This window comes from Juglans regia, chromosome 10 (assembly GCF_001411555.2).
Source record: "Juglans regia cultivar Chandler chromosome 10, Walnut 2.0, whole genome shotgun sequence".
In the NCBI taxonomy this organism is placed as follows: Eukaryota; Viridiplantae; Streptophyta; class Magnoliopsida; order Fagales; family Juglandaceae; genus Juglans; species Juglans regia.
The window spans coordinates 16,173,462-16,245,550 of NC_049910.1; the positions used below are offsets into that span (position 1 = coordinate 16,173,462).

The 72,089-nt window shown below is 36.7% G+C and overlaps 2 protein-coding genes, 1 non-coding gene and 1 pseudogene across 3 annotated transcripts; 1 reads left to right on the forward strand and 3 right to left on the reverse strand.

Annotated features, from left to right (window-relative positions):
* Nucleotides 1-6,453: 6,453 nt before the first annotated feature.
* LOC109008002 lies at nt 6,454-9,037 on the reverse strand (annotated as a pseudogene).
* A 24,037-nt stretch (nt 9,038-33,074) lies between these two features.
* LOC118349811 lies at nt 33,075-33,182 on the reverse strand. The gene has a single exon (XR_004802724.1). It is a non-coding gene; the product is annotated as a small nucleolar RNA R71 (small nucleolar RNA).
* Nucleotides 33,183-45,454: 12,272 nt separating this feature from the next.
* On the reverse strand, nt 45,455-48,596 carry LOC109008003 (zinc finger protein MAGPIE-like). The gene is made up of 3 exons (XM_018987928.2): nt 48,193-48,596; nt 47,664-48,060; nt 45,455-46,921 (listed from the first exon to the last, which is right to left on the reverse strand). Exons 1-3 carry the CDS (start codon nt 48,305-48,307, stop codon nt 46,057-46,059), a joined length of 1,377 nt encoding a protein of 458 aa, XP_018843473.1. The 5' UTR covers nt 48,308-48,596; the 3' UTR covers nt 45,455-46,056.
* A 4,605-nt stretch (nt 48,597-53,201) lies between these two features.
* On the forward strand, nt 53,202-54,032 carry LOC109007965. The gene has a single exon (XM_018987884.1). It carries the CDS (start codon nt 53,202-53,204, stop codon nt 54,030-54,032), a length of 831 nt encoding a protein of 276 aa, XP_018843429.1.
* Nucleotides 54,033-72,089: the final 18,057 nt, after the last annotated feature.

Consider the following 72,089-nt stretch of genomic DNA (forward strand, 5'->3'; position numbering starts at 1 on the left):
ACACTAATTACAACTACCAAAAACAACTTGCAGGGCTCAAGCGGAAGTTGCGACTAAACTCACCCACGGCCAACCGAGGCAGTGGCACCATGGGAGTGCGACGAAGACTGGGCTGAGTTGGTGGTGATGTCCTCGACAGCATCGCACGGGGAGAGAGAGAGAGATAGAGCTGAAACCGAGAGAGATGGTAAAAGTGAGAGAAAAGGCGGAGGGGGAGATATGGTGAGGGAGTTTCTGTGGCTTACCAAGGGGCAGAGGTGGCACGCGGTGAACTGATGGTGGAGCGACAATGGCTGGCGGTGAGGATTGCCAAGTTGGCAGGAGACAGATGGAGGGAGAACTCCTCTGTTTCTAGGTGTGAAAACAGGGGAGAGGAAAACTAAACTAGCGGCTGAGAAACGGGACGTGGAACTTGGAGGGACGGTGGCGTACGGCTGGGGGAAAGACTCCGAGTGATTGAGGTACCGGCGACACTGTGTGTGGTGGAGTTGCTGCACGAAAATGGCTTTGCGGGTGGCGGTTGATTGTTCCAGACCGAGGCTTCAGTTCGGTGTTTTTGCAGAGAACTATGGTCTGCTGTGAAGAGGGAACCGAGCGGCACTTAGTCTAGGGTTGAAGATGTTCCACACAAATAATTATATATATATAAGATATAAATGGTAAAGAGATAAAACCTAGAGGGAAAAATGATGAACGAACCTGCATCAAAATGGAAATAAGAACGTGAACATAAACGACGTAAGGCGTGAACCCGTGCGACAGTTTATGGAACCGTGAACCACGTGCATGGATGTTAGTGGCTGGGTTTTACACCTATGCTAGGTTTTATACGAGTTAATAAGACTGAGGTTTACCTTATGAAAACTTGCATATTTTGTGATGTGATGGGAACTTGTGAAAACAAAGATCAACCTCGGTCGCTTATCTGCATTATTCATGAAATCTGTGTGTAAAATGAGAAATATGTTCTGACATGCATTGTGTAGACATGAGGTAAATTCTATCATCTGTTTTTCTGAAATTTGAAAAAGGGAGCGATATTGAGAATATGGAAAATTGTCCATTTATTTAGAAAGATGTTCTGACTTTTGTTCTCAGTGTGTGTAAACTGTCTGATTCTGTTTTGGTACTCTGTATTATTTTGATATAACATATGAAAACCTTTGGCATGGTGTACTGGTATTTGTATCTGACTCTGTCTCTGCTCTGCTCTGCTCTGTTTGGGTTGGTACCAACTTCTCTGTCTCTGAGTGCACCCACTTTGGAAACAAAGTGGTTTTATTGTGGTCTTTCCTGTGTGCACACTCAGGGCTCCGAGAAGAATAACGGAAAGATTTCACCTCTGTCTCTTCCTGGTTTGGCCACCGGGGTTAGCACAACCGTACCACGGGTGTGAAACATGGTCTCTGCTCTATTTGATGCTCTGTTTTGATCTGATGATGATACTCAGTTTATGTTATGCCAAAGTATTATGGGTTTTACGTGTCTTAAAACCATCGCTCTGTTACTTTTGAAAATATGTTCTGCTCTACATGATAACTCTGGAAAATGTTTTGTTCTGCATGCTCTACTTTGTAAATGCTCATGTTTGCAAGCTAGCATATGTCCTCTGCTTCTTGAGTTGTTGATAACTCACCCATATTTCCGAAGCAGATGACATATGCTAGCGTGCAAACATGAGCATTTACAAAGTATAGCATGCAGAACAAAATATTTTCCAGAGTTATCATGCAGAGCATAACATATTTTCAAAAGTAACAGAGCGATGATTTTAAGACACGTAAAACCCATAATACTTTGGCATAACATAAATTGAGTATCATCATCAGATCAAAACAGAGCATCACACAGAGCAGAGACCATGTTTCACCCCTGTGGTAGGGTTGTGCTAACCCCGGTGGCCAAACCAGGCAGAGACAGAGGTGAAATCTTTTCTTTATTCTTCTCGGAGCCCTGAGTATGCACACAAGAAAGACCACAATAAAATCACTTTGTTTCCAAAGTGGGTGCACTCAGAAACAAAGAAGTTGGTACCAACCCAAACAGAGCAGAGCAGAGCAGAGATAGAGTCAGATACAAATACCAGTACACCATGCCAAAGGTTTTCAGATGTTATATCAAAATAATACAGAGTAACAAAACAGAATCAGACAATTTACACACACTGAGAACAAAAGTCAGAACATCTTTCTAAATAAATGCACAATTTTTCATATTCTCAATATCGCTCCCTTTTTCAGATTTCAGAAAAAACACATCATAGAATTTAGCTCATGTCTACATAATGCATGTCAGGACATGTTTTCCTTTTTCACACAAATTTGATGAATAATGCAGATAAACGACCGAGGTTGATCTTTGTTTTCACAAGTTCCCATCATATCACAAAAATATGCACGTTTTCATAAGGTCAACCTCAGTCTTATTAACTTGTATAAAACCTAGCATAGGAACCCCGCTTACTGGACAACTTAGCTTTTCAGAATTTTCCTAAAAAATGTCGACTCGAATATAAATCGTCACCTATAAAAATAATCACATAATTTCCGTAAGTTTTCAATCAATAACGGATTTCGATATTTAAGCCTAAACTTCTAAAATAACCTATTTTAATATCTCAAAACTTAAAACCCTCATAATCCCAAAATATACCATCACTTCCTAAAAATCTCCAATATTCACCATGACCAACGTCAAACTCAAAACACCAATATTTAAACCCAAAACAGCCAACAAATTTTATAGCATAAACCAATCTCACACAAACAACTCCATCATCCAATCCAACCGACCTCCTTACTCCTCAGACTCAGTCCGGCAAAACCAACCAATTCACAGTAAATATGACTTAGTGCAAAAATACATTTAAATCTCAAAAGTTTTTTGGGAAAAATACTTACAATGCTATAATATAATTTTTGAAATATCACGGAGGTGCTAGAAGCGGCAACGCAGCAACAAAACAGTGCCAAATGCACTGTGGCCGGGGGTCTCAAAAATCTACTTTTGAACGGGTGTAAACGAAGACTTGAAATTGATAGGGTAGGGCTTAGGGATGTCGATGAGGCTAGTGGTGGGGTGGTTGGCCGTGGGTGGCGGCGTAGAGGGCGGTTGATGTGCAAAAACACCCAAAACGAAAATAGAGTTGGAAGTGCTTCACCGGTGACAGATCGGAGGTGGGGTTGGGTCCAATGGGTTGCTAGGAGGTCGAGGATGATGTGGTGAGAAGATGGTGGCCGGAGGTGGCGCGACGGCGGCGCAGCGGCGCAAGGAGTGTCGCGGCTTAGTGTGGTGCGTGGGGGCTAATGGCGGCGTGAGGAGGGCTGAAATTACAAGGAAGTGGAGGTGAGAAGGAGGGGCGGTGTCGGTCACCGCCGGCGCACGGTGGCGGGCTAGGGGAGAAGAGAAACAGATGGAGAGAGGGAGGGGGGTTTGCGGCGCACGGGAAGCAGGGGAAGAAAAAGAAAAAGAAAGAAAGGAAAAGAAGAAAAGAAGAAAAAGAAAAGAGGAAAGAGAAAATGTAGGGAAAGAAATGAGGTACAATCCTCATATCTTGGGTCACAAAAATGATCCAATGGAAACGATTTTAAAACAGCAAGTAAAATAAAATAATTCAAACGTAGTAATTAAAATGAAAATAAATAATTAAACTCAACAATAAATTAATTTAATATGAAAAAAAATTTAAATGTATTACAATAATCAATTATAAGAAAGCACTTCAGAATAATTTTCACAAAATTAAAATCATAAAAATAAATCCACTAAAAATCCAACCAATTTTAAAACAAGAGAATAAATTTTTAAATTAATAACAAATAATCTTTCAATTAAAAAATACACTAAAATACGGGGTGTTACAATTGAGGTTTCTATTTTAGACTTGAAATGGCAGTGTGCGCGAACGTGTATAGCTAGGGAAAATATGGGAGAATACGATCGACAATATTGGAGGGTTAGAATTTGGAATATTAGGTTCAACAATTTTGGAATATTAATTAGGTCCGACAATATGATTGACGTTTGGTATAGGCATGGAATGATTGTAGTGGATAAATGTTTAGGCTTTGCTTGTGGTACTAACAAATTTTGAGTACGAAAGTTTTTTAAGGGGGGAGGATGTAACCACCGTACCCAGAAGTTGTATGGTTGGACTATGGATATATATATATTTTTTTTTTTTTGTTGAGCTTGATATTTAGGTTTTTTTATTTTTTATTTTTTTATTCTCACACGTTAACTTCTCCGCACGAGTCTTTTCCTATATGCATGCACGTCTACCTCTTTTTTATTCTCTATGGTTTTCGTATCACCCATATAAATTTACACTTTTTATCTCATACCTTTGGAAAACCAGCTACAAGAATCACTCAGCCTCTCCTAGTTCGATGCCCATCCCTCCACAGTCAATAACCATCACCTAGGGCCCAAAGCCTCACCGTGCGCCCCCACCTTTTTCACAGTCTTAGCCACAGCAACAAGCCATTACCATGAGAACGTCCCGCTCTTACGTGAAGTTCAGCAACCGCGGCAACCATTGCACCACGTCTGGCCACCATCGCCTGCTCACTGCCCAACCTCTTCCCCTCCGTAGCCACTTCTTTTCCTCACTGTGAGACCGTCCCCTCAACGCAGCCATGCAACACCCCTAACCACTGGCCAAGCCCGTAACGCAACACTGTTTTTTTTTTCATGACACCGTTGCCCTACCACACGAAGTCGAGACAGCAACTCCTCCGTGCAAACAGCGCACCACCCTCTAGCCCGTCCTCACCACCATGGAAAGACAACCACCGTCACCCAGCCGTTGAAGGAAGAACACCCACGGTATACTCTATTTTTAACCTTCGAAACAAAGGAAGCCACTTTCCCCATCGTGTGCAACCAACCTGCCACACTACGCCGCCAACCTCCTCCTCGACATCGCCGCCGCATAGGGAGCTTCGCCGGGTGCTGCACTCCATCATGGTAAGCGGGGTTCCTATGCTAGACTTTGCATTAAAATAAAATGAGCTGAGGTTGATTTTGGAAAATATACATATTTGGTTATGAAAAGAAATTTGAACTACTTCAGTTATTTGTTCTGCATTACTCATGAGATTCTGTTTAAGAAGAAAGCATTTTCTGTCATGACTGGTATAGACATGAGCATATTTTTGACATTTTATTTCTGAACTGTGCAAAAGAGAGCGAATATGAAATTTTGTGCATAAATTTTATTTTTGTGATCTGATTATATTTTGTTCTAATTCTGTTCAGTACTCTGTTTTGATAAGATATGACATTTGAAAAACCTTTGGCATGACTATCTGGTTCTGCATCTGATTCTATTTCTGCTCTGTTTAGTTAGAGACCCTACCACAGGGGTTTTACATGGCTTTTGTTCCGATATGATATGGCCCTGCCATGGGAAAGAATAGCGGTATTCTGTTTCGGTTCTGATATGCATTTGCTTGGTTATCCGCAAATGCACAACCCAACCACGGGTGTTAAACATGACCTATGTTCTAATATGATGCTCTGATATGATGATGATGAAGAATCAGATATGTTATGCCAAAGTACTTTGGAAGATTCACATTCTGTTTCTGCTCGGTTAGCTACCGGGGTTTGCACAACCCTACCACGGGGGTTAAACATGGTATTTGTTCTGATATGATAAGATAAGATATGATGTGATGTTTATGCTATGCAAAGGGACTTTAATTATGAATATTTTCGAAGTTTCGCTCTGATATTTTTGATAACATGCCTTGACGTTGCATTTTGAAAACATTATTCTGATTCTACGTTCTGAAAGAAAATATTTTGTTCTGCATTTTGAACTTTGTAAATTCTTATGTTTACACACTAGTATATGTCCTCTACTTACTGAGTTGTTGATAACTCATCCCTTATCTCCAAATATTTTTTTCAGATGATTTTGAATAGTCCAGCTATGGATCAGGATTATGAAGCATCGGTAAGATGATTATTTAAGCATAGTGGATTACTCATAGAAGATTTCTGAGAATTGGCAGATTTTATTAAGAGATTTTGTATTATTATGATGACTTTATATTTTGGAGTCTGTAAATATATTGATGAATTGTGAGTTTTAAGTTCTAGGGAGTAACTCTTCGATCCCTATGGGAACAGGGCATTACAACAATTATTTTAAATTCCTACCTAAAATATAATAAACAATTCAAATTTTTCAAATTTTAAAATAATAATAATATTAAAAATAATATTTTAATAATATTTTATTCAACTTTTAACTCTCATCTCATTTCAACTATCTATCCAAATCTCACCTAAGACTCTAATTAACCTAATCATGAGTTTGGAACTGAGTGTTACATCAGAACCAACCAGACTCTTTTGTATAGGCACATAAAACATTCATATTACATTATTATATAATCATTAGAGAGTTTCGTATGACATGCAAGGTGCACATCTACTCGGGGTATGAATTATCTTTGTACAATACATCTACAGCAAACTCTCACCTTTAGATGAGAGAGAGAGGTGGCCATTATCTTTGGCCACCTACCTAAGGCATGCACAAGCTTTAATGAGAGAGAAAGAGAGAGAGAGAGAGGTGGCCAAATCTTCAATGATATCCTAGAATAATTAGTCTGTTTTTGTCTCCGCTAGAAGATCTGGTCTTCATTAAAATAAACACTGTCCTTATTCCTCCCACGGCCTTTATGTTTCTCCTAAAAATATCAATACATTAATTTGGCTATGCATCCATGCATGCATACCAAGGAATGCTATTCTTCATCCCACCATCCAGTCTTTTTTCCATCCTTTCTATCAAGAAATAAAAGAAGACACATCATGGACTGCAAAATGAGGAAGTAGATCACGAGGAGTGCTTGACCCATTTTGGCTGCCCTGCTCAAAGCATATCAAGGAAGAATTATAGTACTCAAAGAGGCCATTTTTCCTAAGACCAGTACTCCCATGTCCGTTTTGTCCCTTCAATTTTGAGGAAAGCGACTCCTTAATGAAAGAACCGCACTGTCTCGGCTGGGTTTGATAGAAAATTTTTGACACCACCAACTCTCCATCTGTCTCTTCTTCATTATTTCCAAGGTGGTATTGGTGCATTACCCAGTTGGTTTTCTCAGGCTTTCTTTGCTTTCCATAGTTGGTGTAAAGCACGAGTATCTTTTTGAAACCTTTGACCTTGCCAATGACGAAAATTGGCCTAGTCTTGCCTGTTTTGTGCCACCTCGTCTCGCTACCTTCCATGTCTGTGTGCACCTTTCTCCTTTTCCGAGTTCCCGTCGTGTATGCTTTCGACGGTCGGTGAAAGTAGTGCCGGACTTGGCCATCTTTGCTTACTCCTGCATCATGACGATGGAGCACCTAATTAAAGAAATTATAGTACACATTGTTTTTCTGTTTTAGTTGGCAGCTGTAACTGCTAGTTATTTTTTGTTCTTTTCCATAAATATCTAGTTGAAGCCATGCATGCAGAATCATAAACAGAACGGCAAAGGGGAAAGGAAAAGAGTAAAGAACAATTAGGAGAAGGAAGAAGAAAAATAAGAAATCAAAAAAATAATTAATTAAAATTCCAACGATATATAGCGACGTCCAATTAATATTATTGTTATGTAAAAAGTGCTCCGTATTTTCTTCAGTGACCAAAAATCTGTAAGGTGCGGTTCGGATAGTGAGACACTACAAGAAAACTGTTTATTGGTGGCCAGTTATTTTATACGAAAATGAATATTTTCTGTTAAAATGAGTTTGTTTTCATCACAAATAGTCATTCTCGTCGTAAATAATCTATCATAAATACTCGTTTTTCTTGTAATGAGATGAAATGAGATAATTTTATATGAAAATTGAAATTTTAATAAAATATTGTTAAAATATTATTTTTTAATATTATTATTGTTTTAAGATTTGAAAAAGTTTAATTGTCTATTATATTTTTGTGAGAATTTGAGATAATAATAATGATGAGATGAGATAAAACACTTTCACCATCTAAACGGGCTAAACCTTCCAACATTTTGTCCTTCAATTAATTTATATTGTACTAGCATGCAATCTCTAACAATAAACTGTTGTAGGAAAAGTCGTTTGTTGCAATTCAGAAAAAAGGAAAATGAGCCACATATATAGTCATTTTTGTTTGTTTCATTCGTTATGTTTTTTCTATTTGGGAAGAGTCGCAACAACATGCATATTGTTAGAATTTTAGATTGGAATTATTGGAAAATATGTGTATGTGCTTATATATATATGTGTGTGTGTGTGTGAGGCGAGAGAGAGAGAGAGAGATGAAATCTGGGTGCCTGTAATTCACCTGGCAACCTTTCAGGGTGGGTGTAGCAAATTCCATTCTCTCCATCAATAGTAGGGATGAACTCATCGAGAAGAGGGTGAAGCTTACGAGCATCGGACAGCACCTTGCCCTCCAGGTGTTCGAGAATTTCTTGATCAGATGGATCAAACTTAACACCCGCAGGTAAGCCCCGGCAAATCGTGAAGTCTAGCCTATTATAAATTGTTATACTTGCATCACTATTTATTACAGCAAGGCCAGAGAAGTTTGATCCCATAAAAAAAAAAAAAAAAATCGAAATCACCTGTAATTTATCTTGGCATTTAATCTGATAACCACATGTAGCACAAGTTCTAATCGGATAGTCTCTGCCATTTGCAGAAACGATTATGTTGTTGTCGCCACCCTCGTTGCATTGAGTCATTTCCTTGTTTTCTCCCTTGTGCGGGTGCCACAGTGGAATTCCTTTATTGGTTCCTCGATCCAGTACCACTCACTGCTGCTCCAAAATAAACAAAATCCAAAGCAGGGAGAGATCAAGGAATAATAATTAAATGGAAAGCATGCAACTTGTCTCTTCTAAAGCTGGTTCCCCTCATGCATGTACGTTCTTGTTAAGGGCTGGAAAGGAATTAGATTTTTCCTCGCTTCATTTACTCTGAATCACTACAAGGAATGAGACCATTAATGAATGTCCTGGCTCCCTCCTTGCTCTTAGCTACTGGAAAGAGAGAGAGAGAGAGAGAGAGAGGATTGAAATCTAACAAAATGTAGCAAGTTGAAAACAAAATAAAGTTGTAAAAATATATATATCAACGGTGCCTTGGATCTCAAGTTTAGATTTGCTTTCATATATTATAAATATTCAAAAGCTTGTAGAACAATAAAAGTAGTTTTGGGTCCATTTTACTCTGACTAATGGGAAATTTATATCGATAAAACGGATTTCAATTTTGAGCAGGAGACTAAAAGTTGGGGAGATGTTTGAGTGGCGATTGGGCAACCGAATATGAGAGAGAGAGAGAGAGAGAGAGATTAGGTCCAATGTCGTCCTAGAGTGTGCACAAAGTTAAAGTATAAATTCCATGCAAAGGAAAAAAACCTAAAAAAGAAAAAGGAAAAAAAGGCCATACGCTAGAAGCCAACCACAATCCTATTCCTTCACGTACACTTCTCATGCAAAGCAAAATTTAACCTGATCTCTCTCTTGCATGCTGATCTCTTGTCTCACTCGAGAGTACAAAAAATTTCACAATTTTAATCATGTGGGTGTAGAAACAATTTATGCTACATATATATATGGCTAAGTTATAAATTTGGTGTCATGCATTAATTAAGAAGATGGTAGAAAATAGATCACAATAACCTCCTACGTACGTACTTATTCTGCCTTCAATCATACACATGACCTTTCATCTCATTCATTAGCATTCTAATTAAAATGATTCACACGGAGAAAAAACTTATGTACTTTTTAATTAAAATGCACCTAAAACAGAACCATTACTAATTTGTAACGTGCTTAATTAATTTCCAACCAAAAATTATGTTTACATCGATAGCCATGATCGATCAGTAGTACTAGTCTTGATAATGGTTGTATTCATATATATAGAAGACTTTCATATCAACTCGAGATTTAGAATCAGTTGGTGTTATTGAAGTACACTACTACAAATTTTAAAATATTGTTTGGGAAATTCTCAAATTCTACAGCTGAATATTTTTCTAAGTTGCTTATCCATGTTGATATAATTGCTCAAGATGAATATCAAGTGCTCAATAAAATGCTCAAGTGAGAAAGTTTTTATTGAATCATTTGTTCATCTTATCTTCTGTCGTGCCTTTACAATGCTTCTATAGAAAAATACATATGTAAACAGTTTTCCAGGAAATCAATATTAATGGATGTCTGTCCTACCAGAAATGATCTCTTGTTTCTAGAAGATTCTTTGTTGATCTTCTGCAGTGCCTTGTTGTCCTCTGCTGTGAATGATTTGTTGCTTGTTGTGGTGCTAGTGAAAATTCTTCTGACATTGCAGAGTCGTGACCTGCCTTGATATTATCCTTAACAACCCCCCTCGATTCAAGCGGCACTTGTGAAACAATGACGCATGATTGAAGAAGTAGAAACTGTGCTGCTGACAATGGTTTAGTGAGTATATCCGCTACTTGATCTTTGCTCGACACAAAGGAAACATTAAGCCCCCAAATTGTTACAGCACAAAGTTGGTGGATCTTTAAAAAAAAATTCCAAATTTCATTAGAAGAGATTGAAGCCATAATATTTCACAAGTTGTACTAGCAACAACCATATACTCAGCTTCAATAAATGATCTAGCAGTGGTGGGTTACTTTTTGGAACCCCAAGTGATAAGATGTGAGCCAAAAAATATATAAAACCTACCAATGGATTTTCTATCGTCAGGGCAACTAGCCCAATCAACATCAAAGAATGTAGAAAGAGTGGGTTTTGAAGTTTGGGAATAGAAAAGACCAAAATGAGGAGTTAATCTAAGATACCGAAGGATACGTTTGACAACTTGCCAAAGTGAAACTCGTAGGTTATACATTTATTGACACACTTTATTTACAGCAAATGATATGTCTAGACGAGTAAACGATAAGTATTGCAAGCTACCAACAACACTACAATATAAAGGTGGATTCTCAAAAGAATTACCCCATAGTGCTGAGAGTTTTAAGGAGGATGACATGGGAGTAGAAACGGGTTTTGCATTATGCATATTAGTACGATGAAGAAGATCTAAAATGTATTTAGATTGACTTAAGTACAATCCTTTATCATTTCGACAGATTTCAATGCCTAGAAAGAAAATGCAATGGACCTAAGTCTTCGACAGGAAAAGACATTCCTAAGGCAGCAATGAAATCAATATTAATTTAGAATCAGACCCAGTGACTATAATGTCATCTACATATATAAGAACAAACATAATATGAGATAAGCTTGGTACTGAGCTTTGAATACTAGGCCTGAGGGGCCTGTTTTAGGCCAGCCTTTTTCAGCTTACACAGATGATTAGGAAATTCTAGATGCCCAAAACCATGGGGTTGCCGCATGTATACTGCCTCTTCCAGATCACCATGCAAAAAGGCATTTTGTATGTCTAACTGTTAGAGAGGCCAGTTAAAGGTTTGCAAGGGAAAGTATAATGCCAATGGTGGTGTGTTTAATAACTGGAGAAAAAGTTTATGTGTAGTCAATGTTGGCTTGTTGATGAAAGCCTTTGGCAACAAGACGTGCTTTACGTCTTTCTAAAGTTCCATTAGTTTTCCTCTTCGTTTTAAGTATCCATTTATGACCTAAAACAATGAGAGAAGCTGATGGAGGAACCAAGTCCCATGTGTGATTGTGTAACAGTGCGTGGGATTCCAATTTCATGGCCTCACGCCTTTCAGGGAATTTAGAAGCCTTAGTGTATGAAGTGGGCTTTTCTGAAGAAAAATGCTAGGGAGCCCGATTTGGGCTCCCCTTTTTTTTGCCCGATTGGGCATTTTATTTATTTTTTACTTAGTGATTAAGAAAATATTTTTTAATAATATTGTGAATATTTTTTATTATTTTAAAAATATTTAAAAGTGTTAAAAAAATTTTGTGAAAAAAAAAAATAAAAAATTCTTTAAAGTTTTTTTTTCACGTCATTTTTTAACACCTTTAAAAATTTTAAAAAAATAAAAAAATTCACAATAATATTAAAAAATATTTTCTTAATCACTAAGTAAAAAAAAAACTAAAAATAAAATGAAATGCCCAATCGGGTAAAACAAACGGGAGCCCAAATCGGGCTCCCTAACATTCGCCTCTTCTGAAATAGTGTGTGTAGTGACTATGAGTGAAAGTGAGGGTTTTCGAATAGGCCGAGGAATAGTACCATCAGTGCATGTGAGAGGGCATTTAATGTTTACCTTAGCATGGATTATCATTGGATGAGTATTTGAAGATGGCGCTGGAGTAGATGATGCTGGAAGAATGAGAGGTGCAGGTGCAGGTGCAGGTGAGTTTGTGTTTTGGGAAATTAGGGATTGCAAGGAACACAATGATGAAGAGGGGTGTTTTTGTGAATTCAGTGTGAGGGTCGAAAGTGTTGTTGGATTAAGAGGTGAATGGGGTGGGTTAGAGTGGGTAGAGGGTGATGGAGGCCTAGTGGTGAAGAACATGTGGAAACCGAAAGTGTGGGAGCGGAAGCATTAGATGGTGATGTGTGTGTAGGCAAATGTGGGCCTAACAAATGTGAAATAGGTGGGGCCTGTGAGTGCAGTGCCTGAACAGATTGAGAAATAAAATCAAAGTCAGTGATGGGCCATGATGCAATGGACTCGGACTGAATGGGAGAAGCAGTATGAGAATTAAAAGGAAAGTGATCTTCATTGAAAATTACATCCCTAGAGATGTAGATCCAGCTCGATAGAAGATGAAGACATCAATATCCTTTATGATCTAGGTTGTAGCCCATAAACACACAAAGTGTTGATCAAAAGTCCATTTTATGATGATTGTATGGACGCAAATTTGGCCAACATGCTACGCCAATTGTTCAAAGAAAATTATAGTTAGGGGTTTTTTTTGAAAATGGGACTTGTTTTTTAAAATCAGTGTAGGCATTCTATTTATAAGAAAACAAAAGTTTGAAATGCCTAGTCCTGTTTCAGCAATATGACGGTGACGATGCTCGACCATTCCATTCTGAGCATGAGAATATGAACATGTGAGGTGATGACTAATACCAAATGATTGAAGCATTTTTGTAAATGGTCTAAATTCACCACCTCCGTCCTATTGCACGTTTTTAATTTTTGAGGAAAAATAGTTATGGACATAATTTAAAAAAGCAATAAAGATTGAGGAAACATCAGATTTGGATTGGATTGAAAAACACCAAATATATTTAGAGTAATCGTCAATAATAGAAAAGTAAAACCTACAACCATTTGAGGATAAAACTGGGATTGGACCCCAAACATCTAGGAAAAGTAACTCAAAAGATTGTGTGGACATAGAGGGTGATGGATAGTGAAGAAGTGCATGTGCTTTGCTTTGATAACAAGCTGAGCAATGTGAAATATTTGTGTGAGAATTTGTTGGAAGCTTAAACTGACTAATTACAAAAGCAGTAGTTTTAAGGGATAGATGTCCAAGTCTGAGGTGCCATTGAAATGAAGAAGTGCGTTCATCCATGTGTGCTTGAGGGGAGGCCGAAATTGATTCAAGGGTGGTGGCATCCACAGGTAAGACATACAAGCCATTTTAAACAATTCCCTAAAGGAGAACCCCATGAGTTTGCAAATCCTTCACAAGAAAATAATTGGAATGAAACTCAAAATAATCAGAATTATCATGACAAAATTGACGAACAGATAACAATTTTTTTGTAATTGAAGGAACATGAATGAGTTGAGAAAGAAGAAGTTTGCCAGAGGGGGTGTGCATTTGAGTGGAACCCGTGTGAAGAATAGGTATTGTAGAACTATCTTCGATGATAAATTGATCTGAACCCTGATATCAAGAAGAATCCAAATTAAGGTTGCTAAACTCATAGGTGAAATGATTTGTTGCTGCAGTGTCGGGAAACCTGGAATTAATATGTTGTGGGGTGGGTAGAAGGGTGGTAATATTGGCTGATAATGAAGGAGGTGGGGCAGTTTGGTAGCTCTGATCAAACCTGTGGTAACAAGTTAAGGCAATGTGGCCAAGCTTCTTACACAAGCTTCTTACACACTTGACAATGGGGCCTATTATCAGGTCGAGTGGAGGAGGAAATATTTTGCCTACCTCCCCCATGTTGCCCATGATAAGGCTGAGAGCCTCTGCCCTGAGATGATGGACTAAAGGAAGTGGGGTCCTTCACCGAGGTATTGTGAATAGCAAAGGAGTGAGTAGCTAGCATGGTTAGAGCTTGATGAGCTAAACGAGATTCATGGGCTAGGAGAAAGTTGTATATTTGTTGAGGAGAAAGGGGATCTGCCTGAGTTGTGAGAGATATGACTAAGGGATCATAATCTGTCCCAAGCCCAGCCAGTAAATAAACAAAGAACTCTGAAGAGGAGAGGGGCTGCCCAGCTATGCCTAAGGAGGCAACCAAGGTTTTGGCTATATGAAAATAATTAGTAATGGACTCAGTGCCCTTTTGAGAGTGGCTAGTTGATACTGAGTCTGCATTACAATGGCAGAGGATTAAGAGGCAAAGAGGGTTTACTACGTAGTCCAAGCATCGTGTGCAGTGTTGCAATCAAGAACTTGGGCTAGCACTTGAGCCGAAAGAGATGAGGTAATGGCAGAGAGTATAAGCTGGTCACATAAGACCCAATGAGTATAGGTAGGGTTAGGGCATCGTCGACCATGGGGGGAGGCATTGGAGAGGTGCCATCCACATGATCAAAGAGTTGGTGGCCCTTAAGAAAGGGTACCATCTACATCTTCCAGAGAAGAAAGTTGCCATTTATGATTTATAGTAATGAAATGGTTGGCTGAATGAAGAGTGGGAGGAGGGGCCATGGAAGGAGGATTTTGTGTTGTGGAGTTCAGTGAGGAATCATTGGAAGCCACTCAGCCCTTTGTAGGAACAAAAAAAAAATTAAATGTTGCAAGCAGAGGACGTGAGTCTGATATGGCTCTGTGATACCATGTTGAGATAATTGCTCAAGATGAATATCAAGTACTCGATAAAATGCTCAAGTGAGAAATTTTCTATTGAATCATTTGCTCATCATATCTTCTACTGTGCCTTTACAATGCTTTTATAGACAAATACATATGCCAACAGTTTTCCAGAAAATCAATATTAATGGGCACCTATCCTACCAGAAATGATCTCTTGTTTCTAGAAGATTATTTGTTGATCCTCTGCAATGCCTTGTTGTCCTTTGCTGTGAATTATTTATTACTTGCCGTGGTGCTAGTGGAAATTTCTTCTAATATTGCAGAGTCATGACCTGCCTTGGTATTATCCTTAACAATCCAGTAGTTTGGTTGCAATGCTTTATAAATTAATGCTTCAAATCCTCAGCTTAAAAACTATATTCAATTATATAATTAGTTATAGTTAAAATAAATATTTTCAGTGATAAAGTCACAAAATAAATTAAACCTTTCTAATTATAACTTTACCCAACAACATGATATTGCTTGCTAGAATTTCATGGTACAATACTACTCAACATGCAAGTAGTATTAGCGCACTAATTGTATATGTAATTATAGTTGCTAAATAACATAGATCAATCACTACAACAAAAAATAACAGTTTTGCCCCAAGATTTTCTTTTGTATTAAAAAACAATTGTCCCAAGGTCATACAATCCGAATACATTCGAACATATTGTTATGGACAAATTATGTTCGACCATAAAATTTAGTGTTCGACCATACAACATATTTGAACACATTGCGTTGAGTGGTCGATGGAATTCTAAAATTTTGGAGTGTATTTTTAGGAAAAAACTTAGAACATTCAATATAGTTTTCGAACATAGATGTAATGTTTAGTGTCATATGAAATCATTCAGATGCTTATTATGTTCGAATGCAGAGTTCATTAGGTTCAATTGTTGTATCTATGTTTGAACACCAATTACAGTTTGTGACAACCAAGACTTTCTAGGCTTTTGTGTAATTTTTTTTATTATTATTTATATATATATTATATATATATATATATATATATATATATATATATATAAGCCCATGAGAGTTTTGGCTTTGTAGGAAATTAGGGTTTTTGAAGCCCAATGGAGTTAGGGCTCAAGCCCAACTCAAGATTTTGTATACCACCTATCATCCAATGGAGCTATGTATAGGACTTGATGAATTTAGATGGGAATAAGGAAATAGAGGTAAGAAGGAACTAGGGTTTGGCTTACAGGCCTACCATAGGGGATCAATTATTTTCTTACCATGTGTCATGCATGCATGAAGATTTGTACTTGTAAGAAGAAGCTATTTGACACATGTCACTGTGGGAAAGAAATTCTAGAAGGAAATTATTAGGTTATGGAAAAGTGGAACATAGGAAAGGCCAAGAGGTCATGGACAACAACCTTGGAGAAAGGATGTTTGCTTTTTGCCATGTGTCATACATGCATAAAGGTAGGTAAAATGTTATCTTGGGAAAGGGCAAGATCAAGGTTGGAAGAAAGGCTTACAAGCCTAGGGCTTCTAGAAGAAAAAGCTTGTGTAAGAACACCTTAAAGTGGACGGCTAAGGCAAGGTTCTTTGTGCAAAAAGAAACCAATCACATGTTTGTCCAAAAGTTTGGTGAAAGAAGATCTCCTAGCGAAGAGAGGGATCGGTAGCCCATGCACACGCAGACACTCCTCACATGCCACTTGGCACTCATGCACACATGTAAAAGATTGAGGAAGATTTGAGTTTGATAAAAGACTTTATAGCCACTAGATACATTGAACCAAGACATGAAAGGTGCTTTGGTTTTGGAGGAAGAAGGTGCCACATGCACAAAAGGGGCTTTTGGTTTCCAATACAATCAAATGATAAGCTATAGGAAGAGGTCATAGGGTTACAGGTCACTTGGCATCCATGCATGAGCTTGGTTTATGCAAGAAGCTTTTGTGTGTCTATAAAAGGGAAGGAGCCGAAAACCCTAGGACCATTGGTCATTTTGTGCATTGCTCTTGAGAAGTTTCGGTCATCACCATTTCCTCCAAGTTTCTATCATTTTCTTACCATCCAAACACTCTGCACCATACCTTCTTCTCACTCAAACGTCATTTTGAGAATAAGCAAAGTGAGGAGATACTTTCAAGAGGAGAATCTAGAATGTATGAAGCCAACTTTTCTTTTGTTATACACACACACACACTACTTCAAGGGAGTGAAGTTTCGGTTTAAGCAAAGTTCATCTAAAACTCATGCTCACATGTACACACTCGGGCTAGAGGAGATAGCCCATATCATTGGAATATTTTCACATGAATCTACATTGTCACACACACAGCTAGGGGGTTTTCTTCAAGGAATGTGGATCAAACCCTACTTGTCTCAAAGTTTAAGATAAGAAGCCATGACACTAGTGTTTCTATGAGCTAGGGTTCATGTTGAAGTTAAGTTCAGATTCAAGGAAGAAGGGTCCGAAAGTTTGAAGTCTTTTCTTGGAAAAAGATGTAATGAGCACCTAGGTTAGGGTTTTTCTTGAATAATGATCCTAACTAGTATTACATGTGATTTTTCAGCTTACTTGCTATATATATATATATTTCGGATTTTTGTAAGTACACCTCTAACTTGTACTTGGATATTTTATGTATATGTCATGTGAACTTGTTAGTTGATTTGGTTTTATGTGGTTGTTCGTGACTTTGATGTTCTTCCATGTGCTACGAACTTCTCTTGATATGATTATTTTAAAGCATGATTAAAATGGATTATGGAAGGTGTGTATGTTATGAAAAAAGAAGGAAGAAGCCAAGCTAGGATTTCGGTTTGTACTATATTTGTTCTGTACATGAATGCTTGGCCCTTAACCGTTTTCAGTATGGAATTAAGTTCATGAAAATGTTGTCCATGACCACTCAAATTTTTCGGTCACCCATGAGTATTCAATATTTAAGGTTTTTCTCAATACATTAGAAGATTCTAAGTTCATAAAAATTGATTGGAATGCATGTTCCCAAAAATAAGAGGTTTTCGGCCAACACTATGGATAAAACATGATCATTGGTGTTTTAAGTTTAATGAGTTAAGAAGGATTCATGGTTATGCTATGGTTTGTATGTTTCGGCCCTTACATGAAAATTATTGGAATGTATGCTTCTTGATTGAAGTGAATGCCTTCACATTTTTATAGAGGAAAATGTTTGCATGTTCTAATATTTACAAGTCGTAATGCAAAATGTATTGCATACATGAATGTCATATAGTTATGAAGAGGCATTTCGGCATTTCATGTGTCTCATGAAAGTTCTGAGTTTCATTGTCATGTCACATGTATTGGGATTGTGAAATCCTTTTGAAAAGAAAATACTCCTTTTAAAAAAAAATGGATGGATACCCTTGGGCTGGCAAAATTGGCGAATCTTGAATGGTTCCTAAAAGAAAAGGATACCAGAGTGGGATTGCACCTATAGCTAGTGGGTGCACCTACGGTGAAGGCGAAAAGTGAATTGTCGTAATATGAAAGATAAGATGTTGTCACCTTTGTCAAAGTGGCCAATGGTTGATGCGGTAACTAGTAGGGAACACACGGTGCATAAGGGAGCTGTGAGGTATCCAATTATATGTTATAAGTCAAGAAAGGCCATGTACCCACAAGTGGAGGTAGTCCTAGGTACTTATCATATTGCTAGAAGTGTTGTACCCCCATGAATCCATCAAGTATTTCTGCTAGGCAGAGTCTCCATTCTTGCTGAATATCATTGATGTTTTGTCCTTGTTAATTTTTTTCCAGGAAGCCTCTTCATATTGTCCAAGTAGTTGCTGAATATGACTGTTTACTGCCCTATTAGCTTTATAGAGCAGGATGTTTTCATCTGCAAACAATAGGTGTGAAATCCTTGGTGCCCTGCAACAGATTATGATGCCTGCTAACTTTCTTGACTCTTATGCTTGTTTCAGTAAACTAATTAGGCCTTTAGTACCTAGGAGGAATAGGTAAGGAGACAAGGGGTCTCATTGCCTTATACCTCAAAAGGGATGGATAGGGCCCTTTGGTTCACCATTGATGAGAACTGAGAATGAGACAGTCTTTACACACATCATAATTAGCTGATTCCATCGAGGGTGGAACCCCATTCTGGTCATCACAGCCTCTATGTAGTCCCATTCAAGCCTATCATAGGCCTTGTTAATGTCTAATTTAATAGACATTTATCCTTCCTTACCTTACCTTCTATTTCTCAGGAAATGAATCATCTCATATGCCACCATTACCTTATCACTAATTAATCTTCCTAGGACAAAGGCACTCTGGGGGTTTGATATGACTTCATAAAGAATTAGTTTGAGCCTATTAGCCAAGACCTTCGAGATTAATTTGTAGACCACATTACAAAGGCTGATTGGCCTAAATTCAGTAATCTTTTCAAACTTTTTTTTCTTCGGGATCAAAGTGATAAAGGTATGACTGATGGTTGGTGGGAGGGTGCCACTTTGTAGAGCCTGCATCACATCATCAGTTGTAGCAGTCCCAACTATATGACAATATTTTTGGTAAAACATTGGGGAAAGGCCATCAAGCCCAGTGCTTTGGTTGGGTGCATCTGGTCTAAAGCAGCCTTTACTCCTTTACTTCTTCTCTCTTGAATTCTCGCAATAAGTCCTGGTTCATGTCCTCAATTATTCTACCTTCCATATCATTTAGGAAGTCCAGATTAGCATTATGATTGATGGCTTTAAACATGTTCTGAAAGTAATCCATGATCACCTTATCTCGCCCTTCATCAACTTGCCATTCACCTGCCTCATCCTTCAGTCCTTTAATCCACTTTTTTTACCTTCTCTGAGATGCCTTCTAGTGGAAATACTTGGTGTTCTAGTCTCCCCCTTGTAGCCATAGTGATTTAGCTCTCTGGTGCCACAAAATCTCTTCCCTTTCCAGCTAGACTTGTAACTGGTTTCGTGCCTCTTGGTGGAGTTCCATCTAAGTATGATAGGGGCCCCATTCCTATACCTGCTGCAGATGGTCTCTAGCCTGTTGAATTTGCTTCTGCACATTGCCAAACTTGGCCTTGTTCCATTGTGCTAATCTCTAGGAGCATGCCCCAATCCTTGTCTTGATGTTGTTTATAGGGATGTCATCTATCCTCCCATTCCATGAGTCTTCCACAATTCATTCACAATCCTCTTCCTCAACCCACATAGCTTCAAACCGAAATAGCTTGCTCCTTGTGGGTCTCTTTTCTTTCCTTGAATACAGAAGAATTGGGAGGTGTTCAGAGGAGGCTACCATGCCATGCACCACTCGAAAATCTAAGAACCAGTCAAGCCATCTCTGATTAGCCAAGTATCTATCAATTCTTTCACTGACGTATGTTAGGCATCCCTTCCATTGCACCAAGTGAATTGGGGTCCCTCAACGCCCAAATCAACTAAGAAACAATCATCTAAAAGTTGTCTGAAGGCTTTCATTTGTCTTTCAGGTCTGTCCTTGCCACCTCTCTTTTCCTGCCAACATAACACCTTATTAAAATCACCACCTACTAACCATGGAACAGATTCTGCACCCCTCAAGGATTTAATTGTATTCCAAGTCTCCTGTCTTATTTCTGTTTCAGGGTGACCATATACACTAGTAAATTGCCACTACCTGTTATTTTCTTCATTATAAATCATAGCATCGATATGGTTCTTAGAATAACTTTGTAAGCTTAAATTTGTCTCCTTTTGCCATATTTGTGCTAATCCCCCACTTCTCCGTTCACTACTCACAGCAAAGCAGCATTCATTGCCCAAATTTCTTTTCACATACTCCATTTTAGTCACGTGTAACTTAGTTTCCTGTAATAACAGGATCATGGGAACTTCTTTCTTGACCAGGTCACAAAGTGCTCAAACTGCCCGTGGGTTCCCAAGCCCACGGCAATTCCAACTAATGCAAATCATTTTGTTGGGCAGGGCTGGTCACCAGCCACTGCCCCTTCAGTCATATTCTCATCAACCAGCATCAAACTAGTTTTCATCTTCTTTCTTGTCAGCATGTTATGCACTCCCTTCCTCTTCATGTTATTAGCAGCTAGTTTATCAAGGTCATCTGGAGCCTGCCTTTCCTCGTGCTGGTTAGCAGGTTTATCATGTTCTATACATGCCCTTCTCTTCCATGTTCTCCCCCAGCTTGGCGTATTGCCCTTCATTTTGACATTCATTTCTATCTCATTTAGGACACTTAAGGCTCTGTTGGGCATGTCTCGAGGCCTACAACTTTGGGTTGGGATCCTGGGCACTGTTTTAGGCACATGATTTTATTTTTGCCTCGTATTGGTGCTTTGCTTTCTACCGCCATTTTTTCCCTCCCCCTGAGTGTCAGTACCCCTCAACGTATGGCCTCCTACTATATTCACATGCTTCATATTAGCTATCCCCCCTTTCTTGGAAAAGGCCTCAGAGCAAGGTATGGAGAGCTTACCTGGTGGTTGACTTGGAGAGCCTAGTCTTGTCAAAGGTGGCAGACCCCCATGTGGGCAATCTTGACTTTTGGAAGAGTCCTAAGTGTCCCCGACCATGTCAGGGCTAGATGACATTTTCTCTTGTGGTAGGTGGGCTTGATCCACATCATCATCTCCTTCTCTGTGCTCAAAACCGTGGCTTAGTACAGCTCCATTCCCACCTTGACTTCCCTGCATCTCTTTGACATAGTTCTTCTGATATGAAGCACGTAGCCATGCTCCATATTGAGGCTCCTCCTTACCATGCACGAAACTTGGTTGCATGGGCATCTTACACCCTATTGGTCCGTGTTTGATAATGCCACATCTAAAGCAGAACGATGGTAGTTGTTCATAACGAAATGGTATCCATACTCAATTACCATTAAAAGAACTCATAGCTCCTCTCATTAGAGGCTTTGTAATGTTTATGGAGATTTTACTAGTAAATAAGGCCCCCATCTGATTCCTTAATTATCAACATCAATCTCCTGGTCATGCCCCCAAGGGGTATGTTATGGAGTTGAGCCCAGATTGGTTCCTTGTCAAACCCCATTTCTGTGGGAGCAACCAATCCATTATAGTCCTCTAAACAAATCAGGTTGTGGTCGAACATCCAGGGTCTACCTTGCTTGACCTTTGCCATATCACTTGCTTTTTGAAACTCTATCAAAAAGAGATTGGTACCTATTTTCCTGAACTGGATCCCTCCTCGCAATTTCCATATCTTGGCCATGGTGGCTTTGAAGGCTTCACTGTTGACTACTGTGTCTGCCACAATGAGTCCCAACAGACAAAGGTTGCCTCATTGAAATGCTATCTCCTCTGTGGATAGATCAAACTAAACCTCCGCTTGTTCAGCCTCAGTCAGTTTGAGTTTCTCCCATTTCTCTAAGATAGTATCAGCAATCTCCTCTGTCTTCTCCGTGTAACTAAGTTATGGCTTGGATGACCACCTGATCTTTCCACTTTAGCTCGCTTTTTGGGCCACACTGACAGTATATGTAACAGCCCGCTAGAAATTCATTGGTGAAATTTATATTGACTTTAGAAATCTCGTGAAAAATCTATAAGTTTTTTACAAATTGACCAATCGCTTAGGTTTTAGTCTGTCATCATAATCAGTGTTATCACTCACTATGGTGCTAGATTTATGAGTTTAATTATTTGAGATAGTTAGAAGTGTCAGAATGCGTTATGGTCTGCGCCATTAGACTCTGTGTATTATTTAAGATTTTATGGCGCAATAGCCTATTTTCATAATTTCGGACGAAACGTCTGTTGAAAATTGTGAAATTTATTTTTAGGGGCACTTCGGGGTTAAATTTCGGTAAACAATTTTCACTATAGGTTAATATGAATATTTAGAATTTTTCAGTACTAAGTTTATTATGTATTTTTTTGGAGTAAATAGTAACCTCGATAAGTACACCCAGTGAAGTGTTTTCAAAATCACAGTGTGAAATGTCCAAATTAGGTTGGAGGAGTTTTATTTGGACACTTGGCAAGATCTTAGCCACACATAGAGAATAGTATTAGACAGTTGGCACCATGAGGAACCATTAAATGGATTTGTGAAGGAAGTCAAGCTGTGAGATCATGCCACCTAAGCAAAGCTCTGTTTCATATGATCAACTAAATTGTGCCAGACCAAAGAGGGTTTCAACCCTAGCAAAACCCTAAATGGTTGGAATCCAATTGAAAGCCCAAAGGTTTGGTTGAAACCAAAACCCTAAACGGTTTTCCCAAACCCTAAAGTTGGCCTCCAAACCCTTTTTAATCCGATTTCTAGCATTGTGTTTAATCACTTGATTAAATCACTTCCACAAGCTATTAATTAATCAAATCATTGTTATGACATCATTATTCAACCTTTTAAACCTTGGGAATTTGATTGGGCCAAGAAAATTTGGTTTTGGGCTTGGTAGCATCTCAAACCCTAACCAAACCCCCTTTAAACCCCAAATTGAAGCCCACTTGGTTGGGGCCTACCAAGGCCCACGAAATTGGCCACCTTGGTAAAGCTTCTTGGAGAAGTTTCCTCCCCCACATGGCAGACCATCCACTGCCATTGGCTGCAACCCATTAGTGCCTTGATGTGAAGAGAAGTCCACTCCATCAACCTCCATCTCTCAAAGCTGCTACAGGCAGTCCATGCCTCTCTCTATTCTCCACTTTATGTCACATAGCCACCTCCAATCAAGGGTCATTCAAGCCCATAAATTCCCCCTCCGGAAGTCTAAAGTCGTGCAAGACACACTTCTCTCCATTTTATCACTTCTTTCCTCCGTTCTTAGAGAGAAACCCAAAAGAGCTCTCCCGGGTAGATTTCTAGGTCTTTTTGTGTGGCCATTTGCGATCCATTATAAATATTATCTCATGATGACTCTTTCATAAAAGTTGTTCGTATTTGAGTCTCGTTTCCATGAATATCTTATTAGTCTCATTCCATGCTCATTTGATTGGTCAAAAGTATTTTTAACCATGGAAAGGTCATTCTGGGTGTGAAAGTGGAGAGTATGATATGTTTTGGAGTTTTTGACCAAACTAATGGACATATCTTGGTCCGAAAATTTTATGGAGTATTTTTAGCATGTGTTTGTAATTTTCATTGAGGATTTGTTGCATGAATAAAGCTTTTGATGATAGATTTCCTTAGATTTAGAATATTTCGTGAAGGTTTGAATATTTCGTGGTTTACTCTTATTCCAAAGGCTTTGATATTTTTATAAGATGATCCTAAGCCTCTTATATACTTGTTAGGATGGTATTTCGAAGATATTTAGTATTAATTTTAAAGATATGATTTTCTATGCAAGAGGATTTTGGTTTTTGCCTAAGATATGATGTTTTTGGGTTAGATCCATGTTTTATTGAGTTTTAGCCATGTGATTTTAAGTTTGATGGCTGGATCTTCTTTAGGACACATTTTTAAACCATGAGATGTTTTGTTTGAAGATCACATAGCCATGGATCAAGAATTTGATCAAAGTTAGTGGAGAGAAAAGTTTCTGTTTTGGACTAAGTTCAAAACCAAAAACTCCAAGTGTTGTTTTGTTTGATGATTTAAAGCATGGTTGATCTTAGGATGATGTTATGAATATGTTAGAAGTAAGATTTGATTTTTTGGAATTCATGGAGATGTTTTTATTAAGATCAAAACTTGTGATTTAAGGGTTTACTTTTGTTAAAAAGTTTGGGTCTTTTTACAAAAAGTTTGGTGTTGATGATTAGCTTTTCTTAATGGATATTTTAAGTGTATTTTTAAACTTAGGATAGAAAGATCCTTGTTACAAAATTTTGGTTCAATCATAGGTTTTGAATATGGAAGAAATTGCAACCAAAATCAAGAGAAATGACCTATGTATGTTTCAGCCATTGTGAGTTTTCCATAGTTGTGATTGGTTTTAAATTTTTCTGAGTTTTTATTTGAGTCTATGACAAAATTTACATGAGCATTGCACATTTTGGTAAATTTTGGAGTTAGGATGTGAAATCTTTAAGTTAGGGATAAAATGGTCATTTTCCCACATGTAAAGGGTAAAATAGTAATTTTACTCTAAGTTGTCTCTTTTCACATTTCTAATTGTTAGTAATTAAAGTTCTAACTTTTAGAATATCCTCTTACAGTTCCTCGTGTTTCGCGCTTATTCTTTTAGAACGCGACGATCGAGATAAGTTAGCTTTTAACTTACTATCAGTTTAATGTGTATGAGTGATAAGTAAGGGAACTAAATTGTATGTATGCATGTTATCATATATGTCATGCCAAGTCATTACATATTTATCTGTTACACAAAATTTATTCTGTCATGAATTATTCATCTGTTACACAAGATATTCTGTCACGTCTTACTATACATTGCAAGTATGTCATGTTAAGTTAAGTATGCCATTTGTTATATGTATTTCATGTCACGTAATATTCACTATCACATGTTACACCATGTTAAGAAATTTTGTCTGTTATATAGTATGTCATGTTACGAAATGTTGCATGTTACATGTATGCCATGTTATGAAATGTATTTGTTACATTTATGTCTTCAAGTATGTCATGTCTGTCGTCTTACATTCATGTCACGTTATGCTACGTCAGGACTTCTGTCTTTTTTGTCACCTTCATGTTACGTCACGTTACGAAATGTTATGTATGCCAGTTAAGTTATTCATGTCAATCACGACCATAAGCACTAGGATGAGGTAATATCCTAGTGAAACTCCTTTGTCCATGCTGGAGTGTCTAAATAGGTGTGAAATTCTCTGGGTTGACGAAGTACAATTAACAGGTTGCGGATGGGGCCTAATTAGCTGGTCACCGGAGCACGCTAGGCACTAACGCCGATGGAGCCACACTTTATATTACGTGTGTCCACAGTAAGTATGGCACAAACAAATAAGTCATGGGGCCACAACAACTGTGGAGCATACACTACGTGAGACACAGCAATTGTGACATGTAGAATACGTGGGGCCACAACAATTGTGGAGTATGTATTAACGCACTCACAGCTGGTTTAGAAACCTGTGATGTGATGCTGTAATCGATAGGGACACATGGCTCAAGGGGACCTGTGTAGCACCCATATGGTCACTTTATGATTAAATCTATTGAAAAAGATTTCAAATTCATGCATTTCATGTTCAAGTCATGTGTCACGTTATGTTATGTTCAAGTTTACGTTCACGCAATCATGGTAATCCCATGAGACAAGAATATGTTTCAAGTTCATGTTATGTTATGTTCATGTTTACGTTATGTTCCAAGTTCACATTTATGTTATGTCATGCTCAAGTTCATGTTCATGTTATGTTTCAAGCCCATGTTATATTTCAAGTTCACGTTCATGCTATGTTTTAAGTCCATGTTATGTTTCAAGTCACGTTCATGCTAAGCTTCAGTTTCAGTTTAAGTTATGTCAGTTATGTTATGTTGTATGTCAAGTTATGCTATGATTACTTATGATTTGATTATGCATTCATGCTTTTACTACCATGCATGCATCATTAACCTATGTGGAAGTTTTCTATTAACTTGCTGAGATTTGTAATCAAATCTCACTGTGGTAGTCTCAACTACCATTCCCCCCTAATGATAGATTTTGTTATAGGATCTGAAGGAGAACCAGGAATCGACCAACTGGAAACGGTCGACTAAGCGACAGTGCGACGTAGATGGTAGTATAGTAGTTACCTCAGATTACTACTTGTATTTGTGGAGTTCAATCTCCAGCACTCTTTTGATCACAACCTTATGGACTATTATTGTGATCTTAGTTGTTTAGTATGTCGTTAAGTATGAAGTATGTTTTAAGTATTTGGGATATTTTAGTTTGGTGCATAGTATTGCTAAAGAAAAAAAAAATTATTATCCACAGCAAATATTGCATAATGCTAGATGCATGTTAGGAACATTGCATCTTATATGTCATGAACGGGGGCAAGTAACCTTGTGTTGCATGTCTCGACACTTCAAATGTCTGTCCAATCCCAAACGGAATTTGGGGGCGTCACAGTATATCTCTATAATGCTCGAACTCCTTTTGCTCTAATGTACTAGGCTCCCTCAATTCAAAAATCAAGAGACTATCCTTGCCCAGTGCAAGAACTCCCCTTCGCCTCTATTGTCTTAGAGAGAGCAAGAGAGAGAAGGACTGAAGGAAAAGAGATGTATTGATAGCACTCCCTACCACGGGGGTTAAACAGGAAATTCTGTTATGATATGATGTTCAGTTATACTATGCAAAAGGACTTTTGGATATGAATATTTTGAAATGTCACTCTAATATTTTGATAACATGTTTTGGTCTACATTCTAAAGCTAAACATGTTTTGTTCTGCATTCTGAACTCTGTAAATGTTCATGTTTACATACTAGTATATGGTCTTTACTTACTGAATTGTTGATAACTTATCTCTTATCTTCGCAATATTTTTTATATAATTTTGACGGTTCAGCTGGAAATCAAGAGTAGGAAGCATGAGCAAAATTAGATGATCGTAAAGGAATAAATGCCAAAGCGTACAAGTAATTATTGGAGAGTCATATTCAGTTGAATTATTATTTTATGTTCATTTGAGTATTTTGAGACGTGGATATTTTTTAGTCTTTATGAAGATTTTAATTTGTTATGTTGAGGTCTTTCTTTGGTGTCCTTGGAAAGGAACATACATATTTGATTTTGAACAAGTAAATTTATATTTTATGGAGTCTTTGAAGTATAGCAAATTATGTTATGGGAGGTGAATTTAGGCAACTAGAGCTCTGGGACCAGGGCATTACATTAGTTACATGATAAACAGTTGCCTCTTGGCATCCCACCAGAGCACCACTTCTCCTTGAAATAAGTAGTTAGCATATAGTACTTCCTGATCCTCCATGCACTTACACACTTCAAAGGTTCTTTCAATATCCTTAATCCACCTTTTCATTTTTGTCAGCCTTTCAATCCTGAAGAACTCTGGATTTCAATAGGCTAAGAATCGTATCTACGTACATCCTCTATGTTTGATGCATGGGTGGTTAACTTGCTATATTTGCAATTGCTCTTGGAAAACCACCTATTGCCACTACAACATGTCTGTCATATGATCGATTGCTCAGGCCATGGCATGGTTGCCATCATTATGAGGTTGATCGTTTACGTGATTGTCCCCAGGTCCTCCGTTAAGCAGAACTCTTGGTTGCACCACAAAGTAATCTTGCCACACCAACCCAAGCCTATCACTCTCATGCTTAACCCTAACTTACTTACTACAAATTGAACCTACGATACTTAAAGATTTATGCCTATCATACTAAAGATAACTTCCTATTATTCTGGTACTGCTCCTAAGTGACATTATGCATTTACCCAGAACAATAAGAGCTTTGATACCAAGTTGTGGCGCCTTCGGCCCTCGGTTGTGGTTTGTTGAGGAACTGTGGTGCCTGGGATACGAGCCGATCGGCCACATCCCTTTCATTCATGGAGACCTTGAGTGATCATATGCGAAGCACATGTGTATATACAAAAGAAATATTGCAACAAAATGAGTAAAGGTGATTCGTCGAAGAGTAATACTAGTTGTACCACATAAGTTGTACAAATACTCCTTCAATTAATAAAAATATCCATATGTCAATCTTCCTTCATCCCATATGTAATTACATGCCATCATTAGATTATCACCCGTATCAAAATACATAACATCAGAAATTGATCATCTTTTAACTACAATAAACATCATAAAATCTACAAAGATATAAACTAAATAGAGACACGCCCCTATGGCTATTCCCAGGTTGTGAAGGTTTTTCTTCCTCGGGGTAGCTCTTCTGGACTACATTTGCATCAAAGTCTATGGTTATGAGGAACGAAATAGTAGTTGGACTACCACTGTGAGATTTCAATAAAACTCCAGTAAGTTAAAATCCATAGCAGTACTAATAATAAGAGACAATAGCAATGAATATGCATGCACAAGTTCATTTAAATAAAGTCGAGGACATTTATATCTTAAGCATGGTGAGGAATCACCCCTTGGGCAAGACACATATATTCATGATCATAGTGAGGAATCACCCTCTAAGCAAAACACATATAATCATAAGTATGGCGAAGAATTGTCATCTGAGCAAAACACATATATTTATAAGTATGGCGAGGAAGTAAAACACAAATATTCAGGGAAACATCATGATTGTCACCAAATATGGAGAATCGCTCTCCACTCATCCAACACGGGAAATCTCTCTTCCCGCATTATCATGTGGAACCATAAGAAAACCTGCCACCCCAATTATCATGGGGAATCCCTCTACCCGTATGAAACTCTTGATAATAATGTGTCGCCAAGAATGGTATGGAGAATCCTTAACCCGATTCCTTGAGTACAGAGCACATTGAAAGCATATCAATTTAAATCACATCATCTTGAAATCACATTATCAAGGTAATCAATAAATATAGCGAGAAAAGTATGCATTTTCATGAGAGAGAGTGTAACACCCCACTCCTTCCTTCTGACGTACGTTCTTTCTTTCTGACGTATGCTTCTTTTTTCTGACGTAAACAAATTCTAAGGGTGAAAATTATGCAACAGTCCGCCCCTTCTCTCTAACGACTGTGAGTCTCATTATGTGTGCCAAACCTCGATGGCGTGTTTTTTTTAAAGATACTATATGATTTCTAAAGCTAGCTTTGTGTTTTGAAGTTATGTGTATTTTAAATGGAATATTCCCATCATTATTTAACTAAGTAATATTTTAAATAACTCCATTATAATATCTTTGAAGAGCTCCAAAAGTATTATAATTGTGGGGAATCATTTTATATAAACGATTCCAGTTATTTAAAATATTATGGGATTTTAAATTATGTTTAAAACTCTAATTAAATTAAATAGTTTTATTCTTTTAAAAATGTTAAACAAGAATTCATCATTTTATTAATAGTGAACCAATATTATTTTATTAACTAGAATTTAGTTTAAATAATATTCTACCTTAATTCCTCTAAGTGCTTTTAATTAAGTTAATGTTTACACTTTTCAAATTAGTATTTTAATCCCCCACCGTTAGATCCTTTTGAAAATCCCAAGACAAAGGGACTGGGTTAAATACCCAGACCCCTCTTCCTTCTCCCTCACTTTTCCCTCCCCTCTCTCTCTCCTCCCTCAGCTCACGCGTACGCGGTACGCTGCCCCTCTTTAAGCCGATTCTTCCTCTGCCCAGCCCGGTGAGCCTCACCGCCCCTTCCACTGGCACCAACTCAATCTGGCAAGTCCCCCCACACTGGTCTCCCGCTCTCACGCTCTCTCTTCCTATCTCTCGGCAGAGCACAATACGAATGGGCTTGATTTCACTACATCGTCGTGCGCCAACCTCCGACGCCACCACCTCCACGGTAGCCTCCCCTCCCACCGGCCATCCTCCTCCAGCGAGCTCGGCCTCCATCTCCCTATCGTTTGCCCCCACGAAGTCCACCTCCCTCACGCACAGGTTCTCCCACTTCCACCGCCGTGCGCCGCCACCCATGGTGTCTAGCCACCGTCATGAGCCTCCTCTGGCCACCATCGACCTACCCCAACCACCCATGGCCCCGTTCTACCCCTCATGCATGCCCACTCTCTCTCACTCTCTCATGGACTCTCCCTCTTTCCCAAGCTCAACCCGCCACCGTAGGCCACTGTGGCGCCACATAAACGCCACCACAGCTCCACCAGCAACACTCTAAGCCTCCCATTGCCAGCCCACGACCAGCCAAGCTTTTCCCTCCATTCCATGCCTTAAGCACATGGGTTCCCCTTGGAAACCCAAGGCTTCGCCGTGCTCCGCCACCCCAGCCACCATTAAGACCACCCTCAGCCTCCCTTGGCCTCCCCTAGCCTAGCCCAAAGCCCAAACTGCCACTTTATGTGGTGGACAGCCAGCTACCACGTACGATCCTTCTGACGTCATCAATTGTGACGATCAGCGAACAATGCAGAGGTTATCCCGTCGATGGTATACCTTTTATCCCTCATTATTTATATTAATTAGTTGACTAGGTTGTGGACTGTGTTGTTAGTATTTGTAGAGTTCGCTGTGTAGTATGGATAAAAATACCATCTAATGTGCAAGTCCATCCCTAACCCTACTTGAGAATTTAATTACCCATAAATATAATGGACAACAAAAATCTCAAAAGAAAAATAGAGTAAACGGCGGCCATGAAAATTAATTTTAGATATTCCTCCTTGAAAATGAGTCGTCTCCCCTTTTCTGAACTCTCCAATTTCGTGCTAATGATATGCTTAAATAGGGTAGGAAAGAAATCTTAATGTCTTCATATTCCCGCACCCAAAATCGCCTAAATTTTAGGACTTAACTTGGGAGCCATGTACATACTTCAGAAGTTCGAATTTGGAAATCTTTATTAGAGACAACTTTATAGCCCTTTAAGATATTTTTCCAATGCATCAAAAATCGCATCAATCCAATATTTGAACGGAAGGTTATGATTAAAATACTAAAGTTCATCCATTCTGTCTCCTAGCACATTTTGAACTCTGATCCGAATTACTCTCAAACCCCATCATTATCCTTATTTGAAGAGTCCTAAACTCATTTAAAATTCTAAGGTTGTTCCAACGTCTTACCCACTTGAAAGTCCTTTGAATTTGAATGGGTTTGGACTTGCTCTTTTATAGACTCTGAAATTAAACATAAAAATTTGCTCAGGAGTATCCCAAAGTAAATAAAAACTCAATTCAAGAATACACATTAATTCCAATGATTTCTATTAACATTTTAGAATTTTAGTCCAATAATAGGGTATTTAGAATGCACTTTCGTACACTCAAGTAGGGTTAGGGATGAACTTGCACATTAGATGGTATTTTTAATTTATTTTTGATTTATGTATTTGATTTTCAATTACTAAAACTATTTTGTTTTATCATTTTCAATTCATTGTTGATGTTTTATTTTCTGAATAATCATAGAATTTGTTCTGTTTATGGATTCAGTCATACTTTTTCTATTGAATGAATTAGCTCTTTGGTTATGTTTGGATTAATTATTTATCTATATTGATTTAATTCTTTGCTGCAATATTGCTTCCTGAGTATATTGTCGTCGTAGGATTTTCTCAATAGTAATATTAATTTACGTATTTTAAAAGTAGTGAATGATTTTTCATAAGGTTACATTTGGTTTGATCTTAGTTTATAAATCTATACCTTCCGATTGGAAATTTTAAGAATTGAGTTCCCAATTGAGTTATTCAATAAATTAAGAATAATTAAAATATCATATTTGTGCAAGGGATTCCCGAGGCTTTACTGTTTGTCAAACTTGAGTACTTTTTCCGTTAGTCACTTTGTTTCACTTTAATTTACATTTAAAATTAATCTTTGTCCTCCATTAATCATTTAATATTTTTCTTTAGTTCTTTGTTCTTTCTACTATTCTTTTAATTTGTCTCTCTGTGGAATCAACAACCCAAAGCTGTGCTACAACTACCGCATTATTCTTTCGGCGTAATCAAATTTTGGCGCCGTTGTCAAGGAGATGGTAGAAGAATTGCTAGATAGGTTTTCATTTCAGCAGTTTGTAAAGGCGGTAACTTCGTTCCCTCTTTTAGCTTGTTGCATTATTTTTTTTTCTTTCTTTTCATAGTAGTTTTATTTTTTTTAGTCTTTTGTTACCTTGCATGCACAAATATAGAGACACCTTGGGTAGATTTGCTTGTAGGCCTGTGGAAGAGTAAGAATCAATTTTTTTAAATCCTTTATTTGACAATCCATCTAGTCCAGAAGAAATGAGTGAACACGAGGATCAACCCAATAGAACTCTTCATGATTACCTCCACCCTACACGCATAGCCACACCATCATGCATCATGTTTCCAGCTAATACTCGCCAAATGGATTTTAAAACAGGGATGATACAGTTACTCCCTACTTTTCATGGCTTGGAAAATGAAAATTCATATGTGCACATTATGGAGTTTGAGGAAGTAATTTCGACTTTTCATAGTCAAAAAGCAACTGATGACGTTGTGAGACTTAAGTTCGTTCCTTTCTCTTAAAAGGATAGAGCTAAGAGTTGGCTATACTCACTGAGACCACAATCTATTGTGTCATGGAATGAGATGACTCAGGTCTCCTTTAATAAATATTTTCCCCAACATATGACCAATGCTTTAAAAAGGCAAATCTCTACCTTTACACAACAGGACAGTGAGACTTTGTATCAGTTTTGGGAGAGATTTAAGAAATTGTTGAGTATGTGTCCTCTCTATGGGTATGAGAATTGGCGCTTAGTGAGCTATTTTTATGAGGGACTTACACCTAGAGAGCGCCAATTTGTAGAGATGATGTGTAATGGTGAGTTCTTACATAAAGATCCTGATGAGGCCATAGAATACCTCAATGAGCTTGTTGAAAAAGCTCACACTTGGACTGGACCTAGTGCTACTAAGAGCACAAATAGATCACGACCTGCAAGAAACCCAAATGATGGTAGATATTACCATCTTAGGGAAAAGGATAACCTAAAGGCAAAGGTTGAGACGCTCACTAGGGAGCTAGAGGTGTTAAAGACTAAGGATTTAAAGTCAACACACGTGGCTAATCATGCAGAGTCTATTGGACCATGTTTTGTGTCTGGCGGGGTAGATCACCTCGCCCAAGAGTGTCTCACATTTGCTGAGATGAGAGGGATATATGAGAAACAATGTAATGCCTTAGGTATGTACAATAAGCCTTTTACACATTTCTCTGATACCTATAATCTGGGATGGCACAATCACCCCAATTTTAGCTGGAAGTCTGAAAACTAGCCGCCTGCACAACCCCCTAGATCATATCCTACACCTTCATGTTCTAGGAGTCCCTTAGAAGACATTTTGCATGCTTTTATTGAGGCACAGGATAAAACTAATCAAAAGTTTAAATTTTTGATTATGCAGGTTGTTGAAGAAAACAATGAGATAAAGAGCCAAGTATCCAAGTTGATGAGCTACTTGAGTGTGAATGAGCGTGGCAAGTTCCCTTCTCAAGCTCAATCCATATCCCAAGGTCAACATATGGCTCAAGGAAATTAGAAGGAGGTCAATGTCGTTGTGATACAAAGTGGTAAGTTCTCACACATCCCAACAACTGATAAACCAAAGGATGTTGAAGAGGAACAAAGCAAGGATAGTGCTGAGTTGCTCAAAGAAGCCAAGGTAATCAAGAGCCCAGTTAAAGTACAATTTCCTCAAACTTTAAAATCTGGTATGCGAACTTTGGATTATAGCAATGAAATCTTGGAGAACCTCAGGCAGGTAAAGATCAATCTTCCTCTTTTGCATATTATTAAACAAGTTCCTACTTATGCAAAAGTTCTCAAAGATTTGTGTACCGTTAAGAGGAAGCACCATGTTAAGAAGACATCATTTCTAACAGAGCAAGTTAGTGCTTTAATTGAGCAGCGAATTCCTCCTAAGTACAAGGATTCTGGTTATCCCACCATTGCATATAATATTGTGAATCATGAGTTTGGGCAAGCGTTGCTAGATTTAGGGGCTAGTGCAAATTTGATTCCTTATTCCATTTATTTGTAGTTTAGTTTGGGTGAAATTAAGCTTACTTCTGTTGTGCTTCAATTGGCTGACCGTTCAGTTAAGAAACCAAGAGGGATAATTGAGGATGTTTTAATCCAAATTGACAAGTTTTACTACCCTGTTGATTTTTTAATTTTGGATACTCAGTCGGTTGTTGACTCTGACTCTAAGATTCCTCTCATATTAGGTAGACATTTCATTGCTACGGCTAATGCACTTATAAACTGCAGGATGGGCTGATGAAACTATCTTTTGGAAACATGACCATGGAGGTCAACATTTTTCACATCAATAATCAGTCCAAGGAGGATGATGAGTGCCACCAAACATACATGATTGACACACTCATCGACAAGGAAGTTCACACAACTCATGATTCTAATTCTCCTGAATATTTCATTGTTAATTCTGAGTTTGATACTATGAATAATTCATCTGATGTTGATATTTGTGCTATTTTTTATGAGCCTTAGGATTATGGCCCACATATTTGGCAATCGAAATTAGAGGAGTTGTCTAAGAAAAGGAAAAGCATATTCCTTCATGTATAGATAGTCCCAAATTGGAATTGAAGCCACTGCCCTCAAGTCTTAAGCATACATTTCTCGACCGAGGTGACACTTTTTCTATTAGTATTTCTTCGAAATTGAATGCTGGTAAGCATAGGAAATTTCAGTTGACCGAGTTGGAGGAGTTGAGAAATGAAGAAATGATGCTTATGAGAACTCTAAAATCTATAAGGCTAAAACGAAAGCATTTCATGATAAAAATATTGGTAGGAAGACGTTTAAGCCTAATGACCTAATGTTCTTATATGATTCTAGACTCCATAAGCAACCAGTAAAACATAGGTCTAGGTGGACCGGCCTTTTTGTAGTGAAGAATGTTTTTGCAAATGGGGTGGTAGAAATTGAAGATTCTAAGGATGGTCGAATTTTTAAAATAAATGGTCAACACCTTAAACTATAATTGATAGGCAAGTTCCGAAAGTGGAAGAGATTTTACTTGTGGATCCGGTCTATCAACCTTAACCACACCACGCATGTATGTTTTTCTTTATTTGTTTGTTTTGTTTTGTTTTTGTTTTCTCTTATTTTCTTTCTTTTCATTTTTGTTTGTTGTTGTTTTCTTTGTTTTTGTTTGCACATTAGTTTCATTTTGTCAATTCAAGTTACCATCTTTGGTGCTTAACGAGCTATCCGCGTCACTCATCAGGTGTATTCTACCCTTTTTAGTTAGTCCCAATTCAAATTTGATTCTTAAACATTGAGGACAATGTTTCATTTAAGTTGGGAGATGGTGGTGCAAATTCAATATTTAAAATGTTTGTTGGAACTCTGTGATATATTTTCATGTGTCAAGTAGCATATTTTCGTGTATCAAATTTTTTTAATTTTGCATCACACGTGCATCTTTTTCACATTTGTACTCATTCTCATTTATAGTCATCTTCATGAATTCACCAAACCCACCATAATCATTTTCTGCTGAAGCATTCACAGAACTTTTAATGCACTCATCCAAGTTTTGTGGTAAGATGGTGGTTTGACACATGTAGCTAGAGAACTCTTTTACTTAAGTATTAATGTGAGTTTTGGAAAGGATTGAGAGCGTACAAATGCAAAAAAATGTGATAAGCGTTCATTGATCTATTGAATTGAACACTTCTTTTGAGAATATCATTATATGGTTTGTGGTAAGATGATGGATATACTTGGGATATGACGAATGTCAACTTGGGATCAACGTTTGAGCCTTTCAAGCTAACTCTTTCCATCATAGACCCCTAGTAGCCAACTTTGAGCCAATAAACACATGTAACATTTTCTTTTCATATGCCCACATGCATGCCTCTTCACATTGGAGTATAGCTTATACACAAATTTTTCCTATCCTTGTTACTTTCAAGTGTGTACTAGATATGAAATTCTTCTTTTTGAAAGGAATAAAAAAAAAAAGAGAAAAAAAAAAGAAGAACATGAGTTACAAGATGCTCAAGTGAGTGAGCTTCAAAGGCAAAAATACCATGGATGGGTAAAAATAGCAAAATACCAGGGTGACATGTAATTGATCACCAAATTATAAAAATAAAATGATGAAAAAAGGGAAAATAAAAAAGAAAAAGAAAGGAAAAAGAAAACGAGGCATTATTCAATGATTTGAAAGGTTGAAGAGTACATCAAGTGATAGATGTGGTTTATTGAGATATTCAATAAGATACCTTAGGTATGTACTTGGAAGTTTTTGAATCATTTTCCTTTACTTGTCATATAGCCTAACCTAAGCCACATTACAACCTTTTTGTTTTGACAATTCTGATCTCATGTAGGCATGTGGAAAGAATGGTTGAATTCTTATTTGTTAGTATTCCTATCATAAGATCAATGCTTGCTTGTGGCTTGTTGATAATTACCTAAATCTCTATGTGATTGTGTGCACACCACTTGTCAACTCCATAGAGAGAACCCTTATACAAAACACTATTATAACCGTGAGTTATGGAGTTGAACATTTTGCTTGAGACGTTCTTGATGTTGCATGTGTCAAGGTTAGTGGTAAGATGGTTATAGCTTGGAGAATACACACACTCTGTGAATTGTTATAAGTGGATTGATCTTTATGGGTTATTAGATTCCTTAGTTTGTTTTTGATATGTGAATTGGTGGCCTATTTTAGTGATTCTCATCTCTTTCATCTCTTTAGCATATAAATTGCTAGAGACTAGCAATAAACAAGTTGGGGGATATGATGAGTGTACAAAAGTGCACTCTAAATACCATATTATTGAACTAAAAAGCTAAAATATTAATAGAAATCATTGAAATTAATGTGTATTCTTGAATTGAATTTCTATTTACTTTGGGATACTCCTAAGCAGATTTTTATGTTTAATTTCAGAGTCTATAAAAGAACAAGTCCAAACCCATTCAAATTCAAAGGACTTTCAAGGGGGTAAGATGTTGGAACAACCTAACAACTTTCAACGAGTGTAGGACTCTTCAAATAAGGATAATGATGGGGTTTGAGAGTAATTCGAATCAGAGTCCAAAATGCGCTAGGAGACAGAATGGATAAACTTTAGTATTTTAATCATAACCTTCTGTTCAAATATCGGATTAATACGATTCTTGATGCGTTGGAAAGATATCTTAAAGGGCTATAAAGTTGTCTCTAATAAAAATTTCCAAATTCGAACTTCTGAAATATGTACGTGGCTGCCAAGTTGAGTCCTAAAATTTAGGCGATTTTGGGAGCGGGAATATGAAGACATTAGGGTTTCTTTCTTACCCTATTTAAGCATATCATTAGCACGAAATTGGAGAGTTCAGAAGAGGAGAGAAGGCTCATTTTCAAGGAGGAAGATCTGAAATTAATTTTCATAGCCGCCGTTTACTCTATTTTTCTCGAGATTTTTGTTGTCCATTATATTTATGGGTAACTAAATTCTCAAGTAGGGTTAGGGATGAACTTGCACATTAGATTGTATTTTTAATTTATGTATTTGATTTTCAATTACTAAAACTCTTTTGTTTTATCATTCTCAATTCATTGTTGATGTTTTCTTCTCTGAATAATCATAGAATTTATTTTATTTATAGATTCAGTCATGTTTATAGATTCAATTATTTATCTATATTGATTTAATTCTTTGCTGCAATATCGCATCCTGAGTACATTGTCGTATTTGGATTTTATCAATAGTGATAATAATTTACGTATTTTGAAAGTAGTGAATGATTTTTTATAGGGTCACATTGGTTTAATCTTGGTTTATACATCTATACCTTCCGATTGGAAATTTTAAGAATTGAGTTCCCAATTGAGTTATTCAATGAATTAAGAATAATTAAAATACCAGATTCTCAACACTTTACTGTTTGTTAAACTTGAGTACTTTTTCCATTAGTCACTTTGATTCACTTTAATTTACATCTAAAATTAATCTTTGTCCTTCATTAATCATTTAATATTTTTCTTTAGTTCTTTGTTCTTTGTACTATTCTTTTAATTTGTATCTCTGTGGAATCGACAACCCAAAACTGTACTACAACTACCGCGTTATTCTTTAGGCGTAATCAAGTATGGAGATGTGATGTGCTGTGTATGTGAAGTGTTGGGCATATCTGTGTAGTACGCTGTGAAGTGTTGGGTGTAGTTGGGAAGTGTGTTGTGAAGTGTGGTTGTGGAATACGTGTTGTAATGGTGGCGTGAAGAGTATGTGGAACAGGAAGAGTACATGTAGAATGTACTCTGTGTGGCGTAGAGTGTTTGAAGGAAGTACACGTGGAGTGTACTCCCTGCGATGGGGCGATGGGTATGCCATAATGGTGATGTGGTGTAGTGTGTATGAAGGGAGTGCACGCGGAGTATACTCCATGTAGTGGAGTGATGCACCATACGACGGGTATGTCGTAGTGGTGATGTGGCGTAATGTGTGTGAAGGGAGTACACGAGGAGTATACTCCATGTAGTGGAGCAATGCACCATGTGGCGCGTATGCCGTAATGGTGATGGGTCGCCGCGGGTGAGAAGGACTATACTTGGAGTGTACTCCACGAGGCAGCAACACTCTGTGTGGCGTGTCACAGAGATAAGGATGGTTGTGTGATTGATGGGCGTGGAACGTGATGAGTAGTGTCGGGAGCTGTGGAACAGTGTCCTGAAGTAGCTGTGATGTGGCCTGTACTCTAAGGTGACAAGTGTCACTGTAATTGACTTATGGCTGGGAGTATGGGTGAAGTAGTAGAACAAGTATAAGAGTGAGCAGAGGAAGCATGACTGGGAAATGTCACGAAGTGACATGGTTACCAGCAGTCGTGATTATGACGGGTGAGGAGTTAGCATAAGAATGGCGCAGCGGAATCGTGACAAAATGTCACGATGTGTTAGGAGTACTTGAGGAACTGTACTCGTGATGAGTTAGAAGTTGGCGTAAGAATGGCAAAGTGGGATTTCAGGTGATATGACAAGGTCACGGTGTAGCTTGGGAGTAGTCTCAAGCTATATGACGTGACGTAAGGCGTGCTTGTGAACAGAGTCTTATCATGTTAAGTGTTGGGATGAACTATCAAAAGGGACGGGTAGCATGAAGAGTCATGCTAGCCGGGTTAAGAAAATATTGGTATTGGAGTATGGCCCTTGTCCCTACGAGCAGGTGATCAACATGTTATATGTTGGTCTCAGGTGATAAATGGGTAAGGTACGTGTGTAATCTGGTGAGACACGTGTACCGGATGGATTCACCATATGTAATGGTTAATCTGTCCTAAGGATAAGTTACACGGTGCTTAAACCTCATAGTTGGCTAAGAGCCGTGTGACGTGTATGGATGGGAATGAGGATTAATGTGAGCTAAGATGCACAAAGGCAGTTACGGGTGTATTGTCTAGAATTGGGATGAGTGATTCCGTCGGCCGGAATCATGCGTCGGAATGTGGTCAACAAGAAGAGTAAGACGAAAGTCTTAGTGTCTTAATCCTAAGGTGAATCATGGGTTCACCTTAGGAGATGAGCACTCGAAGTAGATCGTCAATTTTGGAAGAGCTAGTAACCGTAAGTGGTCCCTGAAGGTCTTAGCATAGTAAAGGGTACGTAAAAGTACGTGATAGAAGGAAAGTGTTCTAAGTGAAGTGTAGCTTATGTCTTCTAAGTTTAAGTTGCTTATGTACTAGATAGAGAATGACGCTAAGGTTATGTGTATGCATGTAGGTTGCCATCTGACACGCACATGAATGGACTGCATGATATGAAAATAGCATGGAGTCCAAGTAAGTATCACGTTCATACCCTTCTAGGGTTTTCTAAAATATAAGAAACGAAAACGAAACGCTTTTTCTTTTACGAAACGACACGAAAGATGTTTTACGAAAAACATGCTAAGTGTTCAAAGGTATACGTATGTACGGCCCTCCTTGGCAGCCCCTGTTTACGCAACCAAAGTATTAATTGTACGCATGTGAATGGATGATTATACGCTGTACCTATTGTATGTATTTTCTAAGAAAAGAAAAGAAATGTTGAGGCTTGTGCCCTGAGCTTTAAACTGATACTTTAAAAGACACGAAGAAAGTGTTTTAAAATGGTCCCTATGAACTGATGTTTAAACTCATGCTTTTAAATGATGTTTTCTATGAAATGACTGTTAAATGAAAAGGACTGAAAAGAAAGGACTGAAAGGACTGCCATGAATGAAAGAAACGATTGAATGAATAAACATTTAATGTATGAAAATACTTAACGGCCATATGAATGAATGAAAATGGTACCAATGAATGGGCAGATTGCAATGCCAGGTAAATAGTACTGGTAGTGCACTCAGTGCTGCCCCCATGAAAAGGATTCCCAACCCATGGCCACAAGCGGAGTCCGGGTCCAAAGGAAGATCGCTAACCCCAACACATGGGGCGTAACAGTGTGTACTGGCCAATGAAAGTGATAAGAATGAATGTATGAACGCATCACGCATCGCACTCTTGAAGAAATGAAGGCAATTACGGGAGAAACGTTATACGAAAAGAAAGTTCCCTTTTAAAGAAAAATCTCGTCCAGTGATGTTTTCAAATGAATGCATGTATGCATGTATGCATATACGTATAGTATGTATGAATGATGAATGCATGAATGAAAACCTACGTTATTATATTTTAACTGTAGGAAGTAATGTTTATGAGTCATCGACTCATTTTAGTTTTTATGTATGCCCCTCCCCCCCACAGGAACTAAATGAAGCACGCGTCAGGACGGACACGGCCCATGGAGAAGAGCGCGGAAGTCTAGGCATAAGTGTTTAAATGTTTGAGAGGCCTTTTTATTATTAAAATTAATATTTTCCGCTATAAACTTCTTTTATTCTCAAAGCACATTTTATTTTTATAACATAAAGTCTTGCACCCTGGGTATGGAAGTAAAAAGGTTTAAATCGAATGGTAATTCCCGTCGTCTTTTCTAAAATCATTTTATAAAAAGCCCCACCACAAGGACGGACGTTACAGAGAGAGAGAAACATAGAGAGAGATGAGAAGCATAATATGAAATCCTAAACATACCCATAAACATTTATCCCACATTTGTAGTATTTTAGTAGGAGTGAACCTACTTGGAAAACAACTAAATGGTGATGGTTGTGCTAGGGTCGTTGGCCTTCCTATGAAAACTCTGAGCTCTTAGCCTTCTCGAAGTTTTCAAATAGCAGAAGAGAAAAGAGAGAAACACTTTAAGATCTTAAAAGTGAGATGTTGACTATTGTCCAATATCTTTTATACTGCAGATCTGTAAGTTACAATCCTGATGAATCCTCACCTTTGATTGACTTGAAAAGGCCATCTTGAATCTCGATTGTCCATGTGTCTTGTGGACTGAAAAATGGTAGAGACTGAATGGACTGATGGGATAAGGTGTGTACGTCTCTGTAGCTTGCCTTGGAACTAAGCCCACAGTCCTTTTGCTTATGAGAGCCGCCAATATGGTGCTATGCCTTACTTCTGAGGTCAAACGATATGGCCTACAGGTCCATGTTCCCCTTCCCCAGGCGTGCTTCTGTTGTGACAGTTTTGATGGAGCATGGCCTTGGGTACATCACCTACTGCCCTCTGAGCACTCCTGGCCATATCAGAGTACTCTCACCTTTAGATCAAGCACACCTTCACTCGTTGCTTGCCTTTCGTATGGTCAGCACATCCTTTGCTTAGTAGGTGTAGAGCAAGCCTTCCTTTAGTCGTCTTGTGTTGCTCGCATCTATCAGGCTCTTTACAAGATGTTGCTTGCCTTACTACTTTCCCGATTGCATGTTGTTTGCCCCGCTACCTCCTTTTCGCCAGAGTTTTGCCTGCATGAGGGAATTCCTTCCCTTGGTTTGGTATGGTCCTCACATTGCGTGACTTGATCCATGGTCATGGTGTCCAAATCCTTGGACTCTTCAATAGCCATAGTTTTGTTGCAATGAGCAAAGGGTCTTTTCATCTATTCGAACATCCTCCAATTTTTCTAAATATGTTTTTATTTGCTTAACTATCATGGCCAACACCCTTGAGAAATAATCTATCATTGACTCCGTTCATTCATTGTTAAGGTTTAAAATTTTCCTCCAAATATTTGTAAAATGAGATTCCTTGATTTGGATTTTGAAGATTAATTGCCCGTGTGTATATATATATATTCTCATTTAGAAGTAGATGGATTTTGCACATTTTTCACATAACTTCATCCAAACAGTGAAAGCGAGAGCTTGTTGATGATCCTTTTCTCAAATTTTACTTGTAGCCTTCGTTGGACTTGGACTCAAATTAAGTGACTTCGTTTCAAGGCTCTTCATATCCTTTGTCTATAATCTACCACGCATATTGTGATCCAAGCAAAGCCTTTGTAACAATGCATCAATTATGTAAATAATTTTTGTAAAGCATAGGAAATTGAAATGATAATGTCTAATTGGCCATCTTTCCATGATGAAAAGCCTAATTAAAGCTCTGACACCATTTTGGCGTAAAGATTGACGAACTCCTGTGTACGCACACGCACGCACGCTTATAAAGATGTCTTGTTTAATTATTCAATTCAAACAAGATTAGATAAATATTTTGTTAAAATTAAATAAAATATTATTATAATGTAATTTTTATTTTAAAATTTGAAAAAATTAAATTATTTATTATATTTTATATAAAAATTTTAAAAAATTATTATGATTATATAAAATAAGATAAAATAATTTAATTTTACGTTACCAAACCAGCAATTACTTTAACTTGTAGGGGATTTTTATTCTTCTATTCAACTGTACGAAAACGAGTAGCTGACACGGGTATTTACGGGTTACGTACAATGGATCATGCATTCTAAGGACATTTGGAAGCTAAGCCGGCCTTTTTTGTTTGTAAGCTAAGCTGGAATAATGTTAAAATGTTATTTGTATAATATTATTTTTATTTTAAAATTTATAAAAGTTGTGTTCATCAAATTTATAAAAATTGTATTAATTTTATGTTTAAGTGATATTTGGGAATACATTTATGAGAAATTTTGGACATGTTTGGTTAAATTAATTAATGAACTTCAATAAGTGACATAATGTGTTTAAGATCAAACTATAAATGTATTAGAAAAAGTTTTTGCATGCATGAATGCCCTGGTATGTAATATATATATATATATATATATATTTATATATGTATGTATGTATGCGCGTCGTGCGTATGACATTAACAGGAAACATTCCATTTGTATGGACTCGAATAAACTTTATAGTATCTGCTTTTGCCCTCTGATGGATCATACCAAATTAAAGTACATGGAGCACAAGAATAACCCTATTAATCAACGTATGTACAGGAGCATTAAATTTAGAAAAATGATTTATACACAATATTTTTCACAACATTTTATATATCTATGTTTTAAATGAGGGGTATTTATATAAAACATCTTATAAAAGTAATATCATTTTAAAAAAATACCCTTAAAATATTATAAAATATGTTGTGAAATGTATTGTGAAATATGTTATAAAAATATATTGTGTGTATATATCTACTCCTAAATTTATTAGAGTAATTAATAATTACGTACAATGGTAGTGAAGTTTTATAGAGCCCGACTATACATCACCAGCACTCTCCGCACACCTTACATGGTGTTTTTTTTTTTTTTTACTCAACACATTAGATGTGTTGCGGCTACAGCCAACAGTAGGCTGATGTAAATAATTTTTCTGTTATAAAAAAGTTTTGCTACACAACCACTACACTCCACACTCCATATTTTTTTAAAATTTTTAAATTTTTAAATTTTTAAATTTTTTTTTGAGTTTATTCTTTTTAAATTATTTCAAATTTTCTATTCATTATTCATATAATAAATATTTGATAAAAGAAAAAAATAGTAAAAATTAAAAAAAAAATGTAGAGTGTGGAGTGTGAGGAAGTTGTGAAGATTTTTTGTTTACAAAAAGGTGGTTTGAATGGGCCGGGTGGTGGCCAGAGCTAGCAAATCTTGGGGGGATCGAGCTTAGGAATCCATGATATATTTGTCAAATACTTCATGGGGTCACCATACTATTAGCTAGAACAAAATTATAAGCCTAAATAAGCCAATAAGCCAGGGGATAAAACCCTTATCCCATGCCATCTTTTCCAGTTTATAATTGCGATAGTAGAGCCTAGCTAGGGCCCCCCCATTGGGTTTTTGGGAATAGTTGGAAATTAATTAAGTCAAAAACAAAAACAGGATGATTGCACAACGTACGTACAGTACACTTGGTGACATTCATTTTCTTTTCTCAGGACACCCTCTCTATTGGTATTTGCTGATCATATATGGCACGTGATGCATGACCAAGGTTAATAAGGGGCTTAAAACATCTGGTGTAGTACTGTTTGTTCGTTGAGTAATGCTAAGCGGCCGCCCAGCAGTGGCCGTTGGCGTGACTCTTAAGTAAAATTCATCTTTTTTTTATTTTTTTCACATTTTTTAAACATCTTTTCATATTTTTAAATAATAAAAAAAGATATTAATATACTAATAGTAATATTTCTTAATCAGTAAGTAAAAAAAATTACAAAATTAAAAAAATAATTAAATATATGAGAATTCTTCTGTATTGGGTATATATAACACTTTCAAAAGTAATGATACCAAGCGTACACGACGCAACAATCACATTCTGTCATGTACAACCAAAAGTAGTAGGACAAAGTCAAAGGGACTCGTATAAGAATATGGTTTCTTTTTCTCTTTCCCACTTCTTTTTTCCTTTATCTTTTGATCCTTATTTTCTCCTTTTCATGTTTGCTGATTGGTATATATGATGCAGTACTCGTGCAAAGAACTGACAAAGGCAAATGCTAGCTGATCAGGCCGAATCAAGGGTTCCCATTAAAGACAACCCCAAATCTATATGCAGTAGTCTAAATTAACCAAGCTGAATGAATTTGATCATGAACGAATTTCATCAAGATCATGCGCATAAAAACTTGGGAAACTAGTCTTTTCATACAAAAAAGAGAAGGAAGAAATAGAAGGCATGATACCATCCTGATTTTACCTGATTCTGCATGTATCATAAGTAATCTTGTTATAGTACAACTATTCAGGATTGGGCGATTGATCAAAAGCTACAATATTATTTAATTTTTAAGCAACAGGCTAAAGCCTGTATGTACTAGAATAAGCTTTTGCCACTGGAAATTCTCTTTTAAGCCCAGTTTGACAAGCACCGAACCACAACAGATCATATCAAGCAACGCAATAACGGAGTCTAAAAGGGGGCTACTGCTTTTTCCCCCACCACTCCACCCCCTTTAATCAAATAAAGGCAACCATTTTAAAAAAGAATCAGCTTTCAGGGTTCAAGAGAATATGCATGGATCTCCCTTCTTCATTCAGCTCTTAATTAGTTTTCTAAGCTCAAACTTTTAGCCCCCATCAAGCACTCATGAATGCCTACCTACCTTTTCCTCCCCTGCAAAGTTACCAAATAATTAAAACTTTCTCCAACTTCAAACTTCACCTGCACGGCCTTATGATCATCAACGTCTTTGCTAGCTTCACATTTCCATCCATCAAATTTCCTAATTATGATCAAATCCATCCATTGAATGATGAAGGGTGGCAGATGGGTTGCACGGTCCCCACACCCAGGAAGTCCCTGGTTTCCCCTCCAGCACCATCTTCATTCTCCGCGTGCCGGCGTTTGGCCTGGTGTATCTGAAACAGGTCACCTGCGGTTTTTTCAGCATCTTTCCCGAGATTAGAAAGTATTGAATTTGAACCATAGGGTCCACACAATTTGTTCCCATCCTGAACTCGACTGTCATTATTGCACTTGAACCGAAAGCTCCCTAGGAATGATGGGTCAGTTGAAGTTGAGCCAATTTGAGCAGCTTTTTGCAATAAAGCCGTTGCTGACATATTTGCTGAAGGTGTTTGATTAGACTGGTGTTGGGTCTCATACAAGGAAGGAATACTTAAAAGCTGAGTTCCAGCCTCCTTCACGTCGATTAGTGGAAGTGAAGTGCTTGTTAACTCTTGGGCATTACTCGAAGAGAGCTTAGTTCCAAAAACCCAATTTTGGTGATAATCCGATGGCGACATATTCGAGCACGACACGAGTGGATCTGCAAACGTTTCTCCTGAACACAATGGCCCAAGTTGATGAATCCCTTGGAGATTGTTATTAACCATTGTTTCCTGGCCTTGGGATCCATGGCCAATCCATAGGGATAGTCCCCGTGTCGTTGGGTTAATCATTGTGTCTTCATTGCTTGAGATTGGCTTGAAAATAGATGGGAAATTCTGTGGGATGCTATGGCCTAGGGGAGTTCCCATGAAATGGTAGTTGATATTGCCTGCCACTGCGGTGTTCATGTTTGAGACTGCTTTCACTCTGGCTGTTTCTTCTGCCAAGGCATCGCAGAAGGCTCTATGTGTTACGAAGCTATCTCGCCTGCTCACAAAAAGTTTACAAACTTTAACCTAATTAGCTTCAAGACGTACATATTGTATTGGAAAAATATAAGAGAAGCATGAACAAAAGCACACAATAATTGAAACTGGATAAAGGCAATATATCTGACATGAAAGGATGGTATTTTGAAGGACGTCATTACGTCAGAACAAGTCTGATTTGCATCAGTAAATTAAGAGACTACAGGTAATTACCCACCTATAATGGGAAAACAAAGAACGAAAATTACAAACACATAAATAATTGCAGAAGTTATCAAAACAGGTAAGGTTAAGATACAGAATCCCAATACATGTGAAATCAGATGTTACAGGCCGTAGACTCCGACGATGAATATATATCATCAACGTACGACATTTTGTCTTTCTAACGAGTTATTTGTCTTCAGAAGGGCCCATCCTTTGTTGAGAGAGAGAGAGAGAGTGGCGCAGACAAAGATACAACAGCCACAAAAATCACTTTAATTCAGGCTTCATTTGGCTTCTTTACTTTCTTCTTTGTTGAAATTGATTAGTAATGTTGCATGAAGAAAGTGATGATGCTCTTTTTTCAAGTATACAGACAAGGATCGATCTCAAAATCCCAAGTATCATTTCCTGCCTTTATTTCCGCAGATCACCATCGATCAATTACTACCTTTACATATAATTTCAGTCTTACTATGACCATACGTCTACCAATAAAAATATTTAGTAATAACAAACACTTAGCAAAACATTACCTTGAAAATACAGTTCCGCAGTCACATTTGTATTCCCTGGTTCCACAAGTCTTGGAGTGGGCTTTCCAATCTGACTGCACAGCGTAGCGCTTTGAGCATTTCTCACATTTCCACTTCTTCTCGCCGTGTTTCCGACAGAAGTGCTTTTTTATTCCGGTTAGGTCTCCAAGAGCCCTAGAGGGGTGGTGGTGGACGCAGGCCTTTTCGGGGCACACATAAACACGTTTCCTTGGTTCTTTGCTGGTCCTTTGCTTTAGCTTCCATGGCAGGTTATGTCCTCGCCGGTGGAGTTGCAAGTTTTGATCCCTTTGAAAACCCTTCCCGCAAATTTCACACAAGAATCTGTTGGTGGCCATGAGGGTCTTTGGCGACAAAGCGATTACTTCAGCTTCGGGATCTGTTGATGAAAAGCATTCATTTGGAATCACCATTTGAACATTAACTACTTTGAATATACCCGTGACCAAAACAAATAAGAGAGAAAAGGGAATTGTAAAAGCTACAGAGATGTGGGAATATGGAAGCTTGCCTGGGGTGCCTGGGAGGTTTCTCTTCTTCTTTGCGACTGGAGGATTGGATCCAGGCCGAATTGTGTTCTCGTCAATAAGATTTGGATGTGCTTCTTCAGCCATCTTTTCTAGCATCGTAATTAAGCTCTCTCTTCTCTGTCTGACTCTGTCTATAACTCAGAAAAAGTTTTTGTTTCGGTGAAAGCCAGGAAAAAGTTAAGCTCACCAAGCTCAATATCAATCAGTAAACTGAATTACGACACCACAGAGAAACAGCTGTTTTCTTTTTGCCTGAAGTACTCTCAACCCTTACAAGTCAAGTTGATAGATGCAAGATCAGATCTCCATCCCTTCCCTCTCTCTCTCTCGATCGCTCTCTAAAATATGTCTGCAGTGACATTTTGATTATCTACCTTTTAGGTGGAATATAATAGTCCTACGCTGTTCAAGGCGGTGAAAAGTTAAAGTTGGCAGGGACTAAGAGAGAGAGAGAGAGAGAGAGAGGGGTTTCATAAGCGAAGGTGCATGATGACACATATCATGAGGTCGGGAGAAAAGCTACTTCCCACGCTTTTCTATTTGGAATGATTATCCCATAATTTGTTAGCTTTTTGTTTTTTCCAATTTTTTAAGCAACTCTCATCCAATAACCATGCATGTTTGAGTACATTTATTTTTATTATAAAATAATTGTTTAATTATATGCATGAAAACGACATAAAATATTTCAAAGGACGTCGCCTGCTCGTCCCTTGTAATTTTGATTTCTAATAAATTCTCCTACCAATTCTTTGTAATAAAATTGTTAGTTATATAAGTTGATGTGATAAATTTGTCATAGGAGTGATATGTTTCTATGTTAACAACTAGGTTTACTAAGGATCCAAGTCTCTCTCTAAAATTCAAAACACTCTCTCCTCTCTAAACTCTCTCAAACGCCAGATCTAGCTAGAGGAAGTGGAAGCTTTGGCTCCGTCCCCTCCCTCCTTCCCTCTCCGTTCTCCTTTGTCCAATTTCTTGTCTTATGTAGTGTTTTGATTTTATTTTTGTGTTTATGTTTTTCAGGCCAAATAAGGAAGGATCGTCGTTCGGGACCTTCCAACGTCCATTAGCCAACACACGCCCCACCTAAATGCTACCCAGCCACCGATCTTCAAGACCACCGAACATGGCACCAAACGAAGCTCGTCAGCGCATGGCCCTCACGCGCAACCAAGAAGCCTTCTGCAAGAGCAATGCTCGGCTTTTCTGGGACCTCTGACTCTGGGAGTTCCAAGATCGATCATTGGCCTTCCTTTCAGAGTGGCGTGTGCAAGCACGCGCCACTACCGACTCTTTTTGTGTTGTACCTCCATTTTTGCAGCGCTTTCTTAGTGTTTTTCCATTGTTTTTCTAGTGCATAGCTTTTGTTCCACTTCTCCCTTTCTCTTTGACCCAAGTGAGGTGTTGAGCCGCCTAAATCGGATGCAATTTTGGGCAAAAGTTGGTCGACAGGGGCAGGCGATGTTGTGGCCGGTGCTCGTGCGGCCGGTGCTCGTGCGTAGGAGCTGCCTGCATAGTGGAGGCTGGTGTCCGTGCAAGAGCTGGGTGCTCGTGCCTTCTGGGCTCGTGAAGCCAATGCTTACGGTAGGCGTGCCATCTGAGCTCACACCGGTGCTCGTGGCGGGTGGTGGTGGCAGAGAGTTTTTATGTGTTTTTTATGTTTCTGTATTTTTTAATATGTTTCCTTTTGCAATTTTTGTTTTTTGTAATTAATAAAAAATAAATAGGTTATTAGACTTGGTGTCCATAGCAGCAGAATCACATACTCCTCATCTCTGGGAGGATGGAGGGGCAAGTGCTTCTCTTCTTTGAAAGAGGGGTCGTGTAGTTTTGTTTTTACAGAGCGTTTTCTCTGCTAGGAAATAGTTTTTTAGAAGTTAAGACAATATTCGTCACAAAAGAATTTGTGTGTGGGGGTGCCCCAGAGTAGATGCTTGGGTTGGCTTATAGTCTGGGTTTCTCCCTGTATTAATAAGTCACAGTTGTAAATTCGGTTCATTGAATGAAATGAAGTCTGTTTTCATAAAATAAAATAAAAATAAAAATAAAAACAACTAGGTTTACTAACAAAAACTTTCTTATTAGATAAATTATTGAATTGAAATAACTGCCTTTTATGCCTTCCAAATATAAAGTGTTCTAAACCTCACACAAAGATTCAAATACTCTCTATAATCCAATGGGTAGTGATAGAGTTACTACTTTCTTACTATCTATTTACTACTTATAGTGTATTTGACGTTTTTATTTTTTTATCATTTTCTTTTAAGTATTTTTTTAACATCCTTAATCGTTAAGAAAAAATTAAAAAAAAATATATAATTTTCTTAATAGTCATTTTCTTAACCATTAAGTAAAATAAAAAATTAAAAAAAAATCAGATATAAAAAGAGTAGTAAATGGGTAGTAGAAGAGTAGTGTAACCCTATCATTATCCATAATCCAATACCAATCAAGCATCGTGTTCAAAGGGATCTCACACCTGAGTGACAAATGTGAGACCAACACACTTCTTATCCTATAATATTTGTAGCACAAACCACGAAGATCTTGATCTTATGTTAAGCTAGCTATGTTATTTCTTCCTTTCTTCTTTTTTATTATTTTCTTGAGTAAAAATATTTAAAATGTCATAATATAACCCTCCATCTTTTTCCCTAAGTTTCATACCTTTTAGTACCACTTCATTATCTTACGACACTTCTCATTTCTTGAACCTATTGTTAGTAAAAGAAGAAAATCATGTTTAAACAACTTCACAGATTCAAATTAAAAAAAAAATGAAAAAAAAAAGTATAATTATGAAATTAACAATGCCCAATATCATATCATGCATGTGAGGGTTGCGCCACCGCAAGGAGACAAACCACTTTCCATGGTTAGGCAAAGAAGAGAGTATTTCCTTCAAAAGATGGAAGACTAGGTAGTGGTGGTCTTCAAACTACAGCTAGTCCAACAGGGTGAACAACACCATGTAGAAAGCCTAACAAAAGCCTTTCCACCATGTGCCTAGCGAGCAAGTACCAGGTGAAGAATGAGGAGCTGAAGAGACAAATAGTTTTGGAAAAAGGTACCAATCATACAAAGGGTGAGATACGAGCCTAAGGCGAGCAACAATCAAGGGCAAGACCCATACGGACGTAAGTGCTTTCTAGGATAACACAAAAATGCTTAGAAGGTAACAATATGGTACGCAGAGGCCCATACTCCGCCTGAAAGATTACATCCAGAGTGAGTGTAACGCCTCGGTCCTGGATGGGTAGAAGGGTAACTTCTTGTCACCTAAAAATCGTTTCTCATGGTATACAAATAAACTCCAAATTTCTCAATTACATATAAATATCATTGTTTTAAAATAAATACTCACAAAATAATTAACTAAGAATGCCACCAAGCCTCAAAATAAATGTCAACATTCCAAAATATCAAGTCAACAGAACAAAACAAAACTACTAAATAAAATTCTCCAATAACCAAAATACGTTTTTTGTACTTAATCTACTATGCTCTCATAGTATTAACCATGCTCCCTAATCTTGAACTTCAGCTGAAATATCTAAAACATCTGAAATATTGTTGAGATAAGGAGTGAGTTATCAATAACTCATTAAGCAGAAAATATATACTAGTATGTAAATATAAGCCTTTTCAGATAGTTCAGAATGCAGAAACAAATTATTTCAGTTTTAATATGCAGATCTCAAAAATATGTTATTAGAATGTCAAAGCAACTTGTCAAACTATTCATATTAAAAAAAATCAACTATTCATATTCAAAAACCCTTTGGCATAACATGACTAAACATATTCATTTTATTATATCGTATTGTATCGTATCATATCACCATATCATATCGTATACTATGTTTAACCTCCATGGTAGGGTTGTGCTATCCTCGATGGCCAAATCAGGCAGTACCAGAATGTGAAACTTTTCCTTACTCATTCTCGGGGCCCCCAGTGTGCACACATGAAAAAACACGCAGAAAAAACACTTTGTTTTCAAAGTGGGTGCACTTATATCAGAGATGTTAGTACCAACCATATGACAGAATCCGAACCAGAAATAGAATCGAATCAAAAAGTCATGCCAAAATTTTTTCATATGCATATCATATCAAACAAAGTGTTGAATATATTCATATCATTTTCACATAATCAAAAACGGGTTCAAAACATCTTCATATAACATGTACAAAGTTTCTAAATTTCATATTCGTTCTTTTGCACATTTCAGAAACAACCTGTTAAAATATTGATCATGTCTACACCAGTCATGCCATAAAATATTTTCTCTTTTATACAAATTTCATGAGTAATGCAGAACACATAATTGAGGTTGTTTTCATTTTTTTTTCAAAACATATCATGTATATTTTCATAAATCAATCTCAGTTCATTTATTTTTATGCAAAATCTAGCATAGGAACTCCGCTTAGCTCGACTTCTTAACTGTTTTGGATTTTTTCACTGTCATGTTGAACGAATATCAATTGTCACGATGCACCTATACGGAGTACTAAACATCACTAAATTTTTTAAAAGACGTGCTAACATTGATCTCCATTTAATATACCGAAATTAATAGATACTAATATTATTTAAATTCTAAAATAACGTATCATACTTATAGTTTACAACTTATTAAAATAATTTGATAGAATTCAATTAACGTAGACAAAGGAGCTCGTTTAGTAAAGTAGACTTATATCAGATTTAAAGTATTAAAATAAAATTAAAATCTTATTATTTACTATTGAATTTACTCACAAAAAAAAAAAAACACTTCGTAATATAATTTAAATCCTAAATATTTTTCTATATATATAAATTCTAATACTTAAAATGACTTCAATATATAGACCAACGTAAAAAAAACGCAAGTCCAAATCATATTCGGTCTTGACTTACAGCTATGGGAATAAATATCATATATAACAAAACAAAAAGTCTTAAAATGCATTACGGAAGAAGAACAGTGGGTTAAATGGCACTTTTGGCACTTTCAGAAAAGTCCCAAGTCTCGAGCAGTAATTCTTTCAAAGAAGTATGGAGCCTAGTCTGGCAGCTTAAAATCTCACCTAGAGACAAGGTCTTTTTATGGAGAGTGAGTCTAGAAATATCCCTTCCTACTCAATCTAATCTTTTCAAGAAGAACATTGTGGAGCAACCATTATGTCTTATATGCAGGTTGGAAGTAGAAGACATAGTGCATGCATTATGGAGGTGTGAATCTGCCAAGGATGTATGGAGTGCTTGTTCAAAAAGTCTCCAAGAATGTTATCTACCTCAGCTGTCTATGTTGCAGCTCTTTGAAGCCCTTACCAGGACCATGAAGCCACAGGTGGTTCAAGAATCTATAGTTGTGGCCGCTAGGCATATATGGTGGAGGAAGAATTTTGTCATCTTTATTGAAGCATTTGCACATCCCTCTATCACTATTAGGGAGGCCAAAAACAATCTCGAGCTACTAACTGAAGATAATCAAAGAAGAGACCTCAGAACCAGCAGGGCTTGCACAGCAGCAGACACATGGCAGGCTCCCCCTTTGCACTGGCTCAAGCTGAATTGGGATGGGGCTATTTACAAGGTTCAAGGTCTCATTGGAGTAGGAGTGGTCGCTAGGGACAGTGTAGGCCATATTATTGCTACAATGAGATCTAGCAAATACATCTTCCTTGACCCTTTACTAGCGGCTTATGGGGTGTTGCAAGCAGTGAATCTTGGACTGGATCTTGGCTTTACACACGTCATACTTGAAGGGGATTCACTACAAGTTATAATGGCTCTCAAGAATGATAAAAAAAGGCTGGTGTAGTACTAGTATCTTCATGAATGAAGCTAAAATATTAATTCAAAGGTTTGCTAAGTGAGAGGTTTTTCATATTAGGAGAAATGGCAACTCTATAGCTCACTTGTTAGCAAAAGACTCTCTGTCATTTTCTGACCCTATTGTAACATTGGAGGAGATCCCATCATGTATTTTGCGTTGGTTTAATGAAATGAAGAAGAGAATTTGACTTTAAAAAAAAATAGCACTTTTACAATTTATGCAAGGCTAAAAAAAACTAAAAGGCAATCTACCTAGCTATGGGAGCAGTCGACCTTCACTCAAGAATATATAAGAGGTTGTGAGGCAGAGACTTACTGAGAAGAAAGGGAAGGTTGTGATGGAGCCCATGAGGTTGAGTTGAGAGCTACGACAGCCAGTAATCGATTCCTCCGTGGCGTGGTGGTGGAGCACTAGAGAGAGAGAGAGAGAGAGAGAGATAGAGAGTTTTACAAAGGGAACAACCGAGAATGGTGGAGGTACCCTATGTTGGTGGCTCGCAGCGGCACAAAATTGGGTTTGGTTGTTCAGGGTGGTGCAAAGGCACCGTGGCTTGTTGACTTCTCGATTGTGGCATTAGCAGAATGCTCTGTTTCGAGTACAGTAAAATAGGGGCCATTTGGTTTGGTTTACAGTAGGTGGTGCACTAGCAGTGGTGTGCAGTGCGGCTTTAACTTATAGTTGGTCTATTCCAATGAGGGTGGTGCTGCCACAGGGTGGTTTCCGCAACCTGTTGTGAGTGGGATGACTGCTAATGTGGACTGGAGGGTTGTTGGTGCATGCAGGGGTAGCACTGTGGGTGGTGGCTTGCAGGTTAGTGTTAGGCGGTGCTGGAGTGGTTAAGGCAAATGCTTGAGTTAGTGGCCCCAGCGGCTTCTGTCGTGTATGAGCATGGTGGTTCTCATGGCTAGCGGTTGAGTATGGTACACAAGGAGGTGAAAATAAAATTGAAAAAGAGACCAAGAGAGAGAGAGAGAGAGAGCATCTATTGAGAAGATAATTTGAGGGTGAAGAAAAGAAAAATAAACTGAAGTGGGTGGGTAAAAAGTGTTATTCATGGAAGAAGAAATGGGAGAGCATCTGACGGGAGGAGAAGATTTCGGGGGGAAAAGAAACTGTCTCGATGGAGTGTGGGTTCGGGGAAGAAGAAATTGAAAGGTGAAGGAGTCTTACCCGAAAACGACATCATGTGGGTCTTCTAGGTTGGGCACTGGGTATTATAGTGAGTCTGCAAAAGAAAGGTTACGGCTTGCAGATCATATCATCTAAACTTAGAGGTATATGGTCCAGCGCCACGTGAGAAACCCCATTCGAGGAGGTATTGCGAACTAGATCAAAGATAAACTGAAGTAACGTGTGTGCCTTGTCCCATCAGTCTGTCTCTTTATCTTGTAAATGGAAGATTGAGACTTAAGGTTGCATTTGAATAGTGAGGTATTCTCCGATATTCTGTGAATAGTAATAAAAAAATAATAAAAAAATAATAATAAAATATTAAATAATAATAAATAATAATAAAAAGTAAATAAATAATAATAATAAAATAATAATTTTAGCGAAAGACAACACAACACATATATATCCAACCATCAAGCAGACTGTTGACAAAGGCCGAAACTACACGTACGAAAACTCAATGCACTGCACACAATTTGACCACATTCGCTCGCAAACACGTACATATATATTATCGTGCCAGATCCGTCGACACACATCGAGCCCCTCTGATCACTACTGCCTCAAAGCGCCTTGATCACATGCAGTTCTCTCTCTATTTTTTCTTCAGCTGAACGTTGCGCGAGCGTACAGCGACAATTAAACCACTAATTTCTTTTTTATTCTACAGGATGAGATAATCCGAAATGGGTCTTGAAATCTCGTTTTGCTATGATATTTTTGCCCAATAGATTGTTACAAAGTACAGTTATTACTTATTATAAGGTACATAAAGACACACATTCACCCAAGACTGAGGTCGGTGGTGCCATCCAAATAATGACTTTGGCAGCCGGCCTATCTTAGGTTTGCTGAAACCTAACTCTACCCCACCCCCAAAAAAGAACCTGCAGGAAGATTAAAGAGCACTTTCTACTGCGTCCAAGCTCCCGGCGGATATATATAATTTCCTAGGCGTGAATATCTATGAATTTCCGTCAACACGATCAGTGATCCACAATTTCAATCATGGAAAAGCAAAATAGTGGCGTTGTGTGTGTTTGTCGAAAAGATAATTTAACATGGTCTGAGCGAGTGCGACTGTCAAGACACACACCCATCAATTTACGACACGACCATCGGCTTGCTGCAAAGTCAAAGTAGCAGATAAGGCATTTCTTCTACGCGTAATTTTTATTTTTATTGAAAATTGAAAAAAATAAATAAATAAACACATCAAATAGATTTTAATATATCTATTAATTATTTTAAAATTATACAAAATATTTATACAGATAATAAAAAATATCATAAAATTCATATATTCTTCCCACTTAATTCAAACCTTAGAATTCGAGAATTCCTAATTATCGTCTGACTGCAATATGTCTCCCATGCCGATCTCACGGGTGTTGGCCGTACTTCTCTAGGTTTAATGATAATGCCTAACTCATGAACTCATCGATACTTTGGAAATCTCCAAACCTGCGCGTGCATCCAGGCACTTGCCCAACTGTCAGTGAATGCAAATCCAAGGGAAACGACGAAACAAAACAGGGGAAAAAAAAAAAAAAAAAAGAAGAAGGCATAATCATGCTGACGACAGATAACGATCGATTACTGTATCTTAGACGTTTGGATTCGCAAGTCATCTCAGCTCATCTCAATTCATCTCAACTCATCTCACTACTATTCATTACTATTCAGCAACTTTAATTTATAAATTTCACTACTATTCACAACTTATCTCATTACTATTCACAATCCATCTCAACTCATCTCAGCTCATCTCAAGTCATCTTCGAATCCAAACGTCTAAATCTTCATAATCTCTTAATACTTTACATTTTATATTTTTTTAAATTTTTATTATTCTTTTCTTTTATCAAATATTTATTATATAAATAATAAATAATAAATTTGAAATAATTTAAAAAGAATAAACTCAAAAAAAATTAAAAAATTAAAAAAATATATAAAATATGAGTGTGGTAGAGATTGTGTAACAAAACTCAATTACTAATATAATTAAAATTTTATAAAAAATAATAAGTTTTTTCATTTTTAAACAAAATTTCAAGTACCTCTTATTTTTATCTTTATGAATTAATATCACAATAATTATTATATATATGTGGATAATATATTCGTAACACAGAATTTTCACGTGACTTGAGATTCTTATATACATACATATATATATATATATATATATGTTGGATCGACTTGAATCGGCCTGGCACAATAAATAAATAAACAAGGTAGCTCGACAAAATGATCAAGGCATCATGACTTAAATGTGGAACGAGTACTATATACTGAAAGTTTGAAACTTTTTATATAGATCGAGCTAGCGTTGAAAAATATATAAAAAAATATTGATGCGTTATGAACGTGAGGAATTCTCGTGCATATATATGTGTGTGTACGTGGCCTAATGACTACCATGAGCCATAGATCGAAATGTATATTATATAATAAGGCATGGGCTTCGGATTCTTTTACTCTTGAGTATCAAGCAGTAAATGCCAGCTATATATACATTAATATATATGATCACAAATTGATTAATATTATATAATAACTATGGTTTAATAAGAATATTATTAAAATTTTCATGTCACGTAAAATGGATATATAGTGTCTGTTTACTGCTAGGTTGCATAAGTACTTAAATAATTAATATTTTCATATTTTATACTGAGTAGTTAATTATATTTTTAATTCTAAGAAAAATGGAAGAGATCCTTAATGGAATACATCTCTAAACTGAGAAAAAAAAAGAGGGTGAAAAAGATTGTTTTTTGGGAAAAGTTATTAATATACTACTGACCAAGCTAGGATTTCTTAGGAAGGGGTTAGATGTCACATGCTTTTGATTTAGGATATTCTTGGAAAAAGCTAATTACAATACTGGGATTAGTATGAAAGACCAGGGAACAGGACCAACAGGTTAATTAAAGCCAGCCAGCTGACAAGGGCAGTGAATTTTTGGAAGTGTGAGCACTGCAGTCGTTCCATTGTGGGCTGACTTTTCTTCTCAACCCTTAATCATAATCTAATGATGTTTTTGCTTTCTAGCTTTGTTTAGTATATAATCTTTGGAGTTTTGCTGTTGAACTCTGGTGTCCCAAGAATATTCTTTCCTTCTCCAACACTTGCACGAAAGCTTCAACTTTCAAGGCCCTAGCTATAAGATTCCATTGCCAAAACCCCACATCGATCTGTGTCTCTGTTCTCACCAGGGTAAAAACTACAATAATTTATACATTATTTGTCAAATAGAGCAAGGCAAGGATTTGAAATATTATGGGTTTCTGGGAATGCAGAGTGTTGTCACCTTGGGGTATGTTTGTTTCTTACCTTGTCGTTTAGTCTGAAAATGCAGGGAGAAGACGGGTTATTTTATAGTTCTTTGTGCAATTCAAACAACACCCCAGATGGGTTTCCTAATTTCCATGTATAGGTCACATACATACCTCCAATTCCAAATCAAATCCTCCTAAATTGTTCAAACATAGTATAAATTGTGATGTTTTTAGCACACGACATATATGAATAAATTCATAGGTCTAACTTATCTCATAAAGTCGGTTCTACAAGATAGGATTGTTCATTCCTTATAAACATGCCTAAGAACGTACCTTGTCCACAGGCAATGTAAGATTATTCCTCAACATCATCCCTCACATGCAAACCAGTATTTTTTCTAGTTCTTGTCACGGGGTGAGTAATATGTGGGCTCCCATTCGTCCTGTGACCGGCTCTAATACCATAAAGAAATTCATGGACCTAATTCATCTGATAAAATCGGTTTAACAAGATAGGATTGTTCATTCCTTATAAACATGTCCAAGACTTTATTCACAGATAATGTGAGATTATTCTTCAACAATATATATGATAAAATTGTGAAATCCATAGGTTTGTGACATTGTCTGTCCAACTATCTTAGGAAACCATGTGATATTGGACTTATTAATTAACAAACACCGAAAGATCAAAACCGGTTTAAGTGTAATTACAGAAGGGGCAATTTAGTCGAACGAAAGATTGGAAAATTTGCTGTGGAAGAATAGTTTTTACCCTTGAACAAATACCTAAAAGGTGAGTAGATTTGAATCCAGGAATCCATTGCAGAAACCCACCACATGCTTTGGCTTGTCAAAAGTTGGAGAATATATGCCTTTCCACAAATCTAGTTTTCCATTTCCCATCTTTTCTTTCTTTCCCTTTACTTCTTTATTATAATCTGTGATACAGATGGAACAATCCTAGAGGAGAGAGCCCATTGCATTTTCCCAAACCTTCTTTTATAGGTATAAAATAGTATGTATAGTGGTATGAATATTCCTTTGAATTTTGAGGCTTTGTACTCTACTTTGTGGAAATGCATAAGATTAATAATAAATTCTAACATTTTCATTGCCTTTTGGTCCCATTCCCAAGGTTTACTTACAAGTATAAAATAATCTGGGCAGACTCAAAGGTTGATGCCAAAATCTTCTTCCTTTGAAAGGATAATAATTACTTTTTGATTAATTCACGCTAATCCATATCAAATTTAACACTTCAAATACACTATTTAGCTGTACGAGCTAGCTAGTCTCCTTAAACAAGAAGCAATATCTAAGGGGGCATGCACTAGCATCATTTTTTTGACTTTAGTAAAGACATTCATTTTCATGCATGGGAGCAAAACGCTCTTCTTCTTCATGACCAAGTCATCTTGACTGATGTGGCAAAAGAACTTTTCAGAAAAAGTGGAAATGATATTCCTCTCTTGTTAATGAAAGAGACAATATTTAATGATGTATTTGCTTGGACAGAAATTATTTCAACAAGTAATATTGTACCCTATATATGCTTTTGAATGCACATGTGTTACCTTGTCTCAAAATAGGGCCATCTATATATATATATATACTCATGATCAAGAATGTAAGATGAAAATGGGGGTGGGGGTGGGACCAATTGATCATCTTGTCCTTTAAAATTAGGAAAGAAAACTTGCATGTCGGTCCTCTACTCTTAATGTAAATATCAAATAATTCAAAGACATCGAACAGGACAAACACGTTAATGATGCATATGAATTCAACCTATTTTTTTCACACAACATCATGGAGATTAGATTTGAGACTAAAACATGTGTATGTCACCTAGTGGATGGATTCTAGTTTTTCCCCAAAACGACCAACTTACCAATTAATATGGGCCCCTAACTCTAGTGGATCTTGTCTTTCCCCAGACAATGGTCAGATTGAAAAGACAGTCGGCCAACTCCATTCTCCATCCCTGCTTTTATTTTTGGTACTGCGGACTGACTGTAGTAAGCTTTTGTACTTATTTTCATGTTATAAATCTCGTATGTACAAAGAGAAGAAAGAAGCAAACAGTTATTGAAAAAATATTTCTATCCATATACTAAAAATTAAAAGCAAGTATTTCATGAAAATTATAGCTAGCACCAAGAACATATATATATATAGTGCTACAATCCAAATTTGCAGCCCTTCCCTAAGATGATTTTGTGAAACAAATTCCCCAGAAACCAAAATGCTGGTTTCTACGCACTAGATCAGGGCTTATATAATTCTGTGGCTTGCATGTACTACTCTCAGGGGTCCACACCAACAATAAAGCAATAAACAACAAATGATATTGCTATCAAGCAATGCCATGCATGTATATTATCAGAGATTACAGGATTCTCTTTCTTGCCTGGAAAGCAAAGCTAAAGCACCCACTCTCTCTCTCTCTCTCTCTCTCTCTCTCTCTCTCTCTCATATATATATATATATATATAATGGTGAATTATGGATAAAGATCCGGCCCTCATATTATCCTTTTATAGAGAGAGAAAGCCCAGATAATACCCAGATGAAGAATTAAGTATTCATGAAACCAAAACACGCGGTACTAAGGGAAACAAAAGATCACTATCATCTTTTTCCTGTTTTCAATTGAAATATTTGTGCTGATATGTGAAGGTTACCATCAAATTATATGAGCACTGAAGTTCCACTATGGAAAAGATTAATGATCATTAGAATATGATCATTTAAGTTAATTTCGTGCGTTGAATTGTTGGTAAGGAAGAAAAAATCACACACAATTTATTTTTTTGTTATTGATAGAAGATGACAAAGACTTTTTAAAACCTATTTACTAATAATAAAGAGTTGGAACATTCAAAAGAAGGTCTTCCACTTGGTTGATCACTAGAATGATTCAAATCAAAAGTTACTTTAAAAATGATTATTAAATTTAATTAAAAGAATCTTTGTGATCTCTCATACTTAGAAATTTGATGGTAACATGATCTGTTAAGTAATAAGTAGGTTGAGGAACACAGATATTTGTCAATATAAAAGAATATGATAGATTGATTTTTTTTTTCTTTTTTTTAAAATCTTCATACATGTCAAAATTATATTTTTTTATTCCTTTTTAAAGAAGATGACAACATTCCAATTTTATTAATACCTTTACTTACGAGGGAGAAATGCAGAAATAACAGCTTTTGATGATTATCAACAAGAAATTCATTAAAAAACACTAGTGCAATTAACCAAACTTGTACAACTAGCTGGAACGATCAAAACTAGGAAACTAACCACTTAGATCTTATGATTTTAATATGGTAATGATAGATACAGTTTTAGGTGTTCTTAGGTATGCAGGCATCACACTCTCCCTTTGAAAAATAGTAGACCACCACTAAAAAGTGAAAATATAGGAATAGGTGCCATATCTATTGATTTCCTTACGAATGGACTTGCCATCAAAATAAAACTTTAGAATTTAATTGATAGTTGGACATGAACCCTAACCATTTACTTTCAATAATGAAGTGGACATTTAACAACTTGAATTGCTAGGATGGAAGAGTAGATATTGCACACATTATCCAGCAAGAATGGAAAAGAAGCAATTTTTTTCTAAAGAATGTACACACTGGTGGGCATTAGCTGTGAAACCCAAACAAAATGAGCCCAATGTTACTGAAGAAAATTTTTCTTATGAACTAAAACACATCGAGATTCAGAAATATGAAATGTTTTAGTCATAAAGAGATCCTACAAAAATAAACTCACAAATTAACTAATATGGCTTGGTATGATACGTTAGATTGTAAAGCTATAAGAGTTTTATTAAGACTCTTTATCCCACACATGACCCATATCCTAATAAGTTTAGATTATTTCAAATATTATCACTTAATTAATGAGTCACAGTGGGACAAGAATAAATCTAGATTTAGTCATAGGGGGGCACGAATGTCTCTAGATTTTATGATGGCAAGAAGTCTATAAATAACATTGAGGGATTAAGGGTTTTCACCAACAATATAATTGTGCCTCTAGCTATTGAGAAACACTCAGAGATAAAGTTGTTAAGATGATCATTCTCTCATAGTCAGGTCAGATTCTTCATCAAACTCAGATGGAGAAATGTATGTTTCTAACTATTATTATTTATTATCGTGAATCATAGAAAATCGAAAATCCTTATATTTAATGTTTCATGTTAACATATTTAACATGTTGTATTAGAGCTTCAGGTTATAAATATTTTATGATCTCGATAAAATATATCACATATAGATAATAAATGCGTTTTGGTTTTATATGGCCTCCGCATGCTTCTCTCAGATTGTTATTGTGACTGAAAACCTAGTGTTATTGTTGTTTCGGTTAGAGAGAAAATTCATGTTATTGTTTTGAAATTTAAAAGTATTATTTCAGTTCTCATATATAAAATTTGCGTAGCGATATAAAGTGGAATTGCTTCATTTTCATGAACTTGAGCTTTGTTTATCTCTATTTTGTTTGTATTGTGTTTTCTAAGAGAAAATCAATGGAAGAGTTTTATTTTTTCGTATGGTCTCAAAGAGAATAGTGAGAAGGAGCCAATGAGTGGGGTCGAGAGGGGGTGGCACAAGGTGGTTGGAGTGCCCTCGTTAGTACTTTGAGATGGAAAAGCATTGTTGCCACCATGAAGCTCCTCTCTATTCGATGGCCTGATCTCTGAGATGGGTTTTGAAAAAAAAAATGGAAAGGGTGTTTGGCGCCGCGAGGATGTTGAGAACCTCCTCGCCAAAGCCTCTGTGATGGTGACCAGAGGGCTATGAAGCCCAATGGCCGCGTAATTTGGTAATAATAGAAAATATATATAAAAAAAATAAAGGAGAAAGGAGGTGGATGTCGGCGGCAGGAAGAGGCCAGGGTCGCCTTGTCGGCGACTCCCACAACAAAGGAAGGTGGTCTGGTTTGGCAGTTTAAGCAGGAAGAAGAAAAGTATAGTTTGCTTCAACCCGTTAAGGACCTTGGGCCGAATGTGGCCCTAATGTCGGCCTTGGGTTGTAGGCCTAGTCTGAAATTCACAGGCCAGCATAGTATGGCCAAAGTTCTTGCCTAACCCGAGACGAAACAATAAAAATGGCCAAAGGAGTCGGGCCTATAAAGAAGGCCCAACCCAAATGAAAGGGCCTGTATAGTTGGCCTGACTCAACTGGTGTCTAACTAGCATACTTTACTGGGTTTCGACCTGAGTTCCAGGACCGTTTCGATTCAGACCCAAATAGGTCAGATTTATAATAATATTATATTATTATTTTAACATTATTTATTAAAAAAATAGAAAAAATTTCTTTCTCTTCTCTTCTCTTTCAAAGCATGTACCTTATTGTTTCATAAATGTATGAATGATTTAAAGTAAAATTATGGCTATTATTCATAAAATTCTTAATTATTATTTCTTTTGAATTTTATTCTATAGTAGGCCATATAAATATGTGAATTATTTGGACTTGAATTATGTTTATTAGTTTTTAAATTCTCAATTATTGGTTATAAAATTCTCAATTGTATGGTTGTACATAAATAATTGTTTATTCCATATGAGGCAAATTGTTTGCACCAAAATTAAGGAAAAGATTGGTTGTCCAAAAGTACAAGATTTTTCTTAATTTTGATGGAAAAACCATTAAACTCCATAGTAAAGATGGGTATGATGGAGTGAACAATTTGTGTGTCAAGATTTACTTTCAAAGGAAGATCTTAATGACGCTATTAATTCATCCATTAAAGTAAAGTTAGAGTCAACAATTTATGTGTCAAGATCTACTCTCAAATAAGGATTTTAATGATACTACTAGGTCATCCATTAAAGTAAAGATGAAGTGAACATTTTATGCGGTAAGACCTACTATCAAAGGAGTGTCTTAATGATACTACTAATTCATCCATCAAAATAAGGTTGAAGCGAACAATTTGTATGTCAGAGCTTACTCTCAAAGGAGAATTTTGATGATACAACTAGTTCATCCATAGAATTTAAAATTGGAGAGAACATCTTGTGTTAGGATTCACTCCCAAATGAGGGGTCTCGATGACACTATTAATTCATTCATAATGATTTAAATTCTGTTATTATTTACGAGTGTCAAACTCAAAGCATTAATGTGATCAAAATGTTTTTCTTGCAATAAGTATGTGAATATCATTACAAGGTTTCCTGTACAGAATGACTCTAGTTTAGATAAATATGAGCATGTTAGTTTTACACTAAGACCTCGCTTGGGAACGACTCTAATTCTAGACTCTGGTTTACTCATTTTAAGTCTAACATCAATTATTGAGAATATGGGTAAGGGTCAAAAAGTTATGATGTTTATGAAGATATGATTAATTATTACATATAAAAACTTTAGGAATGAAAATTGTGAAATATTCTTATTTTTGTATAGAATCGTTTATTTCAGATGTATCATTATTTTATCAAAGTGATGAAATATGATCGAGTTGGTTAGATTGATATACATTTATTTTGTTAATTTCTATTGAAAATCAATTGTATCTTTTGGGAAATGAAGGAAAATGATGGTCATGAAAATGCAAAAATTGTATCAATTGAATTTTGAAAGAAACAATGACACATAAAAGTTTATTTGCCTTAAGCATAAGACATGATTGAAAGGGAAAGGTAAATTTTTTCTATATAAGTCTCAACTCAAATCTTATAAATGTTTATACTTATTTTTTAGGTTAAACTCGAATGCAAATGTTCATGTTTCTTTTGCTTGAATGAGTTTCACATCAAACTCTTTACATGTTGATACTGTTGTGAAACTAAAAAAAAATAGCAAGATAATTGAAAGACCACAATATCTAGAATTAGTTTTTTAGGAACAAAATATTATTTTCCTCTACTTTCTTTTTTTAGTCTACTACAAATACTCCTCAAGATACCCTTTTATAGGCATGGAGGATATATGATATTAAATTAGTATATAAACTTAGGAAATGACAATACATGAATCAAAGGGATACATGAACATGGAAAATAGAGATACATGAATATGGAAGAATTCTAATTGTCATTCATCAAATACATTCCATGAATTTACAACACTTCCCCTTGGATGACCATACACAAAGAATATGCCTCGTTAAAGAAAACCCAGTGGGAAAAACAGTGCGAAGGAAAAAAGAGTACAACATTCTAATGTGTCTTTGAATACTTTGATTGCCTCATTAAAACCTTGCAAAGGAAAACCCTATGGAAAAAACCTTAGCAAAGGAAAAATAGTACAATCCAGATGATAATTAACTTCCCCTCGTAGGTATGCAAATCTTCAATGGTTCATGATGAAAGATCCTTGAACCGTCGCATTCCAATATTGTGTACCAACTTGTTAAATGTTGCAGTTGGTAAAATTTTAATGAATAAATCTGTCAAATTATCACTTGAATGTATTTTCTTGACATCAATGTCACCACCCTTTTAACGCTCGCATATATAAAAGAATTTTGGTGAAATATGCTTGATCTTATTGCTTTCGATGTTACCATTTCTTATTTGTATTATATATGCTGCATTATCTTCGTATAATATTGTTGAGCCACCTTTGATTCTGGGTAAACAATACTTTTCTTGAATATGCTGAATTACCGATCTTAGCCAAATGCATTCACTGCTTGTTTCATGTATTGCAATAATTTCTGAGTGATTGGAAGAACTAGCAACTATAGTTTGTTTGACTGACTGCTATAAAATAGTTGTACCTCCATATGTAAATAGATATCCTGTTTGAGAACGCCCCCATCATGCGAATCAGATTGATAACTTGCATTTGATATTCAATTAATTGTGTGCTTGATTCTTTTGGATAAAATAATGCCATGTCGATCGTCCCACGAAGGTAACATAGAACATGTTTGACTCCATTCCAATGTCTTCGAGTTGGTGCAAAACTATATCTTGCTAGTAAGTTGACTGAAAATGCAATATCAATTCCTGTAGAATTTACAAGATACATTAAAACACCAATTGGACTAAGATATGGTACTTGAGAACCAATAATATTTTCATCTTTCCCTCGCGGATGAAAATGGTCTTTCTCAATATCAAGTGATCGAACAACCATTGGAGTACTCAAATGGTAAGATTTATCCATATGAAAGTGCTTTAGGACTTTGTCTGTATATGTAGACTGATGGATTAAAATTTCATTTGAAAGATGTTCAATTTGTAAACCAAGACAAAATCTGGTTTTTCCAAGATCTTTTATTTCAAACAAGTTGCAGTTTTCGTGAGTTATTCTGGAGTCCGAACGGGATTTAAATCATCTACTTTTACTACAATAATTGCGAATCTAGATTCTGACTTCTTAATAAAACACAAGGACAAATCGGATTATTCTCAAATCCTTTTTTCAATATATATTCGCTAAGACGATTATACCACATGCGTCCGGATTGCTTTAAACCATAATGATTTTTGTAGCTTGATAGAATAAATACTTTTGGATTTTAAATTATATGCTTCGGGCAGTTTATATCCTTTAGGAATTTTCATGTATATATCATTATCTAGTGATCCATATAAATATGCGGTAACCGCATCCATTAAATGCATATCCAAAATTTCTATTACTACCAAACTAATAAAACATCTGAATATAATTGAATCCATTATAGGAGAATATGTTTCTTGAAAATAAATACCAGGTTTCTGCGATAAACCTTGTACAACAAGTCGTGATTTATATCTCACGATTTCATTTTTCCCATTACGTTTTTGTAAAAATACTCACTTATATCCAACAGGTGTAATACCTTTAGGTGCTTGGACTACAGGTCCAAATATTTCACGTTTTGCAAGTGAATTCAATTATGCATTAATTGCATTTTTTCGTTTTGGCCAATTATTTCTACATCGACATTCTGCGACGGCTTGTAGTTCAATTTCATCATTACTTTTGGTAATGTTAGTTGCAACTTTAAATGAAAATATATTGTCGATAATAATTTTATTCATATCCCATAATTCTCTTGTACTTACATAATTTATTGAGATCTCGTTATTTTCAAGTACCTGTTCCTCTTCAAGAGATATCTCTTCAGGAGATTTCTCTTTAGGGGATTCGTTTTAGGAGAATTTGGTGTTGAAAATTTGGATGAATCAATTGATTTTGTTGCTTGTTTTGTGGGTATGGTTTCTTCAAGAATACAATTTTCTTTTGCTTTTCTCTTTCCAGGAATCTTATTCTTTGCACCAATAGGTCTTCCATGCTTCAAGCATGTTTTAGATTCATTTATTGCTTGATTTCTTGATTGTCCTATAGGGAGTTCAATCCACGAAGGGATATTAGCAGTTGAAAGATGAGATTTTATTATTTTCTTACTATCTGTAAATGCATCCATTATTTGATTTGCAATACCTTGTAAATGAATAATCTTCTGAACTTCCAGTTCACATTGATTTGTATGAGGATCAATATGAAATAATGTCGATGCATTCCATGTTATTTCTTTTTATGCTCTAGACACATTCTCTTTTCCTAATGGTGGAAAATTTGTTTCATCAAAATGAAAATCTTCGAAACTTGCCTTAAAAATATCACCAGTTAAAAGTTCAAGATATCTAATAATAGAGGGAGAATCAAAACCAATATAAATACCAAGTCTTCGTTGAGGGCCCATCTTAGTGCGCTTGGGAGGTACAATTAGAACATAGACAATACAACAAAAAATACGAAGATGAAAAATATTTTGTGGTTGACCAAAAGCAAGTTACAATGAGGAGTATTTATTATGAGCAGTTGGTCTAATCCAAACTAATGATGCATCATATAAAATTGCATGTCCCCAAGTAGAAACAAGTAGTTTTTTTCTCATATGCAAATATCTAGCAATTAATTAAAGTTGTTTGATAAACGATTCGGTCAAACCGTTCTGAGTATTTATATTGGCAATTGAATGTTCAACATGAATTCCTATTTACATGCAATAATCATCAAAGATTTGAGATGTAAATTCTGCTGCATTATCCAATCTGATAGACTTGATTAGATAATCAAAAAATTGAGCTCGTAATCTAATAATTTGTGCAACATTACGAGTAGAGAATAGACAAACATGTAACCATCTAGTAAATGCATCTATTAAAACCACAAAATATCTAAATGGTCCACATGGCAGATGTATTTCGCCCACATATATTCCCATGAATTCTTTCTAAAAATGATGGAGATTCAATTACTATTTTAGAAGGGGATGGTTTGATAATAAGTTTTCATTGAGAACATGATGTACATGGATAATCACTTTGTAAAAGAATCTGCAGGTTCTTTAAAGGATGTATATGTGAGTTCTCAATTATTCATCGCATCATAATTGATCCCGGATGTCCAAGACGATCATGCCAAAACATAAAATTTTTTGGATCATAGCACTTCTGGTGTATTACAATATTTGATTTAATTGTACTCGTAGTTGTATAATATAAGCCCGAAAAGAAAACTGACAGTTTTTCTAATAAGAGCTTCTATCCCAAAATCATAGAAGTAATGTAAAGATATTCATTACTGCCTTCATTGATGATTTCAATATGATAACCATTACGATATCTTTAAAACTTAAAAATTTCTTCTAAATTTTAAAGAATACAAATCATCATCAATACAAAATTTTGTTCATTCTAGTAATATTATATTTGCTCTTTCGGTGCCTTCAATTTTTTTTTTTTGAATGGAACATACTCATCTCATTAAGAAATCGAAGTTACAAATGTGACTTATCGATACAAGAAATTCCAATACATAGAAAATCCAGTTATAAGCCAACTAACTCAACAGATCTGTAGCTTCCCCACACACAAATACATTTGCGGTAGACATTGTCTTAACTTCTAATCAAACTTTCTCGAAGAAGAGAAAGCGCTCTGTAAAAACAGAACTTAAAGGTCCTCTCTATCCTCCTAGGGAAGAAGAGTACGGGACACTGCTATGGACATCAAATCCAAAGCCTATTCCTATTTTATTATAACTGAAACTAACAAACAACTAACAATAAACTACAATAACAACTACAGGACCACAAGCTCTGATGAGACCTTAGACGACACGCCCACCGCAAGCATCGTCATTTCGAGCTCTGGTGGGACGAGCACCCAGCGTACATACAGACCACAACAGCCCGGCTGTATAACCATCGGCCGTAGCATCGCCCAACACTCTCGAAAGTTTTGCCCCGGATTACGTCCGATCTAAAGGTCCAAACCTCACTCGGGTCAACAAAAGCAACACCAACATAAGAAAACAAGACAAGCTACAAAAAACAGAAACGTCCAACAACATAGAAACGAAACAAAAGACAGTACAAAAAATACAATACGGATGAACAGTACACATTTGGTCGGCAATATTTCATGCAGAACTGTTGACGCTGGGAGGAAAGCCGACGGTCAGACTTGGAAGACCTGGAGCCAGGGGTTCCACAGCAACCGAGCGTGGTGTCAGTAGAGGGTTCCTCGGTGGCGCGTGAGGTCCACGCGCCAACGCTGTCTGGATTTTCGTCTCGCGCGTACGGTATACGCGCTGCTCCGATGGAAGCCGGATTTGGAGGTTTTGAAGATCGGCGGCTGGGCGTCACACCGGTGAGGCGCGTGTAGAGAACTGGTGGCCGGAAAACCTCGAACGTCGATCCTCCATTATTCGGCCTAAGAACACAAAAAGAAATAAAAACACTACACAGAAGTTAAAAACTAGACAGAGAAGAGGGAGAGGGCAAGGGGAGGGGGCGAGGAGCCGAGGCTCCCACCCCCTTTCAGCAGATCTTGAGGTTTTGGACGAGTTAGGGGTTTTTCGTTTACGCTTCTCTCTCGGCAACTATTGGTGGTTGAATTTTGTGTTATCAAGGCCTAACCTTCGGTGCCTTCAATTAGGTTTGAAGAATAGGATATGGTATTGACATTAGCTGTATTCAATGTTAAACATTGAAAATATTTCTTATGTTTAAGAATTGTATGTGTAGTACAACTGTTTGCGAGACATACATCTCCATCAATTTTCTTCAAATTGATTAATTCATCAATAAAATCTATGATTCCTTAATAAAAGTAAAACATATATAAAATTTATTAATTTAAAAAAAAATTACCATGTGTTTGAAGATAATAACTGAAATATAATGAGATTACAAGGCAGAGAAAGAAAATTAATTAATGTATCCAAAATCACCACTAATAAAAAAATCTATATTTTCGTTGGGATTTACAAAGAAATCATAAACATCCAGATCAGTGAAATCCATTCCATTTGGGATATAAGTTAAATCTAATGGATTCTTGTAATCAGTAAAATTCATTTCGACCCATTTTCCTTTTCTTTAATGAAAGCCTGATATAGGTCTATCAAATGTTTTGGTGTACGACAGGTACATGACCATTGTCCATTCATACCACATCTAAAACATTTATCATCATACTTCTTCGCTTGCTTATTCTGTGAGCTGCCTTTATTTTCATCATTTTTTGTCTCAGTTTTGTTCCACTTCTAGTGGCATACTAAGTTTTTCTTTGAGTAATTTTGAGTACAGTCTCTTTAATTTTTATAGTTTTTCTTACCACGACCACGTCCATATCCATGATTTCCCTTATAATTATGAAATGAAGTTCCATTTGCTTCAGGGAATGGAGTAGAGCAAGTTGGATGAGATTGATGATTTTTTCCTTACAAACTCATTGTTCAATTCAGCCACTAATTGACAATATATTAGCTCAAAATAATTTGTGAACTTGTGCTCTCGATATTGCTGCTACAGGAGCACATTCGAAGTATGGAATATAGTATATGTTTTTTCTAACATATCTTCATCAGTAACTTTCTCACCATATCATTTCAACTGTGAGCTTATTTTGAAAAGTGCAGAGATGTACTCAGACACTGTTTTAAAATCTTGAAACCTCAGGTGCATCCAATCATAGCGAGGCTTTAGAAGGATAACAATTTTCTGGTCCTCTTATCTCTCCCTTAAACTATTCCACAAAATCAAATGATATTTTATAGTAAGATACTCAGTTTTCATTTCTTCATGCAAATGATGGTGGAGAAAAATCATTGCTTTAGCACGATCCTGCAGGGACATTTCATTATTTTATTGGATAGTATTTTCCAAAGTTCATTGCATCAAGATGGATTTCAGCATCCAAAATCCAAGATAAGTAATTGTTGTCATAAACGTCGAGAGCAACAAATTCTAATTTTGTAAGATTCGACTTTATCTGTAACAAATATATTAAAAATCAAATAAGTAAATATTATAAGATTTATAATATGCAAGAATTATAAACTTTATGAAGTTATATGAATTGCATTGACAATATAATATTTTACTTCAAAGAGTATTGCATAAAATATATGTTATAGCATCATTCGAAAATATGAACATACCATGATAATTATAAAATGACATTATAAAATTATGGAATGACTTACAGTGATCAGAGCAATCTTTCAGATAGCATTCAAAGTCAAATAACATGACAATTGGCTAGAGTCTCATGCTGATAACGTGTTGTGAAACTACCGAAAAGTAGCAA

Excerpts from the sequence above, each read along its gene's own strand:
- LOC109008003 (XM_018987928.2), bottom strand. The coding sequence starts at position 48,307 with ATGCTAGAAAAGATGGCTGAAGAAGCACATCCAAATCTTATTGACGAG. Across the intron at positions 48,061-48,192 it reads AAACCTCCCAGGCACCCCAG|ATCCCGAAGCTGAAGTAATC; the intron begins GCAAGCTTCCAT and ends TTTCATCAACAG. Across the intron at positions 46,922-47,663 it reads TGCGGAACTGTATTTTCAAG|GCGAGATAGCTTCGTAACAC; the intron begins GTAATGTTTTGC and ends TTTTGTGAGCAG.
- LOC109007965 (XM_018987884.1), top strand. The coding sequence starts at position 53,202 with ATGGCACTTTTGGCACTTTCAGAAAAGTCCCAAGTCTCGAGCAGTAAT.